Source organism: Centroberyx affinis, unplaced genomic scaffold (assembly GCF_046629955.1).
Source record: "Centroberyx affinis isolate AG114_WGS23_722 - 3 ecotype Tasmania unplaced genomic scaffold, CSIRO-AGI_Caff_v1 ptg005625l_1, whole genome shotgun sequence".
Lineage (NCBI taxonomy): Eukaryota > Metazoa > Chordata > Actinopteri > Beryciformes > Berycidae > Centroberyx > Centroberyx affinis.
Genome location: NW_027282831.1, coordinates 302,590 through 374,678, shown reverse-complemented (window position 1 = coordinate 374,678; position 72,089 = coordinate 302,590). Strand labels below are relative to the sequence as shown.

The window sequence follows — 72,089 nt, the reverse complement described above, 5'->3', positions numbered from 1 at the left end:
TTAATAACAATAATAATAATATATTTTATTTTAAGCACCTTTCATTTGTACAGTCATGCACAAAATTGAAAACATTAATGGTACAATAAAAAACAAAATGTAAATGAAGTAATGGAGGAGGTGTCACGGTGTTCCACAGCTTGGGGCCAGCAACAGTAAACACTAAACTAACACCCATGGAGTGGAGCTTAGCAGGGGGGACAGAGAGGAGAAGACACCATGGAGGGACTTCAGGACGAGCGGGACCATCTTGTACCCTAGGCAGCATTGGACTGGGAGACAGTCCAATAGAGAAGTGCTGGAGGGTCAAAAAATCAGGAGACAACAAACAGGAGAGTAGAGAGTCTGCCAAGTATGAAAAAAACCCTTGAAGCAGTTGTTTGTTTCTTAAGTTTCAGATGTTGGAAAAAAAAACAATAATCATATCTTTCATCTGGACTCGGTCTGTTTCATGGAAAGAGCAGCATTTTTCTTTTCTCTTCTCTCCGTTTTTTCATACAGTCACTTGGCCTTTAGAGATGACAGGATAGGCGAGGGGAGAAAAAGGAGAGGAGAAAGGAAGAAAAGGAGGGATGCAGTGGAGGGTAAACCCAAAGCCCCACCTAAACTTCGGTTTAACCACACTTCTATTTCCAGAATAGTTTACCCACCTTTATAGACAGCCATAACGATGTGTTATGTAATTCATCATATACATCATAGTAAGTAGTACCAAACAGATAGTTTTTCAATACCTTTCTGAAAATATAAGTGATTTCTGTTCAAATCAGTGGTTGTTGTTGACTCATGATGAGCACAGACTGGAGGTCATAGTTTCCCCCAACTTGTTATTTACCACTACATCACCAAAGAGAAGAACAGAGGAGAGGAGACACAGTAAAAGAGAAGAGTCGGGAGGATGAGGAGAGGAGGGGAGGGGAGGGAACAGAACAGAGAAGTGGAGATGAAAGTGGAGAAGAACAGGTGGAAAGAGGAGGGGAGGAAGATGAAGGAAGAGAAAGGGCCGGTCAGACAGCCGTGTCACCTCAGTGGCGAGACAAATCTCATTTTCAGCATTACAAGCACACACTCTGCTGTTAGGGAGTGTGTGTGTGTGTGTGTGTGTGTGTGTGTGTGTGTGTGTTGTACTCTTCCCTTTGTGGCTCCTATAATAACGCAAAGGCCAGTATTATGGTCTGGATTACACAGAGATTGGTTACGCTTCCCTAAGGTTGCGTTATATTGGCTGTCACAGACAAAAGACAGCTTAAACAGAGAGAAAAGAAAGAAAGAAAGAAGGAAAGAAAGAGAAAGAAAGAAAGAAACCTACTTGTACTTGCTGAACTTGACAGCCAGTATTAACTGCCGGGCCGTTATTCCCAAACGCCGCTCCTCTGGCCTACGAATAACATGAATTTATGAAAGACCACACTTTTCTAGAGCATGGGGATACATATTTGAATACTAATCTTCACTGTGTAATCCCTTTACAGAATGATACATGAATGACACTGCCTAACTATCTGAAGAAAGTAACTTTTCTAGTTTCTTTGTTCTCTTTGTTTTTGCTTTCAGGTGCAGAGTGAAAATTGAAGTGAAGAGCTGAAAAGAGTCTGGAGTCTCCACCTACACCAGGACAACAACCAAACCCAAGAACTAAGACTGTCAAAAAACACATCGCTGTACAGAAAGTTTCACTTTTGAGCAATATCACGCCAAGCTCATTTATACAATATTAAACCAGTCCAAAAATATCTGGTCTTATCTAACAAATCCATAGCTGACGAAGCTGCACTGCACAACAAAGCTGGTGAATTTGGGATGTTAGCTGTTACCATTACCATTACCATTACTCATAATTAGCATAACAACGCTGTTAGCATAACGCACTCGCTGTAACTTATGATTTCGACATTAGCGAGTTTGCATCATTTGCATTTTTAGCCTAATTAACTCATAATGCTTAACCATTAGATCTAACTGCAGGCTAATCTCACTCACATATCTCTGAAATTTAAACTAGCCCTTATTGGCATAGGTAGCTAGCCAAACAGAAGTTTTCCTCTGACTGTAAAAATAGCTGCTAGCCCTGTTAGCCTAGGTAGCCGAGATGGCCGACCCATACCAAAACAACGTATACCACCAAGGTGGCGGTGACGCCTATGGGACTTACGGAGAAGGGGGCGGCCATGATGGATATGGTTACCAAGGAGACTACCCCCCCCAGGAAGAGGACGCAGCGAGCGATGTGACCGAAGGCCACGATGAAGAAGATCAGATGTACGAAGGAGAATATCAAGGGATCCCCCATCCTGACGAGGTCAAGGCTGCACAGAGAGCAGCAAGGTGAGAGACAGTATGTTTGTTCTTGTAGGGACTGTGACCACAGAACATTGGAGAAGGGTATGGCTGTAGACTGCGGTCTTAGACCCCGACCTTGACAGACCCCAACCTTCTCAGACCCCGCCCTTCTTACACCCCAATCTTCTCAGGCTTTATCCTTCTCAGGCACTGACCTTCTCAGGCACCCCACTTAAAGGCCCCAACCTTCTCAGGCCACAACCCTCTTAGAACCCAGCCTTTGTAGGATCTAACATTCTTAGACCCCAACCTCCTCAGCCCCCAACTCCTCCGTCCCCTACCCCCTCAGACCCAAACCTTCTTAGACCCCAACCTTCTCAGGTGCCCCATTTTAAGGCCCCAACCTTCTCAGGCACAACCTCCTCACATCCTAATCTTCCCAGACCTCAATCCTCTAAGGCCCCAACCTTCGTAAGCCCCAACCTTCGTAAGCCCCAAACTTCTCATGCCCTAACCTTCTCATGCCCCAACCTTCTCAGACCCCAACCTTCTCAGGCCCTAACCTTCGTAAGCCCCAACCTTCTCAGACCCCAACCTTCTCAGGAACGCCACTTTAAGGCCCCAACCTTCACAAACACCAACCTTCTCAGACCCCAAACTTTGTAAGCTCCAAGCTTCTCAGACCCCAACCTTCTCAGGCCCCAACCTTCATAAGCCCCAACCTTCTCAGACCCCAACCTTCTCAGGCCCCAACCTTCTCAGACCCCAACCTTCTCAGGCACCCCACTTTAAGGCCCCAACCCTCACAAACGCCAACCTTCTCAGGCACAACCTTCTCACATCCTAACCTTTCCAGGCTTCAACCCACTCAGCCCCCACTTCAACCCTCCCAGCCCCCACTTCAACCCTCTCAGGCCCCAATCTAAGCAAGCCCCAACCTTCCTAGACCCCGACCTTCTCAGACCCCATCCTTTGCAAGACCCAACCTTCTCAGGCCCCCAACCTTCTCAAGCCCCCAAACTTTAAGGCCCCAACCTTCTCAGGCTACAATCTTCTCAAGCAGGCCCCTCTGCCTGACATGTACTGAAGAGAATCTGACCATCAAGTCACATTGCGGATGCTTAAATCTTATGTTAGATGGAAGGAGAATGACAGATGAGTTAAATTAAAAAGTTTAATTATGGCCATATGAGTATGAGAGAAGGCTGGCGCCTGAGAGTGCTGTCGGCATGGCTGCAGCCAGATGTTATTACAAACATCCGGTCTCTCCTCTATTTAGCAATCTGCTTTTATTCTGCTTTTGTTTTCATCTCCCCTCTCTTTCTCAGAGGAAATGAAAGAAGGCGGAAGGCAGCGCAGTCTCAGAGTTATCTTTCTACCTTTTAGCCTTTGTCTCTTCCTCTCCTTTTAACCATTTGTCTTTGTACCAGGGTAAGGCCTGATGATTGGGAGACTTGATTAAGGCCACAGAAAATTTTAAGTCTAACTTTCTCTGTCTCTCAGAATCCAAATGGCTTTAATAGCATATGACAACTATATTTGTGTTGCTAAAGCACTCATGGGTATTAATGAGTTCTTATAAATGTACACAAGTAAAATAGAAATTATGCACACATATATGTACAAATAAACAATCACACACTAAAACAACAAATCAAAACGTTTCAGGGATTACATGATATTTTTAAGTACTCGGTTGGATTGACCAATATTAATCTTCGTTACTGTTTTAAATTGTGACATAAATATACCAAATTTTCAGCAATAACAATTGTATGGCCCTCCTCATGTAATACAATTTTCATGTTCTCTCTATTTGGTAGGGCTTGGAAGCCCATAATTTTATCACTCAACTTTGGAAACACACATCTCTGATTTGGAGATATTCAGGGCAGTGTAAAATCTCATCTTCAATCTCATTTTGTTTGCAGTGTGAACAGAGTATGACAAACTGTATCTATCTATCTCTCTCTCTCTCTCTCTCTTTCTCTCCCTCTCTCTCTCTCTCTCTCTCTCTCCCCCCAGGGCTAAAGCCCGAGCAGCCGGCAGCGCAGTCTCTGAATTAGAGGAGTTATCTGAACAGTATGAGGACATCATGGAGGACTGTGGCCATGGGAAGTTCCAGTGGACGCTCTTCATGGTGCTCGGCCTGGCGCTGATGGCCGACGGAGTCGAATGTTTTGTGGTTGCGTTCGTTCTACCGTCTGCAGAAAAGGATCTGTGTCTGTCCAACGCTGAGAAAGGGATGCTGGGTAAGGGATTTGGCGACTTATTGGTATGGTTTCTTTGCGTGAAGCTTTTTTTGTGGTAAAGTTTATGTTGCTGTAAGTAGAGAAGGATCTGTGATTGTCCGCCACTGATGAAGGGATGCAAGGCTGGTTTGGTTTCATTTACTTGTTCATAAATTGATAGTTTGTTGTTTCTTTCTGTTTTCTTTGTTTCTTTCTGTCCTTCTGAGATATTTTCTTTGTTTCTTTCATTCATCCATCCATCCATCAACCTGTATTCATATTCCACCCGTACTCTAAAGGTTACAGAGCACTTGCTATCAATCACTCTTAATGAAATGGGTACAACATTGTATATTTTGTCAGTGGGACTGTACCAGGGACTGGAGAATTGTAATGAGTTACTTAGCCTCTGAGGTTAGTCTCAGCCCCAGAGAACAGAGGTACAGCTCTGCCTATATTTCTCTGAGAGTGAACACAGTAATGTGTTTGAAAGAGGGGCTGGATTCATTTACATTAATGAATTCTCCATTAGCTGACTAATCATCCGTTTGATTCAGATCAATGCTGTAAGGTAGACCTGCTTGGTAATTGCTAAGATCCAAGCCTTGTGTATGAATTAAGGCATACTGACATTATACTGATACAGTATCATGGCAGATGCTGTAGTTCTACACTCCTAAACTCAAAGCAGCATCTGATCAACATCAGATTGTTCTGCTGCTTTCAACAGATTTACAGTGGATTTTCTGGATGCATGATTTTTATTGAGAAGTTGCCCTGTGCTGCCCCCAGCCTCAAACAAAAAATATAAAATATATTTTCAAAATCCAATTCAATTTTCAAAATAATAGTATTCCTCTTATTTCTTATTGACTGATTGGGCACCACAAAACACAGATGAAACAGCTTTTGTACAGTGTCGATATTCTTGTATAATCCACATATGCATTTGATGTAGAGAAAATGATCTTTAAATCATCATTCCTTGTTTAAGTTTGCATCTTTTATGAGATCCTCTAGAGTCATATTATCAGTTAGATACATGAAAACTTGTTACCTAGGCTACTGAATGTTTGTCACCATGCAATAATTTTTGATAGCCAAGGCAGGAAATCCCCCGGTAAAAGTAGGAAAAACCAATACAATAGTACATGTTATGATTAACAATACAATAAAGATGTCCCATTAAGTGGGGATGGGGGTGGATGAAACTCTGGAAGAAAATGTTCTTCAATTAATTAGTCAAAGCACAGTCATGGCAGTGAGTTCACATTTCCTATTACGTTTGATCAACCCAGGAACATAATCTCATTTTCAGCTGTGTTTGCTTTGCCGCCAAAATCGATATAGAGAATGAAGCCAGACAGTTCACATCATTTCCCAAATCCATTTTTAGTATGGGCCGCCCCAGTGGGAATCAGACCCTCAACTCTGACAGAGTCCCTGACACGCTGTGGGGTGAATCGCTTTGTTATCATTATCACCTATCAACTATTATTTCAAGTTGTGTGAAACGAAAAATCTGTAAGCCAATTGTATTTTTTCAGTAACTATCATATGGAATCAAATTGCTGTGATGAACACGCGCACACACACACACACACACACACACACACACACACACACACACATTGGCAGCCAGTGGACAGTCAATAAGTTTCTGAAGCCTCTTAGAGTGGCCAGTAAATCCTCAAATTAGACCTGCTGTCTAATTAGCTAATGGCCACTATGGAAGCAGGAATGAATCAGCCTGTTGGCATGTGAGTGTGTATCCGTGGGTTTGTGGTTGTGTGTATTCGTGTGTGTGTGTGTGTGTTTGTGTGTGTGTGTGGGAGTGTGTGTGGGAGTGTTTTTGTATTTTTTGTGTTTATGTTTGTGTGTGTATGTGCATGTATACATGTGTACATGTGGGGGTGTAGGTGTGTGTTTAAATGCTATACATCTTGCTCTTTAGTAGAGGAGGAGAGGAGGAAAGAGGAGAGGAGAGGAGGAGGACAGCAGAGGAAAGGCAATAAGGGAGAGATGAGAGGAGAAGGAAGGGAAGGGAGAGAAGAGGAAGAGGAGAGGCTGAGTATGCAGCAACCCAGATAAATCCCTGGTCAGATCTTAGCAACAGTGATAATTATATGAATAATATAATAATGTCTTACAAAGCTGGAGTCAGCCATGCGTCAGAACCCCCAGGATTCAGCTGCCTGTGTGCGTGTGTGTGTGATATCGTCTGAATTTTTCATTTTGAATTTTTAATATGGTATAAGAAATAAGAGATGATGTGAAAGGTTACGTCATTTAAAGGGGAATTAGGGCCCACCTCCTGTCCACCTCTGATATAATGGAGGTTCCTTCCTGATCACAGCTACTCAATATGTTTTATTATTATTTTTATTTCAGATGTCTGAGCAGAGAAATCATTCCAGTGTCATTAGAATGGGTTTCAGTGGAGAGTTTTAGTGTCCCATGATGGTCTAAATGCTGCTTCAGAGGCTTTTCACCCTGTCAAGAATAACATCCTGGGTTAGAAAGACTGAATAATTGTAATTTTGTTGGTTTTTTTGGCATGAAAATGGTCAAATTAAAAGATATTGCACAAAATAGCAGCTTTCGGAAGTAAAAAAAAACCCATATCAGACAAAGCCTAACTTTTCCTTTCCTTTCCTTTCACCCCCACTTTGAAAGTATAGTTTGGTCACTTAGATAGATAAATAGACAGCAATTTGTTTATTTTATCTTATCATGCCCTCCTTTGAGCCTGTTTGAGTGTCTGATAAATCAAGTGCGCCTGATATATACAGCTTGAATATTCGAAAGCATGATCTAATAGAGTTTTGCCAAAGTCAGCCTTTTTCCTCTCAGTAAGGCACTTTGCGAGAAAGTTGTTGCAGAATAAATTGATATTTGAATTTGATTCCTCATCCTCAAAACAGAGTTGAGCACAGTGTGTGTGTGTGTGTGTGTGTGTGTGTGTGTGTGCTGAGGCCTTAGGCTTGCCACTGCAGGATCGCTATCTGCCTGATTGCAGTAAGAAAAAGAGATGGAGAGACAAAGAGAGAGATGGGGAGCGAAAAAGAGGAGGAGGATAAAATATAGAGAGAGTGCAAGAAAGAAGATGAGGGAAGGGGAGAAATAAGGACGGACAGATGCAGAAAAAAAACAAAAAACGAACGAGATAGAAAGAAAAAAAAAAGTGCGCAATTATGCCAGAATTTGTTTTCTCCCAGACAGCCTCCGCCCTGTCTGCTGCTGAGTCAGGTTGTTGCAGAGAGGGGGGGGGGGAGGTTTTTGAAAGGTTACAAAGTAGCCCAGCAGTTGTAAAAGCCTTTGGTCATTCATCTTATAACCACATTCAGTACAGTTCGATTCACTGTGCTTCACTGGCGTGGAAGCAAGAAACAATAGTGTCAAAGCACTGATAAAAGATCAACAATCCCTTTACCCCCCCTTGTTTCAGTGTGTTTGTTCATGTGATTCTCCATGACTCAGACATTTTTTTCAGAATCTAACACTCTGTCAAAGCCTTAAAGGGGCAATACGTTAGATTTTGATTGCCCAATAACACAACATGATCTGTGGAGGGTTGATCAGTACGAATGACTTCACCGGGTGCAGAGATTTCTGACTAGTACTCTTTGGAAAAACAATTTGGAGTTTCGAGACACTCCCAATGCAATGCACAAATCTCTATCCATTACCCCGATTCAACTAAATGCACCTTCAGCAAAATATCAAGCTTTTTACACAAAATAAACTAATGCAATCAACTAATGAAATCAGTTTGGAACTTGCTAAAATGTTAACATATGTTATTTATTAAATTATGTGCACAAAATAATGAAAATGATTGTAAGAATTAACCAAAACGGGAGAATATGTATCTTGCTCTAGCTTCTTATATTGTGTGAAACCTTCAAACCCAATATGCCATTGTGTTATGGCTGCACCATTACATTAAATGGAAAAAATCTAGATGTCTTGGGCACCATTTTATACACATTTCCCTGTAATTCAGCGTGACTTAGTTGGTCTCTTTGGAAACCTTGGGATCTTGCCTAGAATTTAAAACAAAGCTCTGTGGGTTTGAATAAAGTATTTGCAATGATGGACGCTCCGGTTGTTTTCTTTCTTTTCTTTGTTTTGCTGGTCTTGAAAAGTTCACTCTCTCCAAGGCAACTCGGGAGATTGTTCTCCGCAAGGACGCAAGTGTCTCTCCTCCTCCTCCTCCACCCTCAGATCTGTTCAGCAGATATAATAAGACCCAAATGAGAAGGCACTTTTTCTCTGTTTCTTTCCCCTTTTTACACTTTCCCTTCTCCTTTTTCTTCTCTCCTTTCTTTCCTGCTGCTCACGCTCGCTTCTCTCACCTTTCTCCTCTCCCTCTCTTTTGTTTCTCCCTCTTCCTTTACTGTCTCCTCATCTCTCCCCTACTTCTATCTCACGCCATCCCCTCAGTTTTGTCCAGAGTTTTACAGAGAGCGTGTGTGTGTGTGTGTGTGTGTGTGTGTGTGTGTGTGTGTGTGTGTGTGTGTGTGTGTGTGTCTGAGTCAGCAGAGAGAGAGTCAGTCAGAAAGATCGATACTCTCTGTCCTGACCTTGGGAAGAGCCACACAGCACCTCACCACTCTGAGTTTGGCCCTAGAAATATATTCTGTTCTGTATAGATCTTGTCACTTCCCATTCAAGCCACTTAATTTTTAAACAAATCTACTCACCTATCAATGTTGCACTTTGTCTGTATATGAGCTTGTCGTTTTTTTACGTATCTGGTCATAAATGCTGTCAGTTTAACACAGTGGCCATATTGAATTTATGTCATACTTAAGGTGGGAATTGCCTGGAAGACAGGAAAGCAGATGAAAACTAAGACAAAGTCAGTGTCTGGGCAAAAAAAAGACCAAAATGAGTGATGAGCAGAGCTGAGAAGGTCCAAATCAAAGGCTACAGCAGCCGGATTGATGCTAATCTTTAACGTTAGCAAATTTTAGCTAGTGTTAAAGCTAGCCTACTTCAGCTTAGGGCTGCAACTAACGATTATTTTCATTGTCGATTAATCTGTCGATTATTTTCTCGATTAATCGATTAGTTGTTTGGTCTATAAAATGTCTTGTTTGGTCTATAAAATGTCAGAAAATGGTGAAAAATGTGGATCAGTGTTTCCCAAAGCCCAAGATGACGTCCTCAAATGTCTTGTTTTGTCCACAACCCAAAGATATTCAGTTTACTGTCATAGAGGAGTAAAGAAACCAGAAAATATTCACATTTAAGAAGCTGGAATCAGAGAATTTTGACTTATTTTTCTTAAAAAATTACTCAAACCGATTAATCGATTATCAAAATAGTTGGCGATTAATTTAATAGTTGACAACTAATCGATTAATCGTTGCAGCTCTACTTCAGCTAGCATGAAGTAGCTAGCCTACTTCATGTTGTTAACATTATATTTATCTCCAAACCAACTAGGTCTAATTATTATTGACTGACAGCATTTACAGTCTCAGTGTTTTGTATTAGTAATATCCCAACATTATGCTTCTTATTCTTAGTGGCGCTTCTTTGACAATCAAGTGGTTTCTGTTTGCTCTGTCTGCTAGCTAACAGACTTTAGCTAGTTAAACTGCTTCTGTTAAAACTAGGCGTAGCTGTTGGCTACAACCTTAAACCTAGTTGGTTTGGAGATAAATCCAACGCTGACTATGATATAGAAGGATACTTTTTATTATTTTACATTTTTTGCCCAAAGACTGGTTGAGTCTGCTCCTGTTTACATGTGCTTCACTGTCTTCCAGGTAAGAGTTTCCCACCCTGAATATGACCTAAATGAAATATGACCACAGTGTTAATAAAGTGAATACACTGCAAAATGGTAAGAATAAATAATTTGACAGTGACAACAGGAATGAAGGGCGGCTTGTAACAGCACTAGCAAGTAAGCTGCAAGCCATGACGGCCCAAAAGTGTGTGTGGGTTACAATTAGTTTAATATGGGTTAGGGTTTATGGGAGGAATGCAGCCAATGGAAGGTCCAAACACTAATACTAATATGTGTGTGCTTTTGCGTGTATGTCAGCGCATAGATGGGGTTTGATAATCCTCGACTCAATATGCTTACTCATCCAATCACAACTCTCCCCCTGTAGCACGGCCATCTGCAACAGCATTGCATCGTGGGATGCCGTGCTGCCGGCGTGCCAGTCTTTTGGCAGCGGCTCCACTTGGCGTAGGCAGAGGCAGATGCATTATCTAATTTCTCGAAGATCACTACACTCTTTGAGGTCGTGAAATTTTTTGAAGCCGAAATGAACCGAGGCGCCGCACAAGCTCATTTGGATGTAAAAGTCTTACATCCGTTCTCCCTGGAGTCTCTCCGGCTGCTCATCTTGATGACATGTGACATCTCCAAACAGAGTTTTGTTTTTTTATTTGCTTTGACTGATTTGTGGGGATGTTAGATGGGTAGAGAATGTTTTCTGTGACAGTTTTCTGATTCTTTGCACCTGTTCTTTTGCTGGAAAAAGAGCAACCATGCTCAGTGAAGCCACCCAGCATACTGTATATAAAGATTAAAAAAAGATGCAGTCATCTGTAGCTTAATACTGTAGTCATTTCAGTAGAGCATTATCTATCTGAACATGGAGATGGAGATCCCACTACTATAACTGGAGAGTGGTTTGTGTGTTTGCGTGTCCCACCATGGAGGAAAGGAGAGGAGGAGATAAGGAGAGGAGAGGAGAAGAGGAAAGGAGAAGAGGAGAGGAGAGGAGACATGGAGAGGGGAGAGGAGAGGAGACAAGGAGGGGAGAGGAGAGGAGACAAGGAGAGGAGAAGAGACAAGGAGAGGGGAGAGGAGAGGGGAGAGGAGAAGAGGAGAGGGGAGAGGAGAGGAGACAAGGAGAGGAGAGAGGAGAGGAGGAGACAAGGACAGGAGAGGGGAGAGGAGAGGAGACAAGGAGAGGAGGAGAGGAGACAAGGAGAGGAGAGGACAGGAGGAGAGGAGGAGAGAGGAGAGGAGACAAGGAGAGGAGGAGGTTATAAATTCTAGTTATTAGAATTGGTGAGATGTTTGGATGTTTGAAATACCAAAGCAAGATCTCCTGATTTCTGAAACATGAATTGGCTGCTTTGTCATTCATTAACTCATTCAGAATTTTGCCATACATCGATTTGTTCTGTAGCATTCCTCTTCTCTACCATTTTGTTTTTTCTTTCTTTCTCCATATACTATATTTACTCTCCTTCCTTTGACTCGATTGTTTTCCTCAGTCGAATGTCGGAGCTTTCTCGTGACACACACACACACCATTAACTCTCTCTCTCTCTCTCTCCCTCTGTCTCTCCCTCTGTCTCTCTCTCCAGGTCTGATCGTCTTCCTGGGCATGATGGTGGGAGCGTTCGTCTGGGGCGGCCTGGCGGACAAGGTGGGCCGCCGCCGCTGTCTGATCGTGGCGCTGGCTATAAACTGCGTCTTCGCCTTCTGCTCCTCGTTCGCCCAGGGCTACGGCTTCTTCCTCTTCTTCCGGCTCTTCTCTGGCATCGGGTAACACACACAAATACACACACACACACACTTTTTGCTGGCTTTGAGAGAGTCATCACACGCACGTCGTAAGCACATAATTCCATCATAACTGCATCAGAAAATGTCACAATACACTGTGATTGCCACAGGTGTGTGAGAGCAGTTCACAAAAAATGGTTAAAAAAAAAAAAAAAAAAAGGGAGTGCCGCTAGCCCATGTTTTTCATGGCTTTCCTCATGCATTAATTATAGCAGAGCACCCAGCCAAAAGGGCTACGGGAGGAAGTGCACCTGCTTGACATTTCAAGTAAAAAAAAAAGCAGCTTTGTTCTTAGTTTGACCACCAGGCACTTTTAAAGCTGCGCTAGGCAAGATTTTATGTAAAAATAAACACCGGTCTTATCAGTGTAAATCACAAAGTGGGGCTGCAACGGAGAAGAGCGTCCCATCTTCACTAATTAAAGTTCTGTAGTCGGGTATGGTCGCTTTTCTGCCCTCAGAAAGTGATGAATCCAAACTTCAGAGAAACCCAAACTGTCTCCTAAACAGCAGTGGGTGAGTGATCTTTTCCTCTCTCGTCTCTTTGGTTTCTTTGATATAAAGCATCACAGACCATTGGAGTTTGAATGTTAAACAGTTACCTCTCACTGCTGTTTGGCACCACCGTGTAAAGTCGCCTCATGCAGCTTTAAGTTCGGGTGTAATCCTTCAACTGAAGTTAAAACATGAAAAACACAAAGGCAATTGAGTTGCCAGGTTTTCCATGACAACAGCAATCTGCACGGCGCTCTCGCTGTGTTAACTGCACTAACATAGCACAGTGTTCCATCTTAGAATAACTCCAGCCCATAGGGATCCACGCATACTGACAAAGAAATCAGGTCACATACCGAGCAGAGCGCAGTGAAGACGGTATACCACAGCTAACGCCTTGTATCGGCTTGATGTTTTCACGGCTGGAAAAAAAAGACGAAGGCAGTCAGGGAAACATATAGCCTGTGGAAAACACTTTACCCGGCTTTACCCGCTGTATTTGAAATATCAAAAAAACATCAGTGTGGTGCACTTCTTTGACTGAAAAAACAGCATCACATTAGTACATTATGTAACACAAATTTTGGTTTGGGGTTCAGTTACTCTTTAAGGTGCATTACCGACATGTGATATGAACAAATGCTTTGGGGAAAAAATGAAACAAGACTCAATGAGCCTTCATTCACAAAACTTTTCTTAAATGCCTCATACTTTTTTTTCTTGAGAAAAGTGCGTACGAAAAAACCAGCGTCGGATTCACGAAGCGTGCGCAAATGTAATCCCCTCAAATGTATCTGATGATGAATGTCACTTGTGCATAATTTGGATGCGCGTGCCTTTTGATGTCGGTTAGCATAGGCAGACGCCCTGGCAACCCTATTAAAAGCCTGCTGACTTAAAGGGTAATGACATGAGGGGTCTGAGAGTTGGTCAGGGCATAACCTCTATCACCTAGAGGCAAAGTAGTTCGCCATGAGACCCTGGTTAACTTCTATTCAGTCAGTGGAAAAGGTCACACCATGCATCTCCGCATTTAGGAGGTTTAGGTTAGATTAACTGCATGTTATTATTTGTGACTTAAATAAGGAAAGACTTTTGGAGAAGATGCGGTTTGGCAGACCAGACGTAGCACGGAAGACTTTTTGAGTCTGTTGCACTGCAGAACATGGCAATTTGATATATTATGATGCCAGCTTAATGATACCATCCGTACGGCTGACAGATGGCTGTAATATGCCGGCCCGGTCACCTCTCTCCCTCTGGGCCGTCCCAAGCTTCAGGGTGTTGCAGGGTTGCAGGAGAATTACCCTTGGTTGTAAAAGTGCATCATGAGCCATTCATCGCTCTCAGATATCTGTGTTGTCCCTAAAGACACGGTCTCTCCTCAAGGACGGCCCAATGACAGTAAATGCACCATTGTCGGGTTTTGCTACACGCTTGTGGGTCCTGTTATGTCTACGAATCTGTTCATAGCTTTGTTAATATGCTTGATATGTCAGTAGCCTATTTAGACCAACAGATGCACTGAAACTGTCTGTGACTATTTGTGCATAAAGAATAAAACTTTCTAGAAACTTCTTCAGCCTATCTGCCCTCATGCATGCTTCCAAAGACACAGATTTCGATTGTACCAAAGAACAGATTGCCTTTGCAAAAACCCTAAAGAATGACTGAGATACAGTGGATACAAGATAGAAGTGAATCCTAACTGCTTACCCTATTTTATCTCAGAAGTTAAAGAAGAGAAAAATCCCAATTTGCAAATGTTATATTCACTCTGGTTTCTTACTTAACTTTACCATCCTACAATATTTTTTACTTTAGGATCTTAACTGCTGCAATAAGACTTTTGCTCTTGTTGTAATGTCTGAATAGTCCTTCTGTTATGGCAAACAACCTAAATTGCGTCTTTTAGTGAGATCCATTGACAGTTAGGATATCTCTGTTTTGTGGCTCAAGGATTTGAAATGGTTCTCAAATGTGAATTTCACCTATAATGCATCTGAATTCTGTTTGCCTCAGGCTGTAGTGTAATCAATGTTTATTAGTAGTAATTATATTTACTAAAAAATAATACTTATTTACTGTATTAAGAATATGAAACAGTACACATATCTGTGAATGTTTTAAACCGCTGAATGACTAGACCATGCAGGGAAGACAAAGTCAAACTCATTCACTCTCAATAACTGTGAAACCAGAAGGTGTATGCAAAATATGATATTATATCATACTAACCCAATTCTCTCTCTCTCTCTCTTCCTCCCTCTCTCTCTCTCTCTCTCTCTCTCTCTATCTATCCTTTCTTTCTTTCTCTCTGTATTTCAGTATCGGCGGTTCCGTGCCAATTGTCTACTCCTACTTCTCGGAGTTTCTTAAGATGGACAAGAGAGGAGAGCATCTGTCCTGGCTGTGCATGTTCTGGATGGTCGGTGGGATCTACGCCTCGTTCACCGCCTGGGGAATCATTCCACGATACGGTGAGAACTTACACAATACTACAGCTTTAAGTAATACATGATAAGATGAAGCTTGATCCCTGTGAGGAAACTGGGTCACTGCAGCAGCAAATGGAATTCAGTATAATAGTAGTATGATAATTTTAACACTAGAGCATGCTAAGTAAGAATGTATGAATAAAAAGTATGGATACTGAAATACAGCATTATGAGTGTGTGCAAAATAGCAGCAGTAGTACATACTGGGATATACTGAGGTTGATGTATATTTGAAACGATACAGTAGGAGGCATCATCCACAGATAAACACATATACAAGCACACAAACACACACATTTATACTGTATATATGAAGTTTACCAAAATGGCGCTATGCTCATTGGTTTCAATGAGGAAAGATGAGGTTGTTTCCTCATTGGTTTCAATGAGCATGCAAGGCAGTTTGACAGAAATATAAGACAAATAAACAAACTTTTCCACAGTGAGAAATGTCAGGAAGAAATGTAATTTAACAATATAATATACAGTACTGTAGTTCTGTGAAGCAGCAGAGCATGGCACTAACACTGCCGGGGTTAGGGCTTCCATTCCCTGTCAAGATGGTATGCACTCTACTGAAAAAAAAAAATCAATTGTCTCACCCCTCCATCACTGAAGTGTATGTGTGTTCTTGTACTTCTGTCGTTATGAGGATGTTCACATGTCGTCACAATGACACAAAAATGAGGAAAATAGTTCAGTAAGGACATTTTGCTGGTTCTACATGTTAAGTTCTACATGAGGTTAATTTTGTGTTAGGGTTTGGGTTGAGGGTTAAGATTAGAATTAGGACAACACATATGTTAAGGGAGTGTTAAGAAGGCTATTTGAAAGCAACTTCGTTGTTAGTATACATTTAGCTGTTGATTAAAGCAGTACTAACCCTAACTGTAGAGGAAAAAGGTTCTTGAGTCAGAGGTTCGTCTTAGTTGAATATATTTATTAAAGAGGAGTCTTCGAAGAGGAAGAGATGTACACAGCAGGGTGCCCCGTACACTTCTTCGAAGGAGAATAGGATAGAGCTGGTCTTTAAGTATCTTTCAAGGACGCACAGAATGTGCTGACCTGGGACCAGGTCACAGAATCAGAGTTACAGCAACATGTGTTATGTCTTAGTTTAGAGGATTTACAGATAGTCTGGGACATCCAGGAGCCACTACTGACAAGAGACCCCTGGCCTAGTAAGTTACAGCACGAAGGTTACAGTGAGGTGACCATTCATCAAGAACAGTGCATTCCCCATGCATTCCCCATGGGGACCCTAGTTCAGCTGTTCATACATGTATGTTAAATTTTTCTTCCACACTAACCCTAACCCTATGATGGGGTTCAAACTAGGCAACTTCACGGTTCTTCGCAATTCCTAACCATCCATCCATTTTGCATTCATATTGTGGTACAGGGCTTACAAACCCCAGCCTCGGCCCATCCCTATGAATTCCTCACTTTCATATTTCCTGGTTAATCTTGTGATCTTTCAATTTCACAATTCATGGAACAAGCAGCAGTTTTCTTGCAGGAGGCAGGAAGAGGCGGTTCAAGCTCACAGGCATCAAGCACTCTAATTGGACTCAGCAAGCATCTGGGGGCTTGATGGAAGCTTTACGAATCCGTGGCTGGCTACATTTCATATGATTTCCTAGTAATTACCATGAAGCTGAAACACTGGAGGCAGTCAGTTGTAGAAATCCCCTGTTCCCAAATAATAATTTGGCAGCAATGGGATTTGAACCCACACCCTTGTAGAAACTGGAGCTTGTGTTCTGGACCTTAGACCGCTCAACCACACTGACACCCTTTCCTTCCGGGGGCTTCTTGATTTGGGGCTCGAAGCTATTTTTCCAAAGTTGAACCTTTTACAAAAATCTGTCTCCCGCTAGCCATATTCCCATTGAGAGTTTTTTTTTTATCTAATTCCTCTTCTTGTCTTTCTCAACTGCCTCCTATCCTGTGCAAGACTTTTCAAGTATAAGCTTAAGCGTTTGTGCCATTGTAAAAATCACAAAAGACGCCTGATCACAGAAAGCGCGGGCCATCCCGGATGTGGGTTCCTGGCAGTGGCGAACGAATGACGGGAGCTGTGTTTGGCTTGATGGTTTAGGGAAATCTAAAGCGTCTTTGGGTGCGAGAGGTCCGAGTTCAAATCCCGGATGAGCATTAAGAGCAGAAACCCTGGCTCCCTGTGAAACCTACTGCTTCAGCAGTTGGGAATCAGGAAAAGTAGTCTGTTGTACCAGGCTCTGTGACGGTCTGTGTGGAACTACATTTAATTGGTGGGCAAATGTCTCCTTTCTCAGACAATTCTTAGTAGCGGTTCCCAATCACGGTCATCAGCACCCAGAGCCCTGCTGGTTTTCATTCTAGACGTCTAATAAGGACTGATTTAGACCTGGGACACCAGGGAAACGTGATTGACTACCTGGTGGGATAGAAAACCAGCAGTACTCTGGGTCCTGAGCACCAGGATTGAGAACCTCTGGACTGTGAATCCAGCAATCTGAGTCGCCATTGACTTGATGAAATCATAAGCTTACAATTAAAGTCTTTGTTAGCTGTCACCTTCATTCATCACATTAAGCAGTCCGTTTTTTTCATTCAATTCATCAAAACAAAGTTCATCAAGGTGATCTCCATAGAAATGTTATTATGTGGCAGATTACTATGATTCCAAACCACAGGCTCCATGGCCAGCACTCTGAATCCAGAGATCCAGAGGACTTTCTAAATGGAAAACATGGGAGATTTAGAAAGACCTTTTTCTAATTTGCTTACTGAAATCATTAGCGTACACTTTAAGTCTTTGGAAATTGCTTGCTTCGTTTGCCAATGCCTCCAAGAATCCATGTGCAAACAGCTCATCCTAATGGATAGTTGCATACGTTTACAATAGGTTTCAGTGACAACAAAAGCTGCAGATAGTGTTAGTTTATGTAAGGCAGCAAAATCCACTGAATATGGCTGAGGATTAGGGGTTAGGGAATGACTAGTCCATGGAAGGTCCTCACATCTACAGTAACAAACGTGTGTGTGTGTGTGTGTGTGTGTGTGTGTGTGTGTGTGTGTGTTCCAGGCTGGGGCTTCAGTATGGGCACAGAGTTCCAGTTCCACAGCTGGCGGGTGTTTGTCCTGGTCGCGGCTCTGCCAGCCATCGCCTCCCTGGTGGGACTCATGTTCATGCCTGAGAGCCCGCGCTTCCTCCTCGAGGTGAGACCGCGGCCGTGTTCACACCGGTCGGGTTCACACTAGGCAAAGTGGCTTTTCACATCTGGATCAAAGCCCCAGTTCAGAGTTTACCAGACCATATGAATTTAGGTACATTGTGTGCTTCCCTTTTAAAATAGTGCCCGTCTTTGATTTTAACACACAGGTTGGCTTTAGGTTGTTTGCTTTAGCCTGAATAAAGTAGAATGTACATTTCATAAAAGACCTTTGTCACTTTTTTTGATTGTCATGAATAATGCCTTATAAAAAGTCAACTACCCAGTGGCATATCCTGTGTGCTGCAGTCAGCTAGATTTTTGTATATGAATGATGTGAGAAGATCAATTATTTTAATTTGCAGCCACGGTCTTTTTCATTTTGAAATAGGCTTATCTTTGCAATAAATCATGTTTTCTACATTGCTTCTAGCCCAACAAAAAAAAATCACCATTCAAATTTAGGCCACTGGGGCTTTTGACACACTAAATGAAATCTATTGGCCAGCTTGGCTTGTTTCATTTTAATGCAATAGATGGGCTCATACATTTTCTATATTTTGGTGGGAATTATTGGTAGAACTGACTTAAGTTTATATAAAGTAGAGTAGACCTATCCACTGCTGTATAATAGATTAGTATGTCATAAGAATATGAAATACATAAGAATATTAAATTATATTATTATGATATATATAAGATTTAAAAACCCTAATTTCATATTCTTTTGAATGTCATCAGAATATCACTATCAACTGAATGAAAATAAAAAAAATCTTGAATCAACCAAATAGTTTTTTTCATATCCACAGTAGGGAACTTTTAGATTTGAGTTATTTGAGTTTCATAGATCCTTAAGCAGACAAGTAGAATTGATTGTTTTTCTTTAAAATATCACCAGCTTTGCTCAACTCATTCCACCTACTCTCAAGAGCAGATATTACAGATATTATCGCATCCCAAAAAACTTATGTAGCAACTCTGAGCCATAAGAGTTGTTTTTCAGCTGCTGCATATTGTCAGTAATTGCATCAAGTCAGTCATTGCTCAGTCAAGAAAAATGTCTTCACTCATGTTAATGAAAACACAAACAAAGCCAATAGTGGAGTGACAGTGTTTCATATTGCAGTCACATATTGGGTCTATAAGTGACTGCTAGCCAAATATAAATTTATTGTTTAATATAACATAGGCTTAAGGCTTGCTGTTCATTATATTATGATCAGTGACCTTGCACTTGAAATATAATGGCATATAATTTGGATAACCAAAGTAGCATTTAATATCAGAAATTTACAGACATCTTTTTTTAAATTTTACTTGAACTTATTATTCATGTATCTTTCTGATTTTGGAGGCATATAGTAGTATTTATTTGCAGTGTTAGAGACAATTTATTATATAGAACCCAAATATGATTTGTAGGTCTCAGCCCTATTAACCTGTACTAATATTGCTAATGAATGCTATCTTTTGTCCCCAATATCTCAAAAGTGCATGTACTTCCTGGATGGACTGAAAGGACTCACAGTTCACGACAAGTCAGACAGGCTTCTCAATAACCTGAACCATCCCTTTATGCAAATCAAATTACATTTTTATTAAACTTCCTTAACTAAATTATGTAAAGCAAGCTGAATTACTTGAGATTTCAGCCAAGAACAAAGGGCCGCTGTGATGTTGAGCAAATCAATAATTTATTATACATTTATCATGCGCTGCCTTTGATCTTTGGGGGTGTAGATCAGTGGTCTAGCATACGCTTTGCATGCATAAGTTCAACTCTTGGTGCTTCTAATTGATCCATATGGCAGCAGGGTAGCTACTGTTAGAGAGACAATCCCCAAACCAGGAGGACAGAGGTTTGACTCCAATGTGTCAGCCAGTGGGTCCATTCCACCCTTATCTGCTCTAACCCCTCTGGTCAAATTCAACATGTACAGTATATGTGTGCAAAGAAACAAAAGTTTTAAAGTGCTGTTTCGCCTCATTTTCTTTTCTGACTGTAATGTGCATGTGTTTGGGTTTGTGTGTGTGTGTGTGTGTGTGTGTGTGTGTGTGTGGAGCAGAACGCCAAGCATGACGAGGCATGGATGATTCTGAAGCAGGTCCATGACACCAACTGGAGGGCCAAGGGACAGCCAGAAAAAGTCTTCACTGTGAGTACATGTAAATATACATAGATATACTGTACATCTGGCAGCTGGATAATACTATTAGCTATGTAGATATACACTGTATATGTAATCTAGAATAATGGGGAAAAAAATGGGTTTGTTGTATGCCTAATACAGACTGACATATGAGAATTACCAGAATTACGGCAGAGAAATTCTGATTTCCCACCCATATTTATACCGAGAAATACATCAAATGTAATTACTTTTATTGAATAATTGACAAGTCATTTTCCGGTAGATAAAATATGAGCACGTACATTTCTGAGAATGTTATTACAGTTTGCCAGTGCTGTAGGCTACTCATCTGCTGCTATGAAAATCCCACTCCCACTCCGTGTGTGTGTGTGTGTGTGTGTGTGTGTGTGTGTGAATGTGAATGTGCAGCCTTTCTTTTCATCAGTCCATAACAGTCAAACAAGCACAAGCTCATTTTGAACACATATTTGACCAAGGTAATCACAGACAGTAATTTCAAAATGATTGCACGACTTTTTAAACTTAAACAGTCCAACTCTTCCAAAAGACTGTCTGTGTTTTGATACCTAACTGCTGCCGGGGTTTAATAATATACAGGAATACCTCTGCATATTAAATCTTTGTCCCTCCCTGTGGCAGAAAAGAGAACAAAATGTTATTGGTGTGTAATTCTGTTGGAGCAGAAAGGCGGTGCATTAGCAGAGCGGCGAGCCATTGTGGCCCTGTCATACACACAGCACACAACTGGGACCTTCTTACAGCTCCCTCCATACTCATGCACAGTAAACTGTATGGAGCACCTGGCTGAATAATACACTGCATGTGAGCGCCACCACCTGGAAAGCCAAGGGACAGCCTGAGAAGGTCTAGGTAGATGTTTTTTTAGATGATTTACCACAGAATGCACAACTGAGGTATGATGTGTCTCCTTCTTTCAGGTGACCCACATCAAGGCCCCTAAGACAGCAGAGGATGAGTTCATAGAGATTCAGAGCGCTACGGGAACAGCCGTGCAGCGATGGGCCGTCCGCTCGCTCACACTCTGTAAACTGGTACGTGCCAAGACGCCGAATAGGAACCAGGGGAGACCAGGGGCGGCGGCATATGTGTTTGATACCCGGTCCTCTCTGTGTGGAGTTTGCATGTTCCCCCTGTGTCATGAAAGTCAGGTGGACTGGAGACTCTAAATTGTCCATAGATATGAATGGGAGTGATTTTGTCTATATGTGTTGGCCCTGTGATGGACTGGCGACTTGTCAAGGGTGTTTTACTGCCTTCCACTCACTGCATGCTGGGATACATTCCAGAACTCCGCAAACATGAATACAAATTAGCAGGTAAACAAAATGAATGAATGTTGTCACACTTTTTATTCATAGTTGTATTACTTAGCATTGGCCATCTTTTTTAATCCAATTTCCATAGTGATGAATAGATTATCTTTATCTTGTGTAATAATTGCCATTGTTAATTTTTATATAACTTATTGCATGGAAAATAATTACTGATCTAATACATTTTGTGACAACTGGGACACACAGTATGGGACATACTGTCACAGTCAAAATTGTGCTGTTTATAGCGATAAACCAAATTACTCTTAACTGCTGTAGTGTTCAATTCAGAATGTTACAGAGACTGTTGACAATGATGGACAATTCGCCCTCTAACATTCTGAGCTATTGCGACCAAGATCACATAATCAGTTACTGTCAAATGCAAATCAAATTGACTCAAAAGTGTTGCTATGCATATTACACAGACATTGAGAACAATGAGGAAAGCAAACAATAACAGTTCTAACCCTATATTGGAGAACACAGATGGAATTACAAACAATACAGAACTGGATAGTGATTCCCTAATCTGGGCAGGAAAACAGATGGTGATGCTGTGTGGGAGGAAGGCTCTGTTATTTTCTTTTTTTTTTGTGATCTTAGAGTATAAACAGACTAGTCAGTGTGTATCATGTCCTGTATGAGTAGATTATAATAGAAGTGCATTGTACCTTGCAGTGCAGAGACGTTAGGACCGGAATGATACTGTCAGATTTCTTTGTTCTAGTCTGACGGAGCCTGACAGCAACATTGTAAATGTTTGCTCTATGCATCAGTGGCACCAGAGTGAAGCACTGCAGCTATCGGGTCTAGTTTTGGAAATGCTGGGAGTGCAACACAACCCACAGTCTTTCACATTGTTAGAACAGCACTGCAGCCAGTTAGATTGACAGGTTGAGAGACATGGTGCTTGTGAGGGGCCTAAAATCATTGACTGATATCTCTATAGATATTTAAGAGCGGGAAATAATGTATCATTTGCAACTTAATGTCAGAAACAAAGGAATTAAAAGGATTACATTCTCCTCGATGGGTTGAACAAATTCTCCTACCTCTTGAGCTTATGCAACCTTTAAAAACCAAGTGCATAAAGTCAAAAATGCATTGTCATCAAGCTCAAAACAAGGCTGTTTTTCTTAGTTCCTGGAAAGTTGACATCTTGGAGCTGCAAGTTTTTTTTACCCAACAGCAGCAATATGCTTTAAGGTGGGAGATGTGTTATGTGTCCTTGAGATTCATTGATATGTAAAACTAAGTGTCATCTGCATAACAGCAAAACCTACATTTATTTAGGTTGTTATGTTGCCAAGAAGGAGCATATACAGTCTGAATTAATGTGGACCTAGCACGGAACCTTGAGGGACTTCATAGCTGACTGAACCAGGAAAATCGCTGGGGGTTGGTGTGGGACTGATTGGTGGTTAATGTAGCACGGATTTCAAGGACAAATTTAGCATTGTGTCTGTTTTCTTTTAACAAAACTGAAGGGAAATTCTCGCAGCACAAAGGGCTTCCTTTGAGTGTCTTGTCAGCCAAAAGTAAAGACCTCAAACTTTGTTTTATGGTGTTTGAGTTTCCTGGAGGCTCATTTGAGCACCCTGACAGTCTCAGTGTACCATGGAGCAATTTGTTTTCTGGGATGGCATCAGTGCTTAAGAAGGCGTCAGACAATATGTCAGACAATATGTGATAGTTTAAAAGCTATGTTGCTTTTGATGGAGCAGCTAATTGAAAATTATGGTTTTGATTTTGCTGTGTACAAGGATAGCTTATATCACACTAACTTTGTGGTTCCTTATCTGTGTATTTGTCCCAGGTACTGAAGAATGTAGCATCTCTCCTGTCTGCTGAGCTGAGGTTTGCTACTCTCTTCATGGCCATCATCTGGTTCTGTATGGCTTTCAGGTCAGTTTATTGTATCAAGTACCATGCCATTTCCATCACTATTGCAGGCTGAGGTGAAAATAACCTAGTTAAAGCAAAAATCCACTCTTAAACAGAATGACTATTATCACTACGTTTTTTCTCCATTATCTGAAGTTATATTCTGGTTATTTTCTGCACCATTCATTGACTCTATCCCCTCTGTATCTACATTGTGTCCCAGTTACTATGGTCTGTCTGTGTGGTTCCCTGACATGATCAAACACCTTCAGAACGAGGAGTACGAGTCCAAAGTCAAGGTAATGGCAAGAACAATCCATGCATCAAATCATAGCAATACAGAAGTTTTTGCATAATCAACAACATGGAGGATGGCTAGACACTCCAATTGCTGACTTTGTGACAATTACTTTCATTAAAAGCACCATTTTTTTTACTTAACAATTATCTAGTCAGTCCTCCATGCACAATAACCTGCATCAGGTCCATTCAGAGCTATATATGGACACTTAATCCATAAGTTTTTACTTATGGATTCATATGGTTTAAAAATACATGGATGAAACCAAGCCACTGTTCCCCTCTCTCTGCCGTCCTCTGCCCAGGTCTTCCATAGAGAGCGAGTGGAGCGCTTCCATTTTAACTTTTCTTTGGAGAACCAGATCCATAAAGAAGGAGAATACATCAACGACAAGTAGGTCCCACTGCGCCACCTTCAGGAGAGGAGGCCAACTGACAGATTTACTGCAGGCCAGGGTTCGGTTAGGGCTTAGTTTAAGGTCTCGTTTTCATTTCTCATTTACTGATTTTGTTCTTTAAAGGATCAGTAACACCTTGTTCCAATGATCTTAAGTGTTATAATTCTAGTCTATCAGTCATTTCATTCTCAGTTGTTATCACAAAGTAGCATGCTACTCTTCTTGTATGTTATGCTGTGGAACCCATGGAACATTAGCTATATGTCTATAGGCAACCATTTTACTGCATATGCTAATGATCAGAAAAATGACATATTCGCTACACTGTGAAGACAGTAAACCGAAAAATGGTTTATGCAAGCTTCACATTTTTATTTTATCAGTATATTCTCATACTATATATACTATATACTCTTATATAGTTCATATGGGTGAAGTTAGTAAACCTTTTGGGGTTTAAGGAAGCTTCACCCCTGCAATAGAAAGTTTTCAGTGCATATACAGTATACTGTGTAACACTACTGTATATTATTAAACTTCTATGCTATGTGCAGAATTTGAATAGACAGAATGGGCCTTTCTTTTCAAATCAGCATTCCTGAAGAGTATATTTAAGATGGTAATTCCACTTTTTTGACTCCAACACAGTCTTATCACTGGTGACCATCTTAGATTTACCCAAGGAGATATACCAGGACGAGCCCATTCTATCCATTCCGGTTCTGTGTTGCTACAGCCATAGAAGCGAGTGTCCCACGTTTTCTTTGTCTGTCGGTGGGTTTGTTTGTGTGTGTCCCATCCCATCCCAATAGGTTTATCAAGATAGAGATGAAGTCAGTGAAGTTTGAGGACTCACTGTTTGAAGACTGTTACTTTGAGGATATCAAGTCCACAGACACAGTGTTTGAGAACTGCACCATCCGCTCCACTGTCTTCTATAACACAGGTAGGTGTCAGGCTCAGGTGACCTGGGACTTTTAAGGGTCGTAGGTCAGATACAGTTGTGGGTTGATAGCGTTTCAGAACAGACACAGAGTTTGAGGACTGCAATATTCGGTCCACTGTCATCACACAAATGACATGGGGTCATGGGGTTATATAAACCAGGGGTTAAGGGTGAAGGGTCAGTTAGTTAGTTAGGGTTAAATGTCAGTTCAAGGGTCAAGCTCACAGACACAGTGTTTGAGAACCATCTGAATTTATTTTTCTGAATGTCAGAGACTATAAGTCAGTCAAGTCAACTATGATTGTTTTCTACACCCAGAGTTTTAACTTAGAATTACTATTAAGGGAATGTATTTTACGTCTCTAAATGGCTTTTGTTCAGTCATTTAAAATTGACAAAATTGACAACAAATTGACAAAAAAAAATAAAATTGACAAAATTCAGTCATTTATTGTGAACTGGTAAATTCAGAAGCAGTATCAGGGCTCTCTGCATCCTGATGTGACACAGTATTGGCCTTTCAATAGACTATTGCATCTTGCCATATATAATCTACATTGGGTAAACTGCTAGGCTTTGCAGTTGCATCACAAATCTCCTATCAGCCACTTCTGGTTCCATCATGGAGGTCCATTGGAGAATTAGCTGTGTGCAAATAATGGTTAACAACCAGGCAAGAAAAAGAGAGATACCTGAGAAAGATTGTTGTGGTGCAGGTGTAGGTCAGTTCAGTAATGTTATAAATAAAAGTGAATAGTCTGATAAGGTAGATTGGTTTCCAAATGTAGGTTACTGTGACACAGTAAACTGTGTTGTCTTTAACACTAGACTTAGTCCTAGAAACCGCTCCAGAGCACTATGGTTTGTAGCTTTACAATGTGCAAAGTTGCCTCATGCAGCTTTAAAATGAGACCTGGAATAGGGTTACAGATGAGACTGAAGCTTGTGAGAGCTTGAGAACAGCAGCTCAGAGAAAATCACTGCAAAACTGTACATTGTTCAGCCACTATGTGACACGCGTTTAACCATTTTGGACACACTCCAAACGAGAAAGGTTAAACAAACGTTTGCAATGCTCAGGTTCTATTCAATATGACTGAAACACGATGGAAAACTGAACCATTTTCCACACCATCAGCGTTTCACTGTAAGACACAACATATTGACACAGGACTGCATTGCAAAGCCATGATACTTGATACATGAATAACCGGCAGTAGCTTGGCTGCTGGGGCAACAGTGTTTTGAAGTTTATAATGCATCTTACAGATTCTTGACATCATGAAAAGATAAGAAAGTCTGAGAGTAAGTCAGTGTTGTATGAAATTGTAAAGATCGCTGTGGGGAAAATGGGTCACTGCAGCAGCAAATATTAATGGAAAAAATGGAGTATGAATCAGAATAGAGGAAATGGAGGTAATGCAGTACACATAGCAGAGTTGACAATTACTAGAATTACTAGTAAGAGTCTATTAAGCACAAATATAAGAATACAATTACTACTAGAACATGTTAAGTACAAATATAAGAATGTTGAACGCATGCAGGTAGAGAGTGCAGAATATCGGCAGTAGAGAATGCTGAAAAAAAGTGAGAAAAATTATACTATCCTGTTCTCGCCAGACCTGTGGGAGGAGAAGTTCGTCGACTGTAGGATGGAGAACACCTCCTTCCTCCAGAACAAGCACGGCTGCCACCTGGACACCATGGAGGAGAACGACGTCCTCATCTACCTGGTCAGCTTCCTGGGCAGCCTGGCCGTGTTGCCCGGCAACATCATCTCCGCCCTCTTCATGGAGAAGATCGGCAGGGTCAAGATCATAGGTGATTTCCGTTGAGGTTTGTTCACGTTAATAGATAGCTTGGCTGAAGGACAAAGTGTATTTATCAAATCCCCCTCTTTCTCTTTCTCTCTGTGTCCACTCCTCCTCTTCAGGTGGGTCCATGCTAATCTCGGCGGGCTGCACCATCTTCCTGTTCCTGAGTTTCAGCCAGGCGTCCATCATCGCACTGCAGTGTCTGTTCTGCGGCGTCAGCGTCGCGGCGTGGAATGGCATCGAGGTGGTCACCGTGGAGCTCTACCCCACCTCCAAAAGGTACCACAGCTTGGTGGTTATGAGCGTTGCATCGCCAGTCTTTGCATTGCATCAACAACAATCAATTTGAAATGACAGCTGATATTCTAAGGTTTCTGAGATGCTATGCTAAATGAAGAGGAAAATATGGAAATCTATCTTAGTGCACTACTTTGACAGTAATGTAAGGGAATTTCTATACCCAAGTTAGCTAATCCTACATCGCTGACCCTTGATTCAACATTAGCAGAAACAGTACATATACACACACAATTCACATTGACACAATCAAAATTATTTTCTTTTAAGTTTAGACCACTACATCAGTTTCCCGATATTGGCCTTTTATTAAAAATGACAGTAACACTTTACAATAAGGGTCACTAAGTTAAGGGTTAGTTAATGCTTAATAAGCATTAACTAACCCTTAATTAACAGTTAACTAATGTGTAATTTACTAATGGTGTTCATGTTAACTAAGGTATTAATTTATACATTATTAGTTTATAAAGATGACTATTAAATAATGTATAAATTAATACCTTAGTTAACATGAACACCATTAGTAAATGATTACCAGACACATTCGTTAACTGTTAATTAAGGGTTAGTTAATGCTTATTAAGCATTAATTAACCCTTAACTTAGTGACTCTTATTGTAAAGTGTTACCAAAATGACGGTAACACTTTATATTAAGTGTTCATTAATGTCAACTAATGCATTTACTAACACAAATTAAACATGAATAACAACATTAACAAAGATTAGTTCATGTTTAATGTACATGAATGAACATGAATTCATGTTTAATTCATGTTAGTAAAGGCATCAGTTAACATTAGTTAATGAATACTTAATGTGAAGTGTTACCAATTACATATCTGGTAGTGTTGTCAATATGATGCAGTTTCATTGATTACATATTAACTGTATAATTGGTAAATATTACACTGGTTTTCTTTGGGAAGCTCTTAACCTGAATTGATTCAAATGAGAGATTATGATCAGATTCCACACTGTCTGAATGTTGTCACTGCTGGGTGAGAACCTTTCATCTGCAAAATGCCAACTTTCCAGGGACTGGGAAGCCTTGTTTATAGCTTGACGCCCATGCATTCCAATGAGCACATCCAATTATTCTCATTTTAGTTATTCTTATTATCCAATGAGCATATCCAGTTATTCTTATTCTCTTGGCCATCTCTTGGCTTTAGTGTCCCTCTAAATGTTTCAGAGGATTTTACATTGAAAATTCTGGGGGAAAACACTGAATGTTTTATCATGAAAATGGTCCAATTTGAAGATCTTGAGCGTCTGTTTCAATCCAGAACTATCAGTATGAGTATTGGCCTTCCATATGACACCTCTGTCTCTCCATCCCTCTCTCTCTCTCTCTCTCTCTCTCTCTCTCCCTCTCTCTCTCCGTCCCTCCCTCTCAGGGCCACTGCGTTCGGCGTGCTGAACGCTCTGTGCAAGCTGGCGGCGGTGCTGGGCAGCTCCATCTTCGCCAGCTTCGTGGGCATCACCAAAGCCATCCCCATCCTGCTGTCCTTCACCGCGCTGGTCTGCGGCGGCCTGGTGGCCCTCAAGCTCCCCGACACCCGCGAGAAGATCCTCCAGTGAGGTCGTCAGAGGTCACAGGGCGGGGGAGGAGGGGGGAGGGGGGATAATGAAGGGAGGCTGAGGGGAGGGAGAGGTTAGAGCCAGGCCAAAAAAGTACAGGGCTGATATTGGAAACTGTTTCAAATATTTGGAGCTTTCTTTCAGTTGATTTGACTTCACCCGGCGCTTCAACAGACACACAAATGGGAACTCGCAATATAAAAAAAAAAAAAAGTCAAGCACTACTTCTTTTCATCTATTTGAAACACTTTCGTCAATGGTTTTGTACAGGGAGGGATGGTCTTTCTGTTCAGGATGGCTTGGGTTTTGGTGTGTGAACAAGTTTTACATGTTTACTGTTGTTAAAGAAAGTTTGATCCTTAGACAAGACAAAGAATCTATAAAGACACATTTGGAATCCACTGTTCAACATCTTGCAGAAACTTGCAGTGCTCTCTTATCAAAGCTGTGGCCAAACAATGACTACTGATGATTTGCCCTTTGTCTTGTACTGTTCCAAATGTCTACTTGTTCTGGTTTGAAGTTAGTTCAACATCAGACAGGATCGATACTTAGAACCCTATAGCATTTATTTGATAGTTTGAAGTATCAAGACAACTGACCTGTGATAGCTTTGTTCCAGTGTTGTTTCCCAAGCAGTTTCAAAGATCTTATAGCATAAAAGTAATGGAGAAGCTTGAGTTGAAGGCCACCGGCCGCTCCATCCCATACTGTATGTAGTCTGAGCTCCAACCCTCCCTCTTCCCTTTTGATGTATTTTCTCTATGACTATCGTCTTCCCTCCGCTGGAATCCAGTCTTGTATTACCACCATCCTAAGTTGAAAGACAAAACTACAACCGCGTATTAGGGCCATTAGGTGATTTTTGTTAGAGAGGGAGGTAAGATTCCAAGAAAAAACTTTCAGAAATGTGTGAGAAAACACAGGGAAAAAAACATATTTTTGGCAAGGAACCACATTGCTTCACTTTGCAAGGTAGGGTCAACCCAGTGGACTTCAGTCTCCACACCACAGACACCCTGAACATGATGCCACATGTCAGTGAGGAAAAGCATCAAACATGGTATCAAGTTAACTTCTCTAAATAGTGAGCTTAATTAAGTTGGTAGGTTATGATTCAGAAATTCCAAGTTTTTTCTCGCACATTTCTGAGTTGTTGTTTTTTTTCTCGTAATTTTCTGACTTAAATCTCAGAAGTTCTGAGTTTTTCCTCTGAATATTACTCCCTCCCCCCGGTTGCAGTAAAGAAAAAAATTCACCTACAATGGCCCCGTTGTACAAAACAGTCTTCTACACTGGCAAAATCAATCTGATTCAGAACTCTTTGCGGCACTGAACTGAGTCAGATCTTCCCATACGTAGACTGGCATAAAGAGTTCAGACCCGTGCCACAAACTGACCTGGGTCGAGTACTATTTGCAGATAATTCTTTTAATGCTGTTTTTTTTTGGTAATATTTATTGATCCAGTTTGTCTGAATGTGGTTTTCTGTCCCTGTGTAAATGCAGCCTGTGTAGCTACTCTATATGTTTGAGATCAGGATAACGCTTCACGCTGGCCTGCACCGCAGCTTTAGAGTATTTTTACAGAAGAGATGAAAGCAAAGATGTATAGATGATGGGTCTGTCTGTCGGGTCTGTTTATGTTGCTTATGTTCAATGCTCTGATATTTTCATTCAATGGAATATCCTATCAGAATCCAAAACATATCTTTTTCCCCATATCTCTATGTCTGTCATCTCTTATGTTCCCTATTCAATCCTGTCATTTTTCTTTATCTCTATCCCTTTTTCTATTCCACCTCTCACTTTCTATCTCCTCTCTTAGGATTATTGTTTCCTTACCTCTAATTTGTCAGTTGTCCCCATCCTAAAATGGATAATGTCATAATCTTGTGGAGGAGATTGACAATCACAGTTCGTCGGGTCTTCCTATCTGTGTATATAAATATATTGTTCCTTCTCTTCTTCCCCTGCTTTACCTCCTTTCTCTTGTTTCTGAAATCCTTTCTCTGTCTCAAAATCAAAAACTGCACTCTCAATCACCTGTGGCTGATCTTTTTTTTTATTTTCTTGTAAAGTTTCATGTTAAAGTCTCTGTTAAAGAAAGCTTATTACAGAGATATAAGAGGATAATCTATGGGACGGGCGTATTGGGAAATGCTTTTGTTGCATTTGGAGGATGGGTGGGTGGGGGGGAAATTATTGATGCGCACATGCTGTTTGTGTGCTGCGACTGGTTGTGTATCTGACTGACTGACCGACTGCATGTCTGTGTGTTGTTCTCTCTTATGGGTAATGTTTCAACGTGTCTTCAACATGGCGTGTCGTTTTCAAATATCGGGGACCGGTTTCCTTAAAAAAGAAAAAATATATTCGTCGTAACCCTTTGATAGTAACATCTGTTTCCCAAAAGCATCGTTGGTTGGATTTATCCTGGGACAGTTCTGATCTTTTTGTGACATCTGATTGGTAAGAGGAAGTTCTATGGTAACTACCTTATGTGTAGCAGCCAAATGTCCATTGGAAAACATTCTGAATTGGAAATGCTCATCGAAAAATCTTTAGTTCCGTGATCTTCGGACCGAGCCCGTCTTCATTCAGCGCCTTCCCAAGAGACTTTTCATCTGGATCCTCGATATTCCTGCCGCCGACTAGAGGAGAACCGGAACCTTCCTCCGCTGTCCGTCCGTCCGCTTTGCTTTGGTTGAACCTGGACTGCGATGCTAAGAGCTGAAATGGTCTTTGTGGAAACCCAGTCCCCGGATGATGTTTACTGTGTATCTCACCGTACGATAAGAAACCCTTCGCTAGATCGTCGCTTCGTCCGGCTTACGACTAACCGCCACCCGTCACCACTTCAGTTCCATTGGATTGCATAAGCTGTTTCCTGTCTTGTGTGGGAAAGCAACGCGATGGGACACGGGCAACTGTTCCAGGCAGAGGAGATGGGCCTTCAATGGTTGCCCGTGGCTCTAGTGTTTTCCAATGCAGAGCGAGATGTTAGATGTTGCCAATGGTTTTTCTGTTGTTGTGGAACTAACTAACAGCTGCACTGCACTTTGGCCGGTTGACAAAAAACGCTACACCGCAAAATGACATTCGAAATGCACTGTATTCACTCACTGAAAAAAATAATGTTAGATGGTAAGCGGCTTTGACATTTTGAATTTCTTAACATTATTTTTCTTGTCCAGTCACTCCTCAAATTGCGGGAACGACATTTTCTGCTTTTGTTCTTCAGCCACTCCAAAAAATATCTCATTTAGCATCGTTAGCATTTGTATTTCAAAGCAATGGGTGCCACTAGCACCACTGTTTTCAATGAGGAATGTTTACAATGCTAACACAATAGGTACATATACATCAACTTTTTCCCCACATCATGATGAGGCTAACAAAAAACAGACTAGAATTCAAAATGTCAAGGTGTCCCTTTAATACAAGTTAATGGCAATAGAGGTATAATTGATTGATTGAAGATTATTTCAATGTAGGTTTCCTTTCGTTTTCATTGCATTAACTGGCTTAACTGACTGCAATGTTGCCTATTTGTTGTGTCATTATTTTGTATCGAATGATTTTAAAGATGTGAAAGGAAAGTGGCAGGCCTAAATGTCAGGAACAAGTGGATCTAAAGAGGTAACTGGGAAGTTTCCGTGAATTTTCCTTCCATATCCCAGTCGACACCAGATCCTCTCCTCCGTTATCTTTTAGATGTGTAGCTTTGCAGTTGCCGGTTGTCTTGAACGCACTAGAAACTGATACTATTTACTAAAATGTTTGTGAACAGGTTACGCACTAAAACGGCCGCCCCAGACAACCTTTTCAAAATTGGATGCTCAAAACTTTTAGAAGAGCTTCGTGATTTCACTGCATCCGCTGGATTTTCATAGTTATTAAAGGTCACAGATCTGTTTAGACACGGGCAAAGAAACAGGTCATGTGTTCTTGTATAAAAGCAAACTATTCACTCCAATTATCAAAATTTGTGTTGGATTGCCAAATAGGGGCTAAAGAGTCAAAATCTACTAGTGTAAGCTCGTCTTTAAAAGTGTTCATAGTAATTTTTGTGACTTTGTCGATGTTTCTAATCTATTACCTTGGCTCTGATATTAACAGTGAAATGGCTTATGAATACAATGTGTTTTTTTATTAGTTCATGTATTTATTCATTCGGCCCTGTCGTCTGTGTCTGGCATCACTGTAAAACAGAAAGAAATAAAAAGCCATAATTTGTTCTTTGTTTTTATATTTTGTATGTTAAGATATTGTCTTTCGATTTTTGTGGAGGAGGAGAGATTTATTCTGTGCAAAATGTTTTACGGTTTGGTTTTATTTCTGTTTGGTTACTGTATGTTTCCGTGGCTGTGACAAAAGAAACCAATAAAATGAATTCATCAATGCACTGGGTGTCTTGTATCTGATCTTGGTCACTTGGTCATACATGATAGTTTGGTGAGGCTTTGTCTTCCTTCAGAAAAAATACAGCCTACTTGGATTTCAGCTTCAACTGAATAGAAAAATCATTTAAAATTTTTGCCAAGGTAAGATCTACTGTATAAAAACATTAAGCAGATTTGTCTTTGTACTTTTGTATTTTTGAGTTTTAGTCCATTTTTTTTAGAACCTTTGACATGAAATAGATCAAGGACCTCATACATCGAAACAATCATATTCGATCTTGGAAATGTGTTTAATTAAGCAGAAATCGTCATGAATATGTAAACATTGCACTTGAGGTGAAAAACCTAGAAAAAAACCCCCATGAATCCAGTCCAGGTATTCCAATTAAAAGCCTGCTACAGCAAGGCCACAGAGGGGAAAATAAAAGTTGTTCATATTTGTTCAAATTCTGGCCTGTAATTTATAGATGGAAACTTTCTCTCTCTCTCTCCCCCTCCTCCCTCCCTCCATCAGTCAGTGTGCCGTACAGTCTGGCTGGTGAACCAGTCCAGCACCTCCTGCTTGTTCTGCTGTAGCCAGTTGATGTTAGCTGTGGTCTTCTCCAGGGCCTGCTGCACAGCCAGAGCAGCCGAACCGAACCCCGCTGCGCTGTTCTCCTCCTCAAACTCCTTCAGCTGCCGTTAACGCATAGGGGAAAACAGTTAGATAGTGGCTTGACATTCATAAATCAGCAAGGTAGAATTAATCTTTGCGAGCTCTGTACGTACCTGCCGGAGTTCAGCTGGAGTAGAGAAGCGCGCGGTGACTCCGCTGATCAGAGTGGCGAAAGAGAAGGAGCCCACCCCATATCTGAAAAAAGTTAACAAACTACTCCAAGCACTGCTATGGCTTGGCTTTAAAGACTAACTCCACACTGAAGCACTTTTTTTTTTAGTTGTAAATGGTTATTTAGTACTATGTAGTTCTGGAATAACACTCACTGTGTGAACATGTAGTTCCAGTTTTCCCTGACAAAGTCCCAGGCCAGCTCCTGTCCCTCTCTGTTACCGGCGACGGAGACGATGAGTGAGGTGGCGTCCTGCTTACGGATCATAGCTGGCTGTAAGGAGTAAGACAGATACCTGGAAGAGCAGAGAAGACAGGATAACAGGTATGATCAGACAAACACACTTAGGATGAGGACCTTCCATTCTTTAACCTAAGCCTAAAGTCCTAATCCTAAACTAGCCCTTTGTGACCGTCCAGAATGTCCTCACTTAGGAGGACTTTCTTCATCTCACACACCTCTTCAGCAGGTCTTGGTTGTTGGTGCAGGCCAGAGCGGACATGAGTTTGCTGGCCTCGCTGGCGACGGTAGCTTTCTTGAACTGGGACCAGCCGAACTCCCACTCTGCAGCGCCACCTGCTGCCACGGCGCTGCAGTACACCGTCGAACGCAGGTTGGGATGGATCCTGACAACACGATAAGGATCAATTGATTGGTCCAATAGTAAAAAAGAGTACTTTTAAAAGGGGGGAGCGTGTAACAATGTCATAGGTAGATAGATTGTGTACTAACACATTATGTTGAGGATCGTCCATCCACTGTTTGAACCATGTGGTAGTCAGATGTTGGCATTCAGGTACTCCAGTACTGCAGGCCATACGAATAGCATTCACCTGGTTGTACCTGCAGGGGAGGGAAACAGTGTTGAATCAGTGTAATCAGTGTTGACCAATTCTTTTTCTCTTGCTTCACTGAATCCGTTCAACTTTAACCTTTGGAAATCCAAGTATAACAACACAGAAACAAAGTGGTAGAGTTTTACCAAACTGTGGTAGGGTGGAAATCATTTTTATTCCATCAGGTATTGCTGTTCTCGGCGACTGGACTTGCCTATGGTAGGTTTTATGTTGTTTGTTCGTTCATCCATCACACACAATATCTTAGACACCACTCATACTATTTTGATGAAACTCGGAGAAACGATGAATCTCACCACTTCAGTGAGGCATGTTCAAAATACTGACTGGCCCATAGGGGGCGCTACAATTACAGATCAAAACAAAGTGGCATATTTGCAACTGATTGGCTGACTGACCTTTTACCTTTTGTGGGGGAAAAATGGCAAGTAAGGCTTTACTGTATCAATAGTAACATCAATAGCACTACGTCAATATATATAATAAACATTTCATGTAGTAATGTACATAATAAACATTCATTGATTTATTTCTACCTGCTTAATCCTTTTCAGAGTCATGGGCAGCTGGCACCTAATTCCATCATGCATTTGACATCACAGGTCCAATATATTGTTTAAATTGTATGTATATTTCTTCACGCAGGGTAGGTTGACTATAGCCTTATTTGCATGAGAATATTACCTGTGGACATCCAGTGATTTGTAACAAATGTGGAGATCATCAAGCCTGCTGATAATACTAATTCTTGTGTGAATTGAACTCTCAGTCATGTGTTTTTGGTGTGCAATGTCTTTTTCTTCTTCTAGATGCAGAATTTCTGTCCTGCTGTCATGGAAAATGGAGGCATTATAGGGGAGTCTACAGTGGCTGGTTTTGAATTTATTTTCGGTGTTAAATTCGATTTGCTTTGCTAAATCCGAAAGTGATGAATTTTAATATCTTGACCTTATACAGTGGTTATCTGGGGAGCTGGAGATTTCAGCACATTTTACAATCCAGTGGCAAATGCATTTCACAACACACAGAGGTTGGGGGGGTAATGCATTAATTGCATGAGGTCCCTACATAATACTAGTCCCAGGCAAAGGGATTGAGTGCCCTTGCTCATTTTCAGCAAAGTCCTGCTTCACATTCACAGCTGAGATCAGCCACACCAGCAACAGCTTGGATCAAGTGACACTGACAGCTCTTAAGTTATTTTTCACCTCAACTCTAAAACGTCTTTGCAGGCAGATTTGAACCTCTGACCTCTGCCTATTGTTTGTGTCAGCTCTTGTGTGTAGTGTGTATTGCAGAGTGTGTCCAGGCAGGAACACAGTACACTCACTGGTCGGTGTGTCCGTCTGGAACATGAGACCAGTCTGATGTCATGTTCTTGAAGTAGAGAAAGAGAGGAGTCACCAGCTTCTTCATGTAGTCCTGGAAGAATTTGATTTTATATTACTGTATTTTATATAAGCGGTTTAGTCTTGTTGAGTCCCCAAACTCTCTCTCTCTCTCACACACACACATAGACACATATACTGTACCTGCATAGGCTGATAGACCTCAGTCCGGTCCAACATGAGGTAGTAATAGTGCATGTTGTCCAGTGCAGACTGCCAGGGCATGTAGTCCGTCTCCCCAGACAGGTAGCTGGTGGTCCTCAGGGCGAGAGAGGTGTGGAGCAGCTTGGCCCTGCAGAGAGGAGGACAGCCACATGGTTTACACCATCTAATACTACTTATTATTAATATAAAGATAGAGGTGGGGATTCCAGTCACATGACTTGGACTCGACAGTCACAGTTTGAATTGCTTGAGATTTGACTTGATGCATGAAGAGAAGACTTGAGACTTGACTTGACTTGGGTTCTGGTGACTTGGGACTTGACTCTGACTTGTACTCTGACGACTTGAAAAGGTTTCTAAAGTCTTGACAAAAGATATTGCATTGAAAAGTCCTAGATATTTAGTTTTAAGATATTAAATTGATTCTGGACTCTTGATTTGTTCTGACAGCAAAGTTGACTCAGTCACACCTCTGTAAAGACAAAATAAAATACTAGCCTACTATATAATATTTTTAATTGTTTGGTTCAATTCATATTATATTTCATGATGATTCACAGCCTGCACAGGAAAAGGGAATTTCATCGTAGAGATAAAGTTGATAATGTGTTCCAGTGTGTTTTGGACTATAGGGATCAGGACTGAAAATAGGTCTTTTCCTGATTAGCCACCATATGGCAAGAGTAGCAGTGTGTTTTCATGTCATTTTGGTTTCACACCAAGTCTCAGGGAAAAGCTATATTCACTAAGTTTGGATGAAGGGCTGAAAAAGTTCCCTGCTGGTGTCTTTAATTACTCAGCTGAAGCAGTTCTGACATCTAACACAGTGGGGATTAGCTTCCCCCTGCAGAGGGAATTAAAATTACCTCCTTAAGAAATAGTGTTTACTGTATTCTCCTTTCTCCATACTCTACTGTTAGTGAAAGCAGTGTATTTGTATTAGTATTAGTATTAGTCAGAAGTGTGACCAAGTCAACTTTGCTCTAGTCCCAAGTCAGTGTCAAGTCTTGAGGCACAAGTCTCAAGTCAAGTCCATGTCATTAAAGTCAAGTCTCAAGTCTAAATGTAGAACAGCAAGTCAAGTCAGAACAAATCAAGAGTCCGGTATCAATTTAATATCTTAAAGAAAACTAAATATCTAGGACTTTTCAATGCAATGTGGTTTTAATAGGATAAAAACTCGGTAAGAGCATCATGAGTTTGATTTCTAGAATCAGTTTCAGCTTCAATAAATTCAATCATTCCATACAAATTCAGAAAACAGAATTTAAATTCAGTCGTCCGCTGGAACAAATCTCATCACTTTCAATCTGAGTCATTTACACAAACACAAGATCTCAAGTCAAGACTTTGGAAACCTTTTCAAGTCATCAGAGTCAAGTCCCAAGTCACCAGAACCCAAGTCAAGTCAAGGCTCGAGTCTTCCCTTCATGCATCAAGTCAAGTTTCAAGTCTGACTCGAGTCCAAGTCATGTGACTCAAGTCTAAACTGACCTACCTGGCCAGATTGAAAGCATCATCCACAAGTTGGGCTCTGTTGATCAGCGGTATAACCTGCAAAACACATGTTTGTGTGTCAAACAGGATATGAGGATATGATACAGACAATTAAATTCAATATAATAAAAGAAAGAAAGTGATCTGAAGCATTGTCTGTGTACCTGGTGCTCTGTATTAAGTTGTGCGAGGAGTCTCTCCCAGTTTCCCAGGTCGTAGTTGACCCGGTAATAACCGGTCACATTGACGTTGGCCAGAACCCAGTCACCACCGCTCCTCATCTCCAGGTTTACCACTGAGAGAGAAAATCAGAGGGAGAGAGAGATAGAGAATGAAAGAAAGGGGGATTAAAAGATGAAGAGTGAACATGCAAGACTCTAGTTATGTAACATGTTGATCATTACCCCTGAGTTATATTTATTCTGTATGGATACATACAGAGACGCAACACTTATATGTATGCTGCATACATATTCATCTTGGCTCAGAAATTCTGCAGATTTTTACTGCAGAGCCAGATCTTAGCATCTAGTTTGCATTTTTGCCAGCTATTCATGATGTTAGCTATTTTTGGTTGACTGCACTATCAACAGACTGGAAAATTGTAATATGGATATTTTTGGAACATCTGAAAGAGAAACTTGCAGCGGCACAAAATAGTTAGACATACCCCACAAGAACCTGGATGGCTATATAAAGTATTCTCTTATATTGCTGTCGTCATGTGAACCTCGTGAATTTTTCTGGTTTTCATGTTTTCATTTAACTGAAGGGTTACATGTTCCTCCATGGAGTGAGAAAATTTGGCTACCCTTGAACTTATGAAACCCTTTCAAACCCCCTGAAGAAGTCATTATCCATGTGTCTGTATCTGTGTAGCCCTTCAAAGCCAATCTCATTTTTATTTCATGCTTTTGCATAATTGGGACTCCACATATGTCTTCAGGTACCCTATAAATATTGATATTTTCACATCACTGGTGGCTCCTTTCCCTATTTTGATTACTCTTTGCTTCCTCAGAGTCTTGCCTCTTTTTTCCCATGCTATTGCTGTATTGCTCTTTACAGCACTGCAAATGTCCTGTGTAGAAATACAGTATTTGAGCATGCAGAACCTTAAAAGGTTTTGCCATAGCACCAGTAAGGGTTCTGCCATGGTTCAAGCCTAATTGGGTGTCATGAAATCCCAATGGTCGGGGAGTTTTTCTTCCCAGTACACACCTCTAGACTCAGAACTACAGCAGTATACTGTATGTTGAGGTACTGAAGCTATCCATGTTATTCCGTACCTGTCTTCTCCATCAGCCACCAGGAATCTCCTTGGACCTCACCTGACTTCATCCATCTGACAGGGATCAGCCACTCATAACTAAGGGGGAAAAAATGATGGATTAAACATGAATTCATGGCTGATTCATGAATGAGATGAGTGAAGAAGGAAAGGAAGGGAAGGAGGTAAGCCTTATTTTCAAGATGTTTCAAAGAAAAAAAAAAGATCCCCGAAGATATTTTGCAGTGAAGCAGCCATGTTACGCACTTGTAAGGCGACTTGACCGTAACGTTGGACTCTGGGTCCAGCAGAAAGTGCTTCTGGGATACGGTTCCCGTGGCGGTATCTATGGTAACCACGGGGAAGCCCATCTGCAGCACCCAGCGGTTCATGATGTCATGAACTCCACGAGGGAGGGACACAGCGTTGGCTTCCACTGCCTATCGACAAAGGTAACAGATAGGCTCTTCTAAAGATACATCTTCCAGCAGGTATCAGTGACTTGTAAAAGAGTGAATAATTCATTAAAGATCCTACCTTTTGCAGATGGGCCCACAAGTCTGACCCTACTGTGTTGCCGTAGGCAAAGTGATTGAGGTATCTCTGGAGGAGCAAAATACATCAAAGTTGAGCATACTGTCACAATTAACTTCATACTGAACAACATCATTACAAAGTGCAAATAATATAATTTGGATGGAGAGCTTGTGAAATTGTGATGGTCAAGCGTCTCATTTGTGATTACTACAGCAGAATAAAATGGAGCTAATATCACCATTCATTTTTCTGTCCTATTTTTGTATGTTATCCCATCCCAAATACATACATAAATAAATAAATACATACACTGAGTCCTTGGACAAAGACTGGTTCTGAGAGGAAATCTGACAACATCCTTAACACTGCTGCACCCTGAGGAGTCAGAGGGAGACACACAGACAGAGAGAAGCAAGAGATGAACTGTACCAGAGACTTGTGTAGGAGGAGAAAAGTTCTATCAGCGTTGTTGTAATTCCCACTGGTCGCCAATAGAGGCCGATAAAGCTCATGGATTACTTAGTGCCCCTTTAAGCTTCAGGCTCATCTGTGTACCTTGCTGTATGAGATGGCGTCAAACTGCTCAGTGATCTGGTCCGGCAGAGTGATGCTGTCCTCCTTAGAAGACAGCGGGTGAGAGGAGGCCAGGGCATCCACGGCAAACACCCTGTGGACGTCGTCTAGTACTATCAAGTCTTTCTGGAGTGGACAAGACGGAGAGGGAAATACACGACTCTGGTGGTTAGTTATGGAGATATAGACAGAAATACATAATTATGCACAGTTATGGACAGTTGGAGTCCTCACCACGTTCCAGGTAGGCTCGGCGTAGTCCGCTCCCAGGTAGGAGACATAGGAGGCAAAGCCCTCGTTCAGCCAAACCTCATTCCACCACCTCAGAGTCACCAGGTTACCAAACCACTGGTCAGGAGGAAGCAACGGCATCGATCAATCAGTCAATCAACTGATCAGTCATAGATAGATAGATAGATATCAGCTCACCATGTGGGCCAGCTCGTGAGCGATGATGGTGGCGGTGGTCTCTCTGTTTCTGTTGGAGGAGGTCACCGGGTCGTACAGCAGGTTGGTCTCCCTGTACGTCACCAGACCCCAGTTCTCCATCGCCCCGAAATAGAAGTCCGGCAGAGCGATTTGATCTGTGAGGCAGAAAATAAGCTTAGAGCGAGTTAAGAGAGACGAGAGGAACTGAACCTAAGATCTTCCTCTCTGGTTGAAGATGTGTTACTCTTAATGTATTAACTTCCCACTAATGTAATGAACCATTCACCTAATAACAATTTGCAAATAAGAGTGTAATCATCCTGTTCATGTAATGAAATTCCCACTAATGTGATAAAAATTACCTACTATTAACATAATAACCTTTTTCCTGTTAAAGTAATCGCTATTATATTATTGGTTTTATTACATTAAAGGAAGCTTGATATTTTTCAGATGTAAACCAATTACAGTGATCATACCTTATTAGTTAATTACTTAATTACTTAATAACTTAATATCCAAATTTGTGAATGAATGACAGTTATGTATTGAATTTTGATTATTATTACATTTTTGAAAACTGAAACTTTCAACTTTCTTGGTAAAGTAATAAAACTAATAAGGTAATGATTATTACTCCTAACAGGAATAAAGTTCAAACATGATTGGTCAGTGACTTTTATTGCATTAATGGGGCATTTATTATGTTAACAGGATTATCACACTATTAGCTGCAAATTGTTACTATGTTAATGGTTTATTACATTAATTAGGATGGGGTGGTTACAGTTGTGACACAGCTGTAATCACCCTCCTCAACCAGGCCTCCCAAGACCCCCATCCCAGCAAACACCCCCAATCACGCTCACACACACACACACACACACACCCAGACTGACTGAAACCTGCTTATTTACGCATGGACAGTAGCTATGTTCATGTGCACAGAGAACTCTGTTTTCAAACTGACATTTTTTTTTTTGGGTCGATGCCTGTAAATGTTACAAGGGGGTCAGAATAACCAGGTAAACTCATAGCCTCATACTGTGATTATGAGAAACCTGGTTAAGATGCCTGGCTCACTCCCATATTAAACTGGTTACTGTGGCATGGAAACAGCATACTGCTTTCACTTCTGGTTTTCACAGGGCATCAATCCAGTTGTGTGAACTACAGTGAGCAACCTCACATTTGTTCAATCTCTAGAAAAAAAGGGTATAATTCAAGAATAAAAAAGCCTATTCCACCACAAGCACTGACTGAACAGGCTGGAATAGAGTGTGAGCGGTGGGTGTGAAATGGCCAGCCACCGAAAACAATGGGTGCTCTGTTCACAGGCGGAAGGAAAACGAGGTGCAAACAATTTCATGGCCTCACCTGACTTGGACAGAGGGTAGGAGGTGTTGTAGTAATGCTGGAAAAAGTCCAGTATGGGTCCAGTCAGGTTGAGGGCGTAGTGTCCCTGTCCCGCCTCGATGGCCTTCCTGCGAGCCCAGATACGGATCTGCACAATAGCAATCTCCTATTATTATGTAGAAACACTTAAAAAAGATACAAAAGTATAGTGTTTATCACTGGGGATGTAGCTGCTTTTTAAAAAGGGACCGGCCTAAGTGACACAAAGTTAAGCAGACACTTTGTAGTAAACCACACATTTGGCAGTGAACCAAATCTAAACATCCATTTAACTTATTACATCACAGTACATTACCTTCACTAACCTCTCTCTCAGCATGTTTTAATTGCTTTTAGTGGCGTCTTTGTTGTTGCTGATGGTATTTGTTACATTGTCCTTATGTGTGTCTGTTATGCCTGTGCTACTTTACTGTCTTCTCTGAGCACGACTGTTTTTATTGGGTTTTTTGTTGCTTGCTGCATAGTCTCATCCTCTTGTCTCCCTGTTTGTTTTTCTTGTCATTTGCTCCAATTCTCCATCAAGGGACCAATTCTCCATCTTTTGTCTCATGCCAGGCTGTCATAAAATATGAATTTGCTTTAGATGACTTGTCTGGTTATATACTGTAAATGTTAAAACTATGTGGCTGTCTCTGCTGTCTACAGAATGTAAAAATTTTAGAGCTACGATCTAATAAAATGACTCTAACAGCCATGAAAAGAGACACTATCCAGTTAACGCACCTTTTTCTCTGAGAGCATGTCAATCTCATGTCAGCCATGTCTTGATAAGGTATACTGTATATAATATCAATGACAAACTGTATCAACACTATTAACTATACTGCTCGATACTATGTTTTATGTTCTCTATTATGTATTTGTAGCTTTTAACTGTCCAGGGACTACAGATGAAAACACATTTTCCTCTTCCGATGTGCGCTGTCCCTGTCAAATAAATGAAATGAAACACAGTGAAATGTTGCTGTCAGTTACCAGTGTGTCTCCTTGTTCAGCTCTGAGGTGCATGTAGTCGGAGACGATGAGGGCCAGTAAATAGGAAGACATCCTCTTGGTGGGCTCAAACCTGGTCTGTGTCACAGCTACCCCTTTAATACTGGTGTTAACAATCTCTGGGAAAAGAGCAAACACACTTGGATGGATTATAGACAGTGAAGGAACTTAAAGTGATACAATACTATTATTTTGTTTGGAAGAATATTTTGACTTTTACTCCATTTTCACAATTTGGTAAATGTTTCTGGATTGGCACTTCAAACAAACAACTGTATATATCCTCGTCAGTACAGAGTTTACTTAGAATTATCATCATTATCAATCATCTCGGAGATTTTTGGGGGATTGCAGATGCTGTTCATTGTTTTTTTTCTCTATCTGTATCTATCTACCTATCTATCTATCTATCTATCTATCTATTAGCTGTGGAGTACCTCAAGGTTCCCTCCTGGGTCCCATTTTGTTTGGTTTCTATATGCTCCCACTTGGTATAATTCTAGACATCATATTTCTCTTCTGTGCTATGCTGATGACACACAGTTGTATTTGCCTGTAAAACCCAGTGATACGAGTAGTGTGAATTGTTCTGAGAGATTGACTGTTATGGCCCAAAAGATTCATCATAACTTGGCCAAATAATTGTTCAGTCTTGTCTCGACAAGTTAAGAAATGTTTCTCTAATGTTAGGTCATTTCTAGCCATTTCTGACCGGAGAAGGTTGTTGCCTTTATTTAATCTCATATTGACTAGTGTAGCTGCCTGTAGTTTTACCCTAAATCTCTTTCTTGCCTGCAAATTGCCTTCACAATCCAGCATCCAGGCTTTTACCGAGCTAGAACTAAGAACTATGAATAAACCAGTGAACCTGCCTGAGGCAAAACAATTACTCCAGCAAACTCTCTATCCTCTTTTAAGATGAAACTGAAGAACTCATTTTTATCACCTTATATTTAACTGGTAACTTGTTGATGCTCTTGTTATGCTGCAGTATCATTGGTAATTTAATTGTTTGGAAACCATTATGGTTTCTGAATTTGGCTGACGGGCTTTAATAAGCATCAGCTTAATTATTAAGCATTTAGAGCCTTGCCTTTATTTGCTTCTGCAACAACCCAATTTCCCTAGATGGATCATTAAAGTTTAATCTAATCTAATCTATTGTCAGTAATTTTGCCACACAGTGCAGCACTGTGTGACTTTGAAAGGAGACTGCGCAATACATCTGCATCATTTCAGAGTGCAAAACTGTCCTGAAACAGCAGTAATTATCATATTTGGATTGCTGTATTCTGACATTTAATGATCACAAAATATGTTACTCTGTATAAATAACGTCAGAAATGTGTGATTGTTTTTTGGGTTTTTTTTGCCTATAATGATGATTTTGATGCTAAGACACTTTTCTATTCATGCAATATCACTGCTATTTTCCTCTGCCATTTTCATATAAGTGGTCTAACTAGTTTGCATGGTGTTGCAAGCAGGCACTAGAGTGAAAAGATTTGGCCGGCTAAAAGATAAAGCATGGAACACCAAGGATATTCATATATATTCCCATTATATCACATATATTTCCTACCAATATGGTGATTTACCATAGACACAGCTCATTGGCTGTGACTATAATCACCTGTTAAATTATAATTGTCCCCTGTTATTTTCCTACCAAGATGACCCTGTGGTGATGTAACAGAATACTATGAATAGATACTGTAGTCTCTGAAATTCTTATGGTTGGATATATTTAAAGTTTGAAAGCTCAGTTAATAGTGAAACTAGTTAATTGCTGTATTTGCCTATCTTTTTTTAAGCCCTTAAAAAATACAAATAGGATTCGTCCTCTGGATTTCTGCAAATGCAACTGTTCTGCTACAGGTACACTGCACTGACCTCTCTCCATGCCGTTGGACAGGGCCACAGTTCCAGGGGCGTGGATGAGAGTGATGTGGAAAACGGCTTTCATCGCCGGCTCGTCAAAACAGGGGAAGGTCTTCCTGGCATGAGTCGGATGCATCTGAGTGGTGGCGACAACCCTGCGGATGAAAAAAAACATCATATCCATCAACACAGCTGTTTGCTCACTGACTCTTTTACAGAACAGGGTACTGAATTTATGAGGTATGAAAATCATATTTATGGGCTAATAAGTCTCACTGAAACTACTTCCTGATTTCAAGTGAGGGAAGAAAACAAAGAATGAGAGAGAACTTACTTTTGGACTCCATCTTCTACATATTGGCTCCTGTAAAAGCCCGCTAAGTCGTCGGCTAGTTCTCCAGTGAATTCAGTATATAGCTGGTACCTCTGTCCTTTGGTTAATTTACCATTCAGTTGCAGAACCAGATACTGAGTCTTCGTCTGCAGCCAGGAAGACTTAATACCGGGAGCAAGCACACCGCCTGGGGAAGGAAGGGGGAAAGAAAACGAAAAGGGAAAGGGACAGAAAAAAAAAAGAAATAAGAGCTGTACCTAACATTTCGAGGCTTCCAAGAAATGGGAGAGAAGACAGAAAGAGAAATGGTTTGATTCTTGTTTTCCTTGCCTGTTTTTTCTTTTTTTTCTCTTGAGCAAAAGCGGTTTTAAGTGAATGACCAAAGCATGATAAATGTTGCACACAACCATCAATTGGAAATAGTTATTTTCTTTTTTTGTGTGTACTCTACCTGTAGCGGTGAGTGTGGCCAGGGGTGTGTTGTCCAGGCTGGTGTAGCTGAGCTTGTTGGAGTGGATGAGGATGAGATCTGTTTCTTCCACACACTTAAACTCTACAGTGGAATACCCTGTTGGATGGAAATAGTAGGACTATTAATGCTAATGATAAGGCTAATGCTAACAATAAATATTAAAGTAGGGGAAGAAGGATTCCATGCTGGACTCTGCTGGGCATGTGGAGAGGTCAACATGCTAACACTTTAGCATACACTATGTTGAGTGACAGTAGGCTCCATGCTAACACTTTAGCATACACTATGTTGAGTGACAGTAGGCTCCATGCTAACACTTTAGCATACACTATGTTGAGTGACAGTAGGCTCCATGCTATCACTTTAGCATACACTATGTTGAGTGACAGTAGGCTCCATGCTAACACTTTAGCATACACCATGTTGAGTGACAGTAGGCTCCATGCTAACACTTTAGCATACACTATGTTGAGTGACAGTAGGCTCCATGCTAACACTTTAGCATAGACCATGTTGAGTGACAGCAGGCTCCATGCTAACACTGTAGCATATGTTGAGTAGTAGACTCCATGCTAACACTTTAGTGAACACTATGTTGAGGGACAGTACACTCCGTGCTAACACTTAGAGCATATTCTGACAAAACTGAAGTAAGTCTTAAGTCAAAGTTTTCATATATATGTAGGCTATTGTTATAGTATATAGCTAAATTGAGTACAGCTAAACTAAAAAAAAAAAAGGGAAATCGTCAGAAAAGCAAACCAGAGGTGCCGTTTCTTTTGGCTCTACAAGGTCTAGTATCCATTTACTGACAATAATTTCTGTTAATTGAGACAGAGGTATAGCTATGCGAGATTAGCTCCATGCTAACACTTTTGCATAAATTATGTTGAGTGATAGTGGATAGTGGATAATGCTAGTGGCTAGCATTATCCAAAATAAGAAGACTGACCTTTTAGTAAGAAAAAGTTGTTAGTAGTAAATATTATATGAACTGTAGATTCCTACATTTAAAATAATGAAATATCACTAACTCAATATATCTGATAAAGCCAGGTTTATTTTTGGGGACCATTTCAGGTGAGCAACTACGTATTCATCCATTATGCAAGCAGTGCATAAATCCAGTGTGAGGCCTTCTCACCTGTGAAGATGTAGAGGCCGGTGGCGGGGTCGGGGGTGAGGCGGGGCCACAGGGTCACGTTGTAGTGGTCTGGGACCAACGTGGTAGGCAGACGGTAGCTGGGGAAAACAAGCCAATCAATAAATAGATAAAGACAAAATTTGAAACATTTACTATTTATTTTCAAAATGGCATCTGTAACAAATTACTAATAATACCTGCTCAAAATTGTAATCAGGAATGTAACCACTAGATTTTTTAAATTTAGTAACATAATCTGATTACTTTGTTAATTTAGAATTGCTTTATTCCAATAATCCATAAAATGTGTAGGTAAACTATTTATTCACATTTACAGGAGTGTTATCATCATCCACTATCACTTCATGTAACAGTGATTTATTTTGAATAGGCATGACTTGTGCTATGCTATAAAGAATGAAAAATTATGAAGGCTAGCTCACTGATTAACCTGTACATGCTTCCAGTCATCATGATATTGATGGTGTTTTCATGAATAATAAGAAATATTTCTCATGATGAATTAAATTCACAGATCGATTCACATGTTAACTCAATTTATGCCTCATTTGTAGTCTTGGTGGAGAGTGCATGATGCTATAATGATAAATCAGAGATGAGCTTTTAGCAGAGCTGAGGCTCAGAATATTGTCAATATTGCCCTTTTATTTAAAATCCAATCTTGTCCAGCCAGTGTTGTTTACCTCTGATATGATGGAGGTCCCCCCCTAGACAGCAGCTATGTTTTATTACCCATTAACCTGCAGTGAAACCTGCCTCACTCTGCTTCAAGGAGCTGCTCCACCTAAAACTATTTCATTAGTCTGGCTTTCAGTGGAGAGTTTTAGTGTCCCATGATGCTCTAAATGCTGTTTCAGAGGCTTCCCTACCCTGATAAGAATAACATTCTGTGAGACATAATATTATTATTATTACGAATATTTTATTTTTTGGCTAGAAAATCATCAAATTTTAAGATATGAAACTAAAACTAGCAGAAATCATCAGCTATTGGGAGCTCCAATCCAAAAGAATCAGTAATGTGTCTTAAAAAAAAAAAACCCATAGCGGTCAAACTCCAGTTCAGACCAATCTCCTACCTGTCCCAAGGAGCTGTGACATCATCACCATCCCCCTCAGCACCTATCAGGGCAATAGTCCACAACGTGACGATGGTTGCCATGGAGACCAGGGCTAAGATCACACACAGGACACCCAGCTTGCTGACTCGGCAGCCTCTCCCCATGACCTCGCAAAAAACACCACGAAGATGATAGAACTGCTACAGAAAAATACCTAGAAATAATAATGCCTAAAATGTTAATTACTGAAACTAAACTTCATGCTAAATAATCACTAAAATGCAAATAGGCCCGGTACTAAGTCTCACTAAGTCTCTGTGTTGCAGAATGGCAAACAGCAACAGAGTGCCAGCATTTAACTGCTGTTCCTCCCTGTCTATTTCTACATTACAGACTCCTCTCACTTATTGGAAGCGAATGGATGATGTATTGGGACGGAATAGCTAACCATCAGCTTAGCAGGGAGCGATAAGAGTGATGAATTATCCGCAATAATGTTTTATTGGACCGCCCAGGTGGCCCGACGAGGATGTTCACATGTGAAAAATGATAAATCACACTCGCAGCGGGTGTGAGGAGAGTTCACAGGAGTGTGACGTGAAGAGTTTTTGTTGTGTGTGTTATTGAGTTCATAGGTCACCGCTTAAACCTCGATATACCAGTCAGACAAAAATGCATGCATGACACAGGGAAACACAACAGAAGGTCATATAACAAATGTGTTTATTCCTTTTACAAGAATACAGTCCAATATTTCATAAATCAGCGGTGTTGAAAGTTGCTGCATTCAAATATCTACAAATATCCAGCACAAGTTGAGAATCACAGTATAAAAAAAGGTCAAAGTGGAAAGAGGAATGAGAGACATCCACACCAATATCCAGTTAAGGTAGGTAAGATATATTAGCATTATAGGATACTGAGGTGTGTGTGTGTGTGTGTGCATGAGCTCAATTTCCAAGGTAGTTTTTGTAATATTCTGTATATTCATATTCATAGGGATATTTGCTGGAGCTTATTTTGAGAAACACTTCAACTGTTCCAGCCCCTGTTCCTGCAATTATGATTCATCTAAAGATTTTTGTTCACTAAAACATAAAAGCAGAACTAGGACTGCTGCTGATTCAGGCTGACTAGGAGGAAAAGGAGATAGCCGTCATAACCAGGAAACATAAAGCTTTTGACTGAGCAATAAATAAAGGAAGGAGTGTCTTGTATTGGAATGCATGCTTGCTATAAATTATTTTGTACTGTGAGACTAATGGCATGATAGGAAATAGAAATAAGTTCAATTATTTGCCTTAAAATATAAAAATACTGTGGAAAAAAAACTTTATTTTGGTGCTTTTGTCACCTGAATGTTGAGTTTGACTCAAAGGTATCATAAAAATATATTTGGTTTGCTTCTGTGTGTTTTTTTCAGCTGCTGTTGCCGCTGCTGCTGCTGATGATCAAGGTGATGATATACAGTAGATACAAATATATATTATTCTACCTAAACACTTCTTAAGTAACGGCTATTTTAATGATACACAGAATGAATCATGAAAACATTATTAATTAATTGATGAAACAACCATTGGATGCAGTTAAAAAATGTTTTTAACCGTTTCTATCAAACAGGAAAACCACAAAAAAGTAGCATAGAGTTGTGAGAGTTACTGCACTTTTAGCTCTTAGAAAAGCAAAGAGCTGCATTTTAGGTATCCTAGGTCAAATTGAAGCTCAAGGTTGATATGAACAAGAATTTGTGAAAAATATAACTCTTCTGTACATTCTCAAATGCCTATAATACACTTTAGATCTAAATACACTTTCAATTCAAGGTATGTGAAATGCATGTCGGAGTTGCTAAAAATAAAACATTCTTAAATTAATCAAACGGAATGTGAATTGAGTACAGAACGGACGCAGAGCCTCCTTAGGATTTAGACTCAGTGTCGAACCAGTCCAGAACTTGCTGCTTGTTCTCAGCAATCCACTTAATGTTGGCGATGGTTCTCTCGATGGACTGCTCCACTGCCAGCGTCCCGGAGCCGAACCCGACCTCAGAGTTGTCCACCTTGAACTGCTTCAGCTGTCAAGGCAAAGAAAACACAATATGAGTTTCTGGCAATTTAAGGGTAAAAATCCCTCAAATTGGAGGTACAAGGTTCCCCCCATGACAGCAGTGGTTTGTTTGATGGTGGGAAAGAATAAACAGCATTCATTATTGAGTGAAAAACATTGTGGAGAAAAATCTTTAAAACGGCTAACCTGCTGAAGCTCAAATTCAGTAGAAAACCTCTTGGTGACTCCGTTGATGAGGTTGGAGAAGGAGAAGGATCCACCACCATACCTTCGAGACAGAACAAGACCAAGACATGAGTGATAACTGGGACATTTCTACGCAAATTAAACTGATATCCACCGTTCATAAGCCTATGTTTTGCGAAAACAACCCTGTCTGGTTTCATCACAGGAATGAAGTGCAAGCAGTGTGAATTTTCTTTTGGATGTTAAGGTTCATCACTGCTATATTTTCTCTCAGTTTGGACCTAAACCCATGCCAATCAACACAATTTGGCTTCTTCATAGAATCAAGTTGTATAGTAATACCAAGGGGAAGCTTAGCTGTTTTATGGAGAATCGGGAGCGAAGGTTAGCTGAGGCAGGGTTTGAATTACACTGAGCCTGCTTGGTCCATGCAAGCTGTCACTGTTAATGAACAACACTTGTACGATTGTAAAGCAGCCTATCTGCTATTGTGTGATTGTGTTACAATGCATTTTTTATTATGTGATTATGATCTAGATCAGCCTGTCAAAATCCTAGGTCACAGGAGATTGGGTACAGCCTTGCCCAGCGCACCATTACAACTGCATTTATATAACTGTAAAGGCCAGTGCACACTTTTTGGTCCCAACAAAATACTCAGGTCACGGGCAAATTCTGACACTCGGCTGTCTCGGTTCGCTCTGAGAAACCGTTAGACCGCAGATCGAGTGCCTCGGTCGGACTGCCAGCACTACTGTATGTGTCAGAAGCTTCACTCATATTTCATAGGAAGGGAGACAGCAGGCGGTGACGTTAGTAAATGACGAGCATCGCGTTGTACTCACTGACTGAAGATGTATGACCACCGCGCCCTGACGAAGTCCCAGGCCAGAGACTGACCAATCACGTTGTTGGCAATGTAGACGATGGTGGAGGTGGCATCCTGCTTACGGATCATATCTGGGTCCAGAGTGTACTCTAGGTACCTGAATAGGGGACAAACAGAACAACAGACATATTAAGTGTGTGCGTGTGCTGGTCAGTAATTGTGATTTGGCCTAGGGACGCTACAAGTATCTTGACACTCACGCTCTCTCTACCACTTCCAATCACAACACACGTCAACCCTCCCTACTGCTTTTGATGCTTAACTTACTAGCTTAGTTGCTTTATGTTTTAGTATTTTTTTTTTTTTTTTTTTATTATGACACACTATTGATACGGATGTGTGTGAGCAGACCTGTTGAGCAGCCAGGGTTGCTTGGTGCAGGCCAGGGCAGAGCGAAGCTTGTCGGCCTCGATAGCAATGGTGGCGTTCTTAAACTGCGACCAGGCGAAGTCCCACTCTACAGCGCCCCCTGCTGCGATGGCGTTGCAGTACACAGTGGAACGCAGGTTGGGGTGGATCCTTAAGAAAAATGACATCGTTTAGATTCAGTGCTCTAAGGACATAAAGTTACACTTAAGCCATTAAAAGTTCGACCACAGGTTGGGGTGGATGCTAGGGGAGATTTGAAGCAATGACCATTATTTAAATACTTTAATAATTTAAAAAAAAGGATGAATATACTTGCTGGGTGGGGTGAGTTTTCAACTAAAATTTATAGTTAATATCATCCTTGCCATCAACAATTAATAATCCCAGAGTATAATGTGGGTACAGCATGAAAGTAGATAGTTAGGCCTTCCATTCCCATGGACACTGGTGACAAACTGACTGGTGAAGTAACTGACTAAGTAAGTAATTAACTAAATACAGTAACTAACTAACTAACTAGCTGGTAGTAAGGCAGACAGATGCATATACTCACGGGTTGTTGTCGGGGTTGTTCATCCATGTTCTGAACCAACCCTTGACCAGATCCTGGCATTCCTGGATGCCCGTACTGCAAGCTATTCTGATAGCATTCACCTGATTATACCTGCGGGAGGAGGAGGAGGAAGAGGAGGATTGAGAAGAAAAGACAACATGGAAGAGTATGATTAGGAAAGGAAGGAGGAAGAATAGTCCTATCAATAGGAGAAGAAGAATAAGGAGGACAGGAAGGAAAAGCGGGAGGAGGACCGTTAAAACAGAAGAAGAGGAGGAAGGGGACTACGAGGAGCAGGGGCAAAACTCAGGTAGTTGTAGTTGTATTGTATTGTATTGTATTCTTATTGTTGTATACTCAGTTAACCTGAACAAACAACTGGTTTTTGGCTTTATTAGCTAACTAACTAGCCAGCTAATTTAGCAAAAACAGAAAAAAACAGATTCTATCCACTACTAACACTAGCCTATACTAGGTATGTTAGTTAGTGTGCAAATCGTATGTTTTTACAAGTCAGTGATGGTTAGCTGACCAGATACTATGGTTAGCTAGCTAACAAGCTGACATTATCTTACTCCATTGTTATAACAAAAATGATAAAATATATCACTGATGAAACTATCAGTTCCCAGTAAAGAAAATGCACAAAAATTAACCATGTCTATTCAATTGTATTGAGAGAGTTGTACATTTCAAAATGCAATCAGCTGTTTACAGCTATTGTTGCCCAAGAGCTGTGGACCTCCAATATGGCTGCCAGAGGGTGTGTTACATCACCTGAAAGCCCTCTATTGGGTGAAAAACAAAATTGTCTGAATGAGCAAAAGTAGCTTACCTCTAATATAGAGGAAAGAAAAGATGCTCCCATGTTTTTTGTTGACATCAAAATGTACCCATAATGCTGTGTGGGTCTGAGTTTACACAGATGGTGAAAGCCAAAAGTGAAAGCAGTAAGATGTATCCATTCCATAGTAACTTTAATATGGCAGTAAGCCAGACATCTTAACCAGGTTTCCAATAATCAGAGTATGATCTCATTGATCTGTATGATATTAAATGCATCGACCCAAAACTAGGTGATTTGAATAACCAGGTTACAAAGGGAAGTCTCTGTGCATGTAAACAAAGCCAGTGATGGGCACTAGCAGAGAAGCACAGGTGTTTTCCCCCTGCACACATGACTAGTCTACATCTCCTGTCTGTGCTAAGCCACATCTTTCAGACCACTGGCTCCCACTCATAAAGGCGTAAAAAACAATGTTAATGTCACTGCAAGTGAACTGTTGGTGGAGCCAAAACAAAAACTCTATCTAGCACTGCTGTTAATGACTGAATATTGTCTAATTGGCGAGTGACATATTTTTCGGTGCCTGTATTAAAAGCTTTATGTTCAGATTTGTTAGCAGAGGCCTAATGTTTTTGTCTACTCACTGGTCCATGTGTCCATCAGGTACTTTCGCCCAGGTGTCAGTGATATTCTTGTAGTGGTTAAACAGAGGGGTCACTTGATTCTTTAGATAAGCCTGAAGAAGAGAGAGATGGAGCTGGGTAAGCACTAGCATGACATCTAGAGGAAATTATTGGTGTTTTGTTTCTTTGAAGTTTTTTTTCCCCCATGACGGGTTTTGCTGAGAGCGGGCCAACCTGCATGGGACCGTAAACCTCGCTGCGGTCGAACATGAGGTAGAAGAAGTCGAGGTTGTTCAGGGCGGACTCCCAGGGCATGTACTCCGTGTCCTTGCTCAGGTACTTGGTGGTGTTGAGGGCCAACACTGTAGAGATGATCTTTGCTCTGTGGGGAGAAATGAATGGGACCTCCTGGATCTTTTGCATACCATTTCAGTGTGGTTCACCTGTGTCCTTGATAGTGTTACGTGTGTCATTTTACTGAAGAGGATAAACATGTTGGAAGTGAGTTTTCCATCGGCCTTTCACTCCTTCCACCATCTGCCATTGCCAGAAACTCTGAACGCTTTAGCTGTGTTTGGCTGAAACAACAGCGCCCTCTACCTGCTTTGTGCTGTAAAGCAATCTCTCCCTTGTACCATAAAGTAATTCAGCAGATTTCCTACAAAATCCAATCCAGTGGGTACACAATATAAAATGCAGTACAGAGGCTGGTAGAGGCTGCCAATCTTCAGTGTGATGGTCTCATTTGTTTATGATAAGGGATTGTCAAATGATACACTTCAATGATGATAATGATCATTCTCATCATCATCATCATCATCATATGTATTATGTATTATGTATTATGTATGTTTTAGCAGCAAGACTTACCTGGCCAGGTTGAAGGCATCATCCACCAACTGAGCTCTGTTGATCACTGGAATAAGCTAAAAACAAATAAAAAAAAAACATTAATATCCCTATCACTACTACTGCACAACTATCAAGAAGTCAGCACATAATCAGGCCTTTTCATTGGACAATGTTGCCTGAAAAGTTGCCCAAAAAGTTGCTCCTAGTGATAATGTGTCAGACAGCGTGTGTCTCACCGCATGGTTGGTGTCCAGGACAGTGAGGAGTCTATCCCAGTTGCGCTGGTCATAGTTAACTCTGTAGTAGCCCACCACGTTCAGGTTGGCCAGCACCCAGTCATCTCCTGTTGCCTTCATAGCCTCAATTGTGGCTACAGGTCCATCGAAAGGGGAGATCGCAATTAGTCATCATTCTAACCCACAAGAACAGTGATTCTCAACCTTTTTCATATCAAGGACCCCAAATTCAGTCCACATTAGGGCCACGGTCCCCCATTTGATGAGATTGTTTCTCTCGGACCCAAATCTGAGAATTTGTCCAGAACTCCATGACTATCTGTGTTGTAAGTAGTGAGATAACAGTGAAACTATGACCAAAATAGTCATTCTTCTGCATTCTCTAATTGTGTTAATTTCTTGTCAATTAAATAATTGTGAAGTTTCACAATTCATCAATTTGCTGGGGACCCCTTGGAACCCCCTCAAGGATCCCTGGTGGTCCCCGGACCCCACGTTGAGAACCACTGCACTAGAACAAGAAATTGCATTGCATTTGGTTTGAATCTACTGTGAAGTTTCATTTGCATTAAAAACACCGGTCTCACTAGTTTATTTTAGCCCCCCATCAGTGGCCTGCAACAACTTTGCATCTAACTCCAACAACTTTATCTTCATCCATTAGCTTGTCAGATACAAACTGACACAAGTCATTACTTCTGTGCACCAAAACCATGTTGGTGTTTATATATCCTACCTGATTTGGTCTCCAGCCATTGTTGTTGCTGTGTGACTGTGTTCTTCATCCACCTGATTGGGACGATCCACTCATAGCTGTGGGAAAACACAAGTATTATCAAACCTATACATGATGCTACATATTTTTTATCTTTACGTGTTTATTTATCGGTCTTTTCCATTGACTGGAAAGCGGAGGATGTATCATTTATGTCCTGATGTACTCTTACAATATAGGCGGATTACAAAGGAATGAGGAGCAAAGGAAGAAAGAAAGAAGGAGAGAAGGTAAGAAAAGACAACATTTTGCACATCATGTGTATGAGCTCGAAATATACATAATTGTTTTCTGTCCTACAAGAAAACATACATACGTATATTCCCATATTCTTTCTTATGTACATTATATATTGCATATAATGCTGATATTTTTATATTAAAATTTTTCACTTAGTTAATACTGTATATGTATTTAATTTTTTGGTATATTTTAATATTGTACATATTTTTTGTTCGTTCTTTCTTTGTCTCAGTATGTTTGGCTTCTTTTATTTTGCACCCTATCATCCTGTAATTATTTTTTTTTTTTCACACTTTCACACACATTTGTTTTTAACAATTATATTGCATTTATATTGTATTGTTCCTTGCTGTATACTACAGCATTGCAGGCATTCATGCTCAGTTCTGAATTGCTGCTCAGATCTAGTAGCAGTATTATTATTAGTATTAGTAGTACTAGTAGTAGTAGTAGAAGTAGTAGTAGGAGTAGTATTAAAAGAAAAACAATGATAGCTCAGTAAAGGGAGATGTAACAGTGACGCTGGACTCTGGGTGTAGCAGGAGGAAAGGATGGGAGGAAGGCAGAAGAGGTACGTACTTGAAGGGAGATGACTGAGTAACGTTGGAATCTGGGTCCAGGAGAAAGTGCTTCTGGGTCACGGTTCCAGTGGCGGTCTCTATGGTTACCACAGGGAAGCCCATCTGCAGCACCCAGCGGTTCATGATATTATGGACTGTCTGAGGAAGCTGGATGCTGTTAGCCTCGACCGCCTGTGGAAGAGAACAGACAGGAAGAAAATGGTGTTACAATGGTGTTGCATCTTACGGTAAAGGCTGTCCTGATGATAAATGCATCAGCTCAATTTAAAACTTAAATTAAACTTACTGTTTGGAGATGGTCCCACAGGTCTGTGTAGACTGTGTTCCCATAGGCAAATGCGTTCAGGTAGGTCTGCAGGACAGAAAGAGATTTTAAGTCATTATATTTTGAAGGCATATATTTTTTGTGTAGTGGTGAACCAGCGTTGGGGTCAATTCACTTTCATTTCAGTCAGTACAAAATCTAAAAATCTAATCTGACCTCTGCATGCCAGTTTTGAAGAAAATCCACCTCTTGAATTGACTGATTGTTGTGTCAGAAACTAGTACAGGAGGAGATAAGTTCTATCAATGTTGCTGCAATTCCAACCAGTTGCCAATAGAGGTCGATAAAGCTCACAGATTACTTAATGTCCCTTTAACTCATTTGAGCAGATTTGTATTGTGAATTTGCCTTCTTTTAACAAGGAATCTAAGAAACTAAATTGTCACATTGCCATGTAAAGTGTGGGTGAAATGCATAGTCAAAGTTGCCATATGCATAGAGCTCTTGGACAGAAATTCTCCAGTTGAATACATTTTCAAAGGTTAACCAAGGTCCTGCAAATTTCAACTCATTTCAATCAGGCTTAATTTGGACAGGTTACCCTTGTCCAAATTAAGTGTTTATATGAGGTTGCATGTAAACTTAGTCAGTGAGGGATCTGGATCTTTTCAGTCTCCAGTGATTCAGTTTTTAATTCCTGGAATCATTTTGTTCAAAGCTGTATCAGGCCAAAGTGTTCACTGGGTCAATACAAGCTTATTACAGCATTCAGTAGAAAAATTAGGATGCATCAGGTACTATTGGGGCCTAAGGCCTGGTTGTGAGTATGTGTTGCATGGCTACATGTGGAAATGTTATTTGATATAATTCAATCATTCTCTCTGTGACCCTCATTGCTGAATCTAACAGTTACTGTATGCGATTGTAGAGTGTGTGCCACAGGGCTGGGTCAATCCAGTCACTTCAAAATGTAAAGAGACTCTAAAATTAATTGGCCAAGGACAGAACATTCAATTTTCAAGTATTGCCTTAACGTTTCAAAATTTGAACTTTGAAAAAAATTATAATTCGAAGGGATTAAAAAGGACTTGAGCCCCAGCCTGATATTGAAATTTGTTCTTTTTTGAGTGAAATATCTTCATCCTTACACTGAGTCCCATTGTGAAGACTTCTTCAGTCAGGAAATCAGACAGCATCCTCAGAACAGACGCTCCCTGAAGAGAAGGAGAGAGAGGGAGGAGAGAGAGGTTTTTTGAAGTTGTTTTCAAATTCAGATGAAGGATCTCTGTTTTGAGGGCAGTGGTGGAAGAAGTACTGAGATCTTTTACTTAAGTAAAAGTAGCAATACAACAATGTAAAGATACTCCATTACAAGTAAAAGTCCTGCATTCAAAATCTTACTTAAGTAAAAGTACATAAGTATTGGCAGCAAAATGTACTTAGAGTATCAAAGTAAACGTACTCATTATGCAAACTGTCCCCATTTAGAGAGTTATATTTTTCATAAATTATTGGAATATTAATACTGATTTATTGACATACATGTACATGTAAGCAGCATTTTAAAGTTGTCAACGTGAAGCTAATCTTAACAATTTAGCTATACTTTTGGGTACTCTAATCTATAACAATGTTATTTTAGTTATTTTATTAAGATGATGAAATGTTTTAAATATAAAATATTGATCTGAAAAGTAACTAGTAACTATAGATGTGAAATAAATGTAATGGAGTAAAAAGTACAATATTTCCCTCTAAAATGTAGTGGAGTATAAGTACAAAGTAGCATAAAATGGAAATACTCAAGTAAAGTACAAGTACCTCAAAATTGTACTTAAGTACAGTACTTGAGTAAATGTACTTAGTTACTTTCCACCACTGTTTGAGGGTCATTGTGAATCTACAAATATATGAAATATTAAAGATTAGATCCAAAATGATATACTCATGAAACTAATGTCTGTGGGAGAGAAGTTTACAGTGGAACCTGGGTAGAGTGACCTTAAGTTTAGAAAGCGGGAAAAGGCAAACGTGTCGAACTGCTCTTTAGGCCTGCAGATATAGGAGGCTACCTTGCTGTATGAGATGGCATCAAACAGCTCACTGATCTGCGCTGGTTTCTGGATGTCGTCTTCATTAGAGGACAGCGGGTGAGACGAGGCCAGGGCATCGACCGCAAACACCCTGTGGACGTCACTGAGCACGATGAGGTCTTTCTGGTGTGAGAGAAATACAAGACCATTGTTATTCAAAGACCTTGTCGAGTCCAAGACTGAGATTGCGTGAATATTGAAATGGGCACCCCAGATGTTACTTGGAAGATTGGCACCTAAAATGGGAAATTCTTCACCTGTCATCTCTCAAAAACCTACATCCTTACCACGTTCCATGACGGTTCAGCATGGTCCGCTCCCAGGTATTCGACATAGGAAGCAAAGCCTTCATTCAGCCACAAGTCGTTCCACCACCTCAGAGTCACCAGATTTCCAAACCACTGAAGGGACAGTACAGATCACATATCAAGAGTTTAGGATCAATTGCCATTTGAGAAGCAGATACTAGTATATTCTCGAATGGAAGAACATTACAGTGGTCAGGTTCAAGCGTTCTTCTTATGTTGTGTATCTCCATGCTACTCTAAGATCTCGGCTAAATGAGGCATAAACAGCTCCTTAGAGGACAGCAATGGCCACCATAAAAAAAAGAAGCAAATGGGAGCTGTGACATCAAAGTAAGGCAAAGGACAGTGAAGTAATACTATTTTGAGCGCTAAAAAACCAACCATGTGAGCCAGTTCATGAGAAATGATGGCAGCGATCCTCTGCTTGTTGGAGTTGGAGGAGAACTTGGTGTCGTAGAGCAGAGCGGTCTCTCTGTATGTGATCAGACCCCAGTTCTCCATGGCTCCAGCGTTGAAATCTGGTAGAGCTATCTGATCTGTATAAGAAAGTAGATTAATTGTTGTTAATTGATTGACATGACATGTACTGTAAGGATAAAAAAAAGATCAATACCTTTGAAAAGAAAATAGTTTTTTATAAGAGTTTCATATGACTTGCAAACAGAAAACGGACTCTAAGATCAGATCATTGTTTTTGAAATCAAGTTTCATACATGTTTAAAAAAAGTTTTTAAAAGCCAATATTCTCTAAATGATATACCAGAGGTGGGGACTCGAGTCACATGACTTGGACTTGAGTCAGACTCCAGTCACAATTGTAATTGCTTGAGACTTGACTTGATGCATGAAGAGAAGATTTGAGACTTGACTTGGGTTCTGGTGACTTGGGACTTGACTTTGACTTGTACTTTGCTGACTTGAAAAGTTTTCTAAAGTCTTGACAAAAGATATTGAAAAGTCATAGATATTGTATTTTCTTTAAGATATTAAATTGATACTGGACTCTTGATTTGTTCTGACTTGACTTGCTGTTCTACATTTAGACTTGAGACTTGACATTAATGACATGAACTTGACTTTTACATTTACACTTGAGACTTGCCTTGTGCCTCAAGACTTGAGAGTGACTTGGGACTCTAGCAAAGTTGACTTGGTCACACCTCTGTGATATACTGTACAATAATGAACATCATCATGGACACTTAGACCTTAACAGATCTGCAACTGTTACAACAGCCAATATAACAATTAGAGTTATCAAGTTTCATCTGTCAATCATTGATACATCTTTTTCTCACATCAATGTGTAATAAAAATGCAGAAAGATACAGCCACCCCTAAGATCTCTGCAGATAATTCTAGCCTCAATAAACTATACATAGGATAGTATAAAGGATCAGTTACATGCACATGGATTAGCCTGGATCTAGACTTGCATTTTGTATGTGTTAGGGCTCAAAATGTGTAGCAGAGAGAGATTACATTTACTAAATCTGGGTCCAAAAATTGGATTAAGTTTAGTTGTAGACCAAAATCCTTTCATTGGAGATTGTAGGAATTGTTTATAGAAATAGATATGTTGATTGTATTATACTGTGGTAGCCATTCTGGAAGTCCGACCAGTACTAGTGGTAGGCATTCTTCTAGCCTGCATTAGTACTATAATCACTGGTAGTCTGTACAGAACTATCTTTGATCTATCATGCATTAGATTTGTCATTTTTGCAGTTGTCAAAGGACTGCATTATCATTAAAATGTTCTTTTGCAGTCCTTTGATAACCGTGAAAAGGTAACGACAGATTAATTACACCATATATTTAACATAAATTGTCAGAATACAGAAAAGCAACCACAGAAAATGTTGATTTTTTGTTTTGCCCATAGAAATAGAGCTCGTCATATCACTTGTCTCACACTTTGTGGGTGTGGCCCATTTGAAATGTCACGCCAAGTTTTAGTTATACAAAAAACAAATTAAAACGCCAACTCCACACAAACTGCTCTGGAAGGAGAAATAATCTCATTGGTTGAATTAAACCTCAATGGGCGGAGCCAAAGAACCACAGTGTTTCTGGCTAAGTAAGGTTAGACAGTGAAAAAGGCAAGAGGTATGATGAAGCACTGAAAAATTAAATCTAGCCATATTAAATTATCTAGGTTTGCTAGTTAGCCTAGCTGAGCTTCCAAATTCAAACTAGCCATATGGAAGGTAGTAAGCTAGCCATATTTTTATTTATATTTTGACCAGAATTCCTTGTATGCCATTAAGTTTGCCAGTTAGCTAACTTGAGCTCTGAAAAACTGTGGCTCTTGGCTCTGCCCACTGAGGTTTAACCAATAAGCCTGCCTCCGATTTCTTATGAGCAAAGACCTCAGAACAAGGCTTCATCTACTTTATCTGTTTTTGACTCATTCAAATCCAAATCGTCATCTGTGATGGGCTTACCAGACTTGGGCAGTGGGTAGGGGGCATTGTAATACTTCTCAAAGAACTTGAGGATGGGCCCAGTGACGTTAAGGGCGTATTCTCCTTGCCCTGCACCAATAGCATTCCTCCGAGCAAAGATACGGATCTAAAACCACATCACACATACAGTACACGCACAGTAAAACACACAAAACATTTTAGCTTTAATGCCATTATCAGAAATGGTTTTAAATTATTGTAAGCACATTAATGGCATCATGTTGTAGTCTCTACTCCAAAACACTCCGAGTTGTAGCTTGAGAAGAGTCAGCTCAGTTAACCTAAACAAACAGCTGGTTTTTGACTTTGTTAGCAGCCAGCAGGTTAATCTAGTAAAGCAACTGATGTTAAAGATATAGAAGGTGACATCACTGGCACCAAAGATCAGCCAATAGCAGATGGCAATTTCAGTAGCATGATTTTTATCATTAGATGTCAGCCTTTACCCACATTTGAGTTCGGGGTTGACTCTTTAATGTTAACATGCGACTACTAGCCAAATAACGCTAATGTTAGCGGGGCAGGCAAATCAGTTGTGTTTACAACCAGATAGTAATAGTTAGCTGACTGGATAATATGGTTAATTAGCTAACAAAATTACATCCACATACAGAATCGATCAGACATATTATTCCCAGTCCCAGAAATTACTCCCAGTCAAAATAGCACAAAAAATAACTATGTCTCTTCAAGTCTGTTGAAAGAGCCACGTTGTATGTTTAGAAATGGACTCAGCTGTTCACTGCCAGTGTTACCCAAGAGCTGAGTACCTACAACATGGCCGCCAGAGGGTGCGTTGTATCACCTGAAAGCCCTCTATAGGAACTGGCAAAGAGGATAACAGGTCCTACATGTTGCCCATGACCTGCCCATATGCTGTCAACATATGGGCAGGTCATGGGCAGGAAACTTACAAATTACATCTATAAAAGATGAACAAAGGTCTTTGGGGACTATTACCAAAACGTCATCAACAGTGTTGTTAACGAAGGCAAAGTCGCTGACAATAAACGCCAAGAGGTACGTGGACATTTTCTTGGTTGGTTCAAAAACTGTGATCAGCACATTCGTGCCATTATCCATGGTCTCATTTCTTGTTTCTGTGGAAGATAAATGAAATGTGATAAATGTTATTATTGAATTTTGATTTGGTTTGATTTCGTGTTAGGAAAATTAGTAAACAGTTGACATAGCCATTCACATGCATATCTAAACCCAGATGACAACACATGAAAGTAGTAGCCTATTCATTGGAAAGGTTGCTTTCAAATTTTCCAGTGTAAGTTTTTACTTATTTGTAATTATCTGCTTTCAGTTGCAATCAGTAATAGATTAAATGTGATATTATTCTTTTTTGTAATCAGGTTACTGTCATTCTATTCCATCAGTCTTTCCCTCATCTTAGTTCTCTCTATAAATTCAGTTGTAACAAAATGATGGCCCAATATTGGCTTCCTTATACATGTCACTCCTTTTGTCCAGGACTGTAGAAATAATACTGTCCAATCAATCATCATTGATGAACATTTGTTGAATGTGTGTGAACATTTATTCATGTTCAAAATTTCTAATGCTATCATAATGTCTCATAATAAGAATCACAACCATTTCACAACCATTGGTTCTAACGACAGTAAAGAATAGCAAATCATTGTAGTGGAGTACTAACCTATCTCCATGCCATTGGACAGGGCTATGGTGCCATGGTCATGGATCAGAGTGATGTGGAAAATGGCTTTCATAGCTGGTTCGTCAAAACAGGGGAAAGCCTTTCTGGCATCTGTTGGCTGCATCTGAGTGGTGGCAACAACCCTGAGAAGAAAAATACATGGTTCAGTTTTGAAATGTTATTTCTATGGCCAATGATAGTTAGGTTGTATCAGTGATTGTGTCCCATTACTAGAAACAAAGTCTCAACTTTCTAGTTTCAGGTTCTTGGACTATGGACTGCCCTACACCATTAGATTAACATACTGTATGTGAATTCTTAAACTGAAGGTATTGGACATTATGTCAAGTACCCAGTATACCCCATATCAAACATCTGAGTGGTGCAAAACCATTTACAGGCGTTTTGGGTCGCAGTGGCTCAAGCAAAACCAAATGGCATCCCTGTATCTAAATTATCTTTGGCGAGGGGGAGGGTTGTTTGAGTAGGACAGTTCCTTCTTCATGGATATGTCTTGTCCTGTTTTAGGTGATGATAATGCTAAACACTTTCAATTACATTTACATTACAATTACATCTAAGCTATGTTGCCTCACAAGTTTTCAGTAGACATTTCTTGATTTCATAGTGTAACAACTTCTTTTTAGAAGAATGTGTTCTATGTTCTCAATCCGTTAGGAAACACTTTTCTACTGCCTCCAGCATGTTCCATGTTCCATTATCTTATCTGACACCAAATGAACATACCTTTTAACTCCATTCTCCATGTATTCACTCCTATAGAAGCCTCCCAGGTCATCAGCCAGTATTCCAGTAAATTTAGTGTGGAGATGGTACCTGTGGCCCTTCACCAGTTTACCAGTCAGTTCTAGGACCAGGTACTGAGTCTCAACCTTGACCGTGGACGACTTGATGGAAGGGGCTGTGACCCCACCACCGACTGAGGTGAGTCTTGCATCCTGGGTGAGCACCAGTTTGTTGAAGTGGATCAGGATCAGGTCAGTCTCCTCAACACACTCAAACTCCACGCTGGACTCACCTGAAACAACATGGAAGTGCCTTAAATTAAAATGAATAGTGGGAAGAAGGACAAGATGAAGAAGTTAAAGAGGAGGAAGAAGACGTTGCTGTTTGCCAACTGTGCACTGGGACCCAAAATGGGTTGTTTCTAGAGGGTCCCAACTTTGTAAGAGTAGATAGGGAGTTGGGACCCCAAATGGAGGTGATAAATAACTAATTTTGCCTGAAAAAAGTTGAAAGTTAAAAGTTTAAAAAGTTGCAAATGCATTTAAATATGGCAATACACAAAAGTAAATATCCTGCAACAATTATCCAAAATATCAGCTTTTCTGGCAGTAGGGAACTCCATGTATTTTGTGGCATGTTAGGATAAAGAATTATAAATTATATTGTCACAATATTATCTAACAATTGCAATAAAAAAAGAAAAAAAGAAAAAATGGAGATATGAAGTTTAAAGAGCTCAAATGACCCCCATAGTACAGCATCCATAAGGGAGATCTGTTCACATTTAAAGGGGAATACAAATGAGTTTCTGCATACACACGTTATTCATACTGTATACCCTTGGACACAACATCACAGACAAGAACCACTGTTTTGTGGCTTCTAGCTTCAGGAGGAAGCTTTTCATCTTCACGAAGGGGACAAGGCTATTCTAGGCCATCGGGAAATTAAACATGAATTCTTGAACATAGTGCTACCCCTGTGGCAGAAGAATTTGCATGGCGAATTTGCATGGCGATTCATAACTGAATACCTTTATGAATCGCCATGCAAATTCTCAGAATTCTCACTTCCTCTCACATTTTCCCGTCTAGCTATACTTATATCTAGCGTCATTCCATTGTTCTTCATCCCAATCTCTGTTCTCCTTAAAGCCTTACCTGTAAAGTAGTATCCAAGCAGCTCATCAGGAGTCAGTCGCGGCCACAGGGTGACGTTATAGTGATCCGGTACCAGGCTCTTAGGCAGGCGGTATTTGTCCCAGGGTTCAGGCGTTGGGGGGGCCGTTGAGGACGCCGTCGGACCTGTTGTTGGGCCTGCCGTTGAGCCTGTTGTTGGGCCTGCCGTTGAGCCTGTTGTTGGGCCCGGCGTTGTGGTCGTTGCTCCTCCATTCGTTGGTGAGACGTCATTATTTTTGGACTTCTCCTGAGAGTAAACGACGGACAGAGCGATGATAGTGGCCACGGCTCCCGCGCCCAGGATTATGGCCACCACCCCAACGGTTTTACTGATGTAGAAACCTTTCCCCATGTTGTCTGCCTGTCAGAGTCTGAACTCCACACTAAGAGAGTGGGTATAAGGGCGGCGGGTAAACGTCTATATGTAGCCATGGCTAGAATCTCCCCTCCCATTCACAGCACTGGGTGATACATTAACAGTGAGACTCTAAATATGGATCTGGTGAAGAGAGACCTGACAGTGACAGCAACTTTGGCTGTGTCAGATATCTTCTTATTGACTAGTATTGACTATACTGACTATTTAGCAGGCATTTTGAGTGTAATAGCTTGGAACAGTTTGCACTTAACTGCCAGGAAACTCCTGTGTATTTTACCGGCAAGGATAATTCAGGTTTTCTGTAGGGATGAATCAGGTTTTCAAGAGGACTACCAATTCATCTCAATCTAGAAGGTCTTTCAGTTCATCCATAATGCACTTGCCTTTTCGGTATTTGGTTATTGAGATACTGAGAAAGTGAGTTTTTGTTTGGAAAAGCAATGCTTGCGTAGATCATACCTTTATATTGTTTTGCTGGACAAAAGACAGTGATATGAAGCCATATGCAAAAAACAGACAAAAATAAAAAAATTTCAAACAAAGGATCCAAGGCGACTCTCTCCTCTTGTGAAAATTAAAAAGGCTTTATTAGCAGGGCTAAATTGCAATTTTACAAAAACACACCAAAACGTCGTGAGAATCATTCTTTTCACAAGAGGAGAGAGGCACATCTGATCCTTTGTTTGAAATCTTGTTTACCATAGACAACAAGCCTTTTTTCCAAAGAACATCTCTCTTAGACAAAAATACATTTTCATATTGACAGAGAGAGAGTCACATACCCTTGGGGCCTGATTCATAAAGAATTTTCGCCTAAAATATATTAAAATTAAAAAAGTCTTCAAGTAAAAATTGAAGAGAAGAGGTAAAGTTTATAACTTTGTTTTCCTGTAGTTCTAATATGTCATTTATAGACTGACAATATTGCTATCCCCTTCATTCTCCATATGTCCTTGGAGAGATGCATCTCTCGCACCATTCTGAAGTAATTAGTTAAACATTAACAGAGAGGCAGTTTTCCACGTTCTCACCATTTTATGAATGCCATTTTATGGATGTAAAGCTGTAAAGCACAATCGCTGAGTGGGAGGGGAAGCGAGTTGTGAAAGATGAGATCCGTTTGCAGCCATTAAACCTTCCAGTTGACAGCTACTCTATTTCTAACGCAACCTTCTGCTCTTCCTCTCTGAGGTGGAATAATTTCACAATCAAACATTGTAGATAAGCCTTTTGCTTTTTATGTAGCCATACGGGGAAAAAGTCATTCATTGCAGGTAGAGATTCAGTGCCTTGCTCAATGCTGAACCTAAGACCACCTGGTTATGGAACAATCTCTGACACCATCGTCCAGTTTTAACTTTCTTCTTCCATAATACAGAATAGCTATATTATCACCAATTTCAAGCAATACTCTGACATTTTGAAGTTTAGTCTGTTATTTTTGTCTTTTTAGTCCCTATTCATCTTCACCCAATACGTCATATTTCTACTTTTGTCCTTCAGTTTCCCTAAAATTCCTTGTTTCCATTTCTCCAGTGTTGGCATTCCTCACTGAACTAAAGCAACTAATGCAAGACTGCATCAAATTATTAAGGCACCCCTTTAATATATCCTTGGCCTAGACCGATCTGAATTAGAAAGGACCCTAAGTAAGTAATACAAGTAAAAATATACCAAGTTTACCTTCTCTGGTGTTCATACCAGTTAAGAAAAGATGAAGAAGAGGCTGAATATGAGCATCAGTCCAGACTGTGGTTTACCCTCGCTTAATTTTGTTGCTGCTAGGCTTTCAAAACAAGGAACTGCTGGCTATCAGATGTCAACATCTGTCATCTCATACCCATAAACCCTTGTGTTTTGGGGTTGTTTCCTGTTGTTGGTACAATTACGTTCTCACTCTCACAAATTGTACCGTAGTTCTCTTGGAAGAGGCCTCTCGATGCGGTTATCTGGTGCCACAAGCTCAAATGTCATTGTTCTCACCTGGCCAAAGGAATTGAGCTAAAGCAGTAGACGCTCCAGAGTTTGATGAACCGCTCCAAACATGCCTGGTGTAGTGAGTGATTCCAGACTGAAGTCGTTTTTGCATGATTCTCTCTGTAGCTGTGGCGGATTGCCAACGGTCATTACTTTTTATGCAGAAAAAGTTATGCATATTTCTAAAACACATTTTGTCATGACACCCTGCCATCGCTGGAGATGCCTGGTGTTGTATTATGCTGACTGTCAAACTGCTAATATAACATTTCCTCTGTCATTCTTTTTGTGGAAGGCCAAGGAAACAGCGAGCCACTTCCCCTTTTGTTGTGTAGTATTCCCATTTCCATGACTTTCTGCTGTTTTTCCAGCTGACCTTGACAGCACAGTCACATTCAAAGCCCCTGTATTTGTGGCTTTTAGTCATAGCAAGGAAAACGCTGGGGTCAACTGCAGTTCAATGCCCTTGTCAGGCCTTACGCAAAGAAACAATGCAACAATAAAATACAAATACTTGTTAAAACCTACAGTAATTCCTAAGATGTGAGAAAGATGTGAAAATTCTAAATGTGCTATAAAGCCAGGTATACACAGGCACAGGTATAGACAATGTTTAAAGGGTTTTTTTGGGCATTATTGGTGGAAACCAGCAGGAATAAAATATCACTCAAATTACTTATCATGAGATAGACTCACATTACTGACACCAACCACAGAACAATATGTACAACACCTAACAGGGCTTCAATAGTTTTATTACTGTCGGGAAAAATTAAATGTATCCCGGCAACTACAGACAAGTTTTACTATGCCAAGACTATAAAATATCACCTTGGCTGTTGTTGCACTATCTCCTCCTTATCTCTGTAATACTCTGATAAAAGTGTCATTCACCTTAATTTGTCAAGCCAAAGGAAAGACCTAATCAACGGGTTGATTGAGTAGAAACTGAGACTTTATTAGTTACTTTAAAGTGGGTGGTTTAGAGATATTATGTCCCTTTGACATTGTGAAAGATGGTGATTTTCATTTACTGCTAAATGAAACTTAAGGCCATGATGTACAGAGAACATTTAGAAGTAATGTAAATAAAGTGTAAAAAATATTTATATATGACCAACTGTATTTTGTTGTTGTACCTTTCTTCCATTTAGATCACTTTTGAATCGGCATTGTTCAGCCATCCATCCAGGCGATTTTCCACCTTGCATGGACAATCATTCTATTCTATTCTATTCTATTCTACATTAGCTCAGGATGTTGCAGCTGAATTATGGTTTTGGGGGTGGTGATGTGATAGCTACTTGGAGTTTAATATAGTTTGAACTCTGTTGCTTCAAGAGATGGTCTGTGGGGCCATTGGGGTGATTGGCCCCCTTTGGTACAAATTCATTTTGATTTTATATGTTGTGTGGTTGCATTATGGTATTGGACTGTATTTAAAGTGTATTGCAAACCTAGATAGATAGCTAGATACCTATGAGACGTGAATTTAACACAGAGCTCCAGTCTGTGATCATGATGAATACTATATTCTCACCTCATTGTCCTTCTCTGCCTCATCTCTCTCTCTCTCCTTTCTGTCTTTGATGCCTGCCGAAGGAGACCAGCTGATTACTTTATTACAACATGGCTGATCTAATGTAACAATTTGGACATGTTGCGTCAGTATACCAGGAAAAGTGGGATGTCAGCAAGTTGTTTACACTGTAGTCTAATGTTACAGTATAGGTAGCTAGACGAGCCATTAATTTACTTATAGTCGCTTGAAAATGAAATCTGATATCTTGCCTCCTCTTACGATTGCTTTACAAACAAAAAATTTAGAGGAAGGTATCAACACAGCCAGCTAGGCCAGTTAACTGACGAGAGGTCGAGTCCAACGTCAATAATGCTAGTTTACCAGCTACAATTTAGCAAAGCAGGCTGAGATGAACAACAGTGATCCCTCATCTACTACACATTCAAAACTCATCTTCATCATAGATAGATTATATTTATTAAAAAAAAGATATCAAAAGATGTGTTTAGCACATTCAAAGGCATACCATTATTAATTTCCACTCCATCAACAAACACAAACTTCACAAATGAGCTCGCCTGGGCGCAATCAAGTTTCAGAATGTAGTGGGGAGTGGTTTCCTTATTAATGGGGGTTACAGTGGGAAAACCAGCATCTTTGTCATCTTTTGTAAGGGCAAATATAATATTTTATTGGGGGGATTGTACTGACCAGTTCTGATTATTTAGGGGGTCATATTAAGGGGTTACCACTCCCCTATCTCCACCGGAGATTACACAATTGTGCGCAGAAATGTAATTGTTCCTGTTCCATGCAGAGGCGGAAGTTCATTTTTCGGTGGATGGTAAGTTAATATATTGTAATTTTAGTCATATAGAGTTTTTCTTAGTAATTTTATAATATGTCTGAGGAAAATGTTGATATTCCCAACGGCCTCATCTTTTTCCTCTGTCATTATGCCTTTGCATTTCCTGCATTACGTTACCCGCTCGCTAGCTAGCTAAATTGTTAGCCATGGTGGCCTCTAGACGCCGACATTAACGCTAGCAGTGTTGCCTAGCAGTGGTGCTCTCACGACTTAACCACTTGAACGCCAAGCATATCGTGTACACGACTTCCCATGTCGTAACCACGAGCTCACAAGTTCCATTTGAAGGCATCATTTGACACGCTCTAACACGACAGCTCCAACTACAGAATGTCCGTAAAGTTTTCTGATGACAAAGGGACAAGTGAAGAAGATGTGGATCTCATGGTCCTAGAAGAGAATTCCTACACTTGCGCATGGAAGCTCCTCTTGTCCAGCTTGAAATGTTTGAAGGAACTGAGGGAAACCTCAATTTGGCACTTGATTCACAAGGTATGTATTAGTAATGCATGTGATCAATATATTTTGGATTTTTTTTTTCAACCCTGCGATGTATTAAGATTTTTATACCTAATGGGAAAAAGGAGATATTTTTGAAATTCAATGCTGTGGCTCCTACTGAAGGTGACCAAGGAAGTGTGAATGCCATGCCAATTTTTCATGGAGGCAAAAAGGGCTAGGCCTATTGCTTGGTACTTGGAGGGTCTCCTCCAGGGTCTCTTTTCACAAACCCTTATTAACTGCATAGTTCAAGGGCCAGAGATGTGCCAACTGGTCCTGGAGAACATAGTGGATAGAAAATTCTATGAGAAAATGAATAAGGATTGTTGGGTTTCATCAGCTTCAATGTCAGATTTTTGCTAAACTGATGTTTGTTTTTGAAGTTGTATGCCAACTACTAAAAATTAAATATATAAATATTTTGTTTAACTATCAAACCACTATAAAATGTAGTTGAACAAGAAGTTGAACTACATGTAGTGAAAGCTGCACTGTGTAGTTTTGAGACGGAAATTTTAATATACATGAATGATTCTATACAAAAAGTTACATATTTATTACTTATCATCAGTCATGTACTGCAGCTATTGTAAAACCTTCCGTTCAAAATGTGGAGGACTATGAAACGGAAACCTATAGACAATTGGCTGATAATAATTTTTATGAGAGCTTCCCAGGTGTTCCCACTCCCCAGTTCAAAACTCCTACTTGAGATAACGGTGAAATCACTACAAATGAACACAACTATATGAAACTAGACCACGCTGTATTACCGTTATCTGTACACTCCCTGAACTGCATAAAAGTCTTATCAACCCGACTGGACGACGAACTGTAGTGGGGATAAGGAGTTTAAAAATAAACTCTCTTCCTTTATGGACTCCCTTCCTTTTTTTTTTTTTTTTTTAAAGCCTTTTGTCTTGGCATTCAGAGGCTATTGAGTCAGTAGTTTGTCACTGTGCTGAAGTGCACCTGTGAATGAAAACACATTAGTCCTCTCAAGTGTTGTCATAATTTCAGGGCTTTCCGATTATATACAGATCCATTTTTTTTTCACCTATGGCAAAAACTGAATGGGATTTTGGATCCTATATGCCAATTGTTCTGTTCTTAACATGGCTGAAATAATGTAAGTAGAAATGACATGATGAAGCTGATATATATATACATACATATTCCCATTCTAATCAACGCTCCTGGATGGTCGGAGCGGCGGCCATTTTTATGTGTACCGTTCCATAATATTAAACCTCCTTGGTACCGTTGGCCTAGCTTCCGTATAAACCGACTTATGGCAAGTCGCAGCAAAGACCAACCAAGTGGAAAACTGGCGTTGCACTGTCTCCATTGCTTTGCTGTCAGCGGGGCGCCACTCAAGGATTTTTGGATCGATTGGGTTTAATCGCGTCGTCACATTGTATTAATTTAACGTTAGTCTTGTAACATTAAAAAGCTACCATAGAAAACAGTGGAAAGCCGTTCTATCCATTCAAATTCTGTGAGAGAGACACAGGAAAGATTAGAAAGGGGGGGACGACATGTGACAAAGGTCCCAGACCGGATTCGAACCTTGGACATCATGCTTACCTGGTATGTGCCTTAGAACGCTGAGCTACTAGGACACCCCCGTTATTGAAATAAATAACAACTATGGTGCTGAAGCTTTGTTATCCTCGCTTCATACACACTGCAACTAAATATGGTTGTCAC

General features: G+C 40.4%; 3 protein-coding genes across 3 annotated transcripts; 1 reads left to right on the top strand and 2 right to left on the bottom strand.

Annotated features, from left to right (window-relative positions):
• Positions 1-2,089: 2,089 nt before the first annotated feature.
• LOC139667548 (synaptic vesicle glycoprotein 2B-like) lies at positions 2,090-28,970 on the top strand. The gene is made up of 14 exons (XM_071547033.1): positions 2,090-2,325; positions 4,306-4,532; positions 11,859-12,039; positions 14,883-15,034; positions 18,123-18,256; positions 20,319-20,408; positions 21,344-21,457; positions 23,559-23,647; positions 23,850-23,925; positions 24,232-24,320; positions 25,137-25,270; positions 26,894-27,094; positions 27,207-27,366; positions 28,787-28,970. Exons 1-14 carry the CDS (start codon positions 2,090-2,092, stop codon positions 28,968-28,970), a joined length of 2,067 nt encoding a protein of 688 aa, XP_071403134.1.
• A 4,915-nt stretch (positions 28,971-33,885) lies between these two features.
• LOC139667546 (aminopeptidase N) lies at positions 33,886-48,404 on the bottom strand. The gene is made up of 23 exons (XM_071547031.1): positions 48,259-48,404; positions 47,159-47,256; positions 45,994-46,110; positions 45,543-45,729; positions 45,221-45,363; positions 43,310-43,446; positions 42,296-42,422; positions 40,919-41,073; positions 40,724-40,837; positions 40,472-40,615; positions 40,226-40,291; positions 39,917-39,982; positions 39,647-39,819; positions 39,399-39,478; positions 38,274-38,404; positions 38,111-38,166; positions 36,592-36,739; positions 36,390-36,481; positions 34,935-35,045; positions 34,661-34,828; positions 34,357-34,497; positions 34,144-34,225; positions 33,886-34,050 (listed from the first exon to the last, which is right to left on the bottom strand). The coding sequence occupies exons 1-23, from the start codon at positions 48,402-48,404 to the stop codon at positions 33,886-33,888; spliced, it is 2,847 nt and encodes a 948-aa protein (XP_071403132.1).
• Positions 48,405-50,047: 1,643 nt separating this feature from the next.
• On the bottom strand, positions 50,048-65,484 carry LOC139667547 (aminopeptidase N-like). The gene is given in 21 exon segments (XM_071547032.1): positions 50,048-50,317; positions 50,497-50,578; positions 51,342-51,482; positions 51,737-51,904; positions 52,308-52,418; positions 53,739-53,830; positions 53,952-54,099; positions 54,588-54,643; positions 54,806-54,939; positions 55,542-55,618; positions 56,403-56,575; positions 56,691-56,756; positions 57,818-57,883; positions 58,742-58,885; positions 59,050-59,163; positions 59,452-59,606; positions 61,518-61,644; positions 62,499-62,631; positions 63,204-63,350; positions 63,955-64,246; positions 65,115-65,484. Coding segments are annotated over 21 exon segments (2,952 nt in total). The 3' UTR covers positions 50,048-50,161.
• Positions 65,485-72,089: the final 6,605 nt, after the last annotated feature.

Coding starts and splice junctions, on each gene's coding strand:
- LOC139667546 (XM_071547031.1), bottom strand. CDS start 48,404: ATGGGGAGAGGCTGCCGAGTCAGCAAGCTGGGTGTCCTGTGTGTGATC. Junction 47,257..48,258: donor GTCACAGCTCCTTGGGACAG/GTAGGAGATTGG, acceptor TGTTTTCCCCAG/CTACCGTCTGCCTACCACGT. Junction 42,423..43,309: donor CTGAACAAGGAGACACACTG/GTAACTGACAGC, acceptor GCTATTGTGCAG/ATCCGTATCTGGGCTCGCAG.
- LOC139667548 (XM_071547033.1), top strand. CDS start 2,090: ATGGCCGACCCATACCAAAACAACGTATACCACCAAGGTGGCGGTGAC. Junction 4,533..11,858: donor CGCTGAGAAAGGGATGCTGG/GTAAGGGATTTG, acceptor CTCTCTCTCCAG/GTCTGATCGTCTTCCTGGGC. Junction 23,648..23,849: donor TGGTTCTGTATGGCTTTCAG/GTCAGTTTATTG, acceptor ATTGTGTCCCAG/TTACTATGGTCTGTCTGTGT.